Source organism: Brassica napus, chromosome C9 (assembly GCF_020379485.1).
Source record: "Brassica napus cultivar Da-Ae chromosome C9, Da-Ae, whole genome shotgun sequence".
In the NCBI taxonomy this organism is placed as follows: Eukaryota; Viridiplantae; Streptophyta; class Magnoliopsida; order Brassicales; family Brassicaceae; genus Brassica; species Brassica napus.
The window spans coordinates 53422720-53482682 of record NC_063452.1 but is presented as its reverse complement, the minus strand read 5'-3'; the positions used below and the strand labels follow the sequence as shown (position 1 = coordinate 53482682).

The 59963-nt window shown below is 37.9% G+C and overlaps 10 protein-coding genes and 1 pseudogene across 17 annotated transcripts; 7 read left to right on the top strand and 4 right to left on the bottom strand.

Moving 5' to 3' along the window:
• Positions 1-2948: 2948 nt before the first annotated feature.
• On the top strand, positions 2949-9792 carry LOC106376414 (indole-3-acetaldehyde oxidase). The gene is made up of 10 exons (XM_013816491.3): positions 2949-3275; positions 4700-6334; positions 6565-6824; positions 6917-7126; positions 7210-7428; positions 7552-8523; positions 8744-8839; positions 8911-9009; positions 9093-9282; positions 9369-9792. Exons 1-10 carry the CDS (start codon positions 3089-3091, stop codon positions 9596-9598), a joined length of 4098 nt encoding a protein of 1365 aa, XP_013671945.1. The 5' UTR covers positions 2949-3088; the 3' UTR covers positions 9599-9792.
• A 131-nt stretch (positions 9793-9923) lies between these two features.
• On the bottom strand, positions 9924-16499 carry LOC106376415 (5-methyltetrahydropteroyltriglutamate--homocysteine methyltransferase 3, chloroplastic). 3 transcript variants are annotated; one of them, XM_048767381.1, is made up of 18 exons: positions 16114-16499; positions 15713-15767; positions 15532-15628; positions 15325-15383; positions 14987-15238; positions 14526-14740; positions 14095-14448; positions 13931-14018; positions 13707-13834; positions 13207-13598; positions 12970-13133; positions 12827-12907; positions 12593-12759; positions 12404-12509; positions 12074-12324; positions 11797-11998; positions 11339-11719; positions 9924-10314 (listed from the first exon to the last, which is right to left on the bottom strand). In XM_048767381.1, the coding sequence occupies exons 6-17, from the start codon at positions 14726-14728 to the stop codon at positions 11354-11356; spliced, it is 2502 nt and encodes an 833-aa protein (XP_048623338.1). In that variant the 5' UTR covers positions 14729-14740; positions 14987-15238; positions 15325-15383; positions 15532-15628; positions 15713-15767; positions 16114-16499; the 3' UTR covers positions 9924-10314; positions 11339-11353. The 3 variants fall into 3 exon arrangements, with proteins under 3 accessions (XP_048623338.1, XP_022566048.2, XP_013671946.2); XM_022710327.2 differs by lacking the exon at positions 9924-10314 and having other exon boundaries at positions 11193-11719; XM_013816492.3 differs by lacking the exon at positions 9924-10314 and having other exon boundaries at positions 11193-11719; positions 14526-14723.
• Positions 10059-11218, top strand: LOC106376416 (inactive protein RESTRICTED TEV MOVEMENT 2-like). Its single transcript, XM_013816493.3, has 2 exons — positions 10059-10266; positions 10395-11218. The coding sequence occupies exons 1-2, from the start codon at positions 10176-10178 to the stop codon at positions 11087-11089; spliced, it is 786 nt and encodes a 261-aa protein (XP_013671947.1). The 5' UTR covers positions 10059-10175; the 3' UTR covers positions 11090-11218.
• A 562-nt stretch (positions 16500-17061) lies between the features above and the next one.
• LOC106373430 lies at positions 17062-19322 on the top strand (annotated as a pseudogene).
• Positions 19323-19433: 111 nt separating this feature from the next.
• Positions 19434-24525, bottom strand: LOC106374621 (protein argonaute 9-like). Of its 2 annotated transcripts, XM_013814609.3 has the most exons (21): positions 24364-24525; positions 23920-24056; positions 23435-23841; positions 23188-23324; positions 23012-23109; positions 22847-22944; positions 22597-22759; positions 22394-22510; positions 22211-22318; positions 22047-22109; positions 21856-21969; positions 21590-21773; positions 21374-21489; positions 21129-21272; positions 20882-21024; positions 20734-20799; positions 20583-20646; positions 20310-20510; positions 20070-20164; positions 19960-19991; positions 19434-19767 (listed from the first exon to the last, which is right to left on the bottom strand). In XM_013814609.3, exons 2-21 carry the CDS (start codon positions 24052-24054, stop codon positions 19592-19594), a joined length of 2661 nt encoding a protein of 886 aa, XP_013670063.1. In that variant the 5' UTR covers positions 24055-24056; positions 24364-24525; the 3' UTR covers positions 19434-19591. The 2 variants fall into 2 exon arrangements, with proteins under 2 accessions (XP_013670063.1, XP_048623336.1); XM_048767379.1 differs by lacking the exon at positions 24364-24525 and having other exon boundaries at positions 23920-24086.
• Positions 24526-27080: 2555 nt separating this feature from the next.
• Positions 27081-29234, bottom strand: LOC106421355 (F-box/WD-40 repeat-containing protein At5g21040). Of its 4 annotated transcripts, none has more exons than XM_013862197.3 (2): positions 29093-29234; positions 27081-28900 (listed from the first exon to the last, which is right to left on the bottom strand). In XM_013862197.3, exon 2 carries the CDS (start codon positions 28819-28821, stop codon positions 27211-27213), a length of 1611 nt encoding a protein of 536 aa, XP_013717651.1. In that variant the 5' UTR covers positions 28822-28900; positions 29093-29234; the 3' UTR covers positions 27081-27210. The 4 variants fall into 4 exon arrangements, with proteins under 4 accessions (XP_013717651.1, XP_013717652.1, XP_048623334.1 ...); XM_013862198.3 differs by having other exon boundaries at positions 27081-28895; positions 29093-29233; XM_048767377.1 differs by having other exon boundaries at positions 27081-28895; positions 29102-29222.
• Positions 29235-29375: 141 nt separating this feature from the next.
• BNAC09G36830D lies at positions 29376-30621 on the top strand. Its single transcript, XM_013862201.3, has one exon. The coding sequence runs from the start codon at positions 29407-29409 to the stop codon at positions 30454-30456; it is 1050 nt and encodes a 349-aa protein (XP_013717655.1). The 5' UTR covers positions 29376-29406; the 3' UTR covers positions 30457-30621.
• On the bottom strand, positions 30523-33892 carry LOC106421356 (bifunctional aspartokinase/homoserine dehydrogenase 1). 2 transcript variants are annotated; one of them, XM_013862200.3, is made up of 12 exons: positions 33634-33892; positions 33359-33509; positions 33210-33293; positions 32991-33106; positions 32668-32721; positions 32409-32496; positions 32188-32280; positions 31877-31917; positions 31578-31631; positions 31137-31300; positions 30977-31046; positions 30523-30787 (listed from the first exon to the last, which is right to left on the bottom strand). In XM_013862200.3, the coding sequence occupies exons 1-12, from the start codon at positions 33727-33729 to the stop codon at positions 30662-30664; spliced, it is 1137 nt and encodes a 378-aa protein (XP_013717654.1). In that variant the 5' UTR covers positions 33730-33892; the 3' UTR covers positions 30523-30661. The 2 variants fall into 2 exon arrangements, with proteins under 2 accessions (XP_013717654.1, XP_013717653.1); XM_013862199.3 differs by having other exon boundaries at positions 33359-33480; positions 33569-33868.
• A 2429-nt stretch (positions 33893-36321) lies between these two features.
• On the top strand, positions 36322-37698 carry BNAC09G36810D. Its single transcript, XM_013862189.3, has 3 exons — positions 36322-36642; positions 36860-37187; positions 37311-37698. Exons 1-3 carry the CDS (start codon positions 36495-36497, stop codon positions 37513-37515), a joined length of 681 nt encoding a protein of 226 aa, XP_013717643.1. The 5' UTR covers positions 36322-36494; the 3' UTR covers positions 37516-37698.
• Positions 37699-38796: 1098 nt separating this feature from the next.
• On the top strand, positions 38797-41662 carry LOC106421350 (leucine-rich repeat protein 1). The gene is made up of 6 exons (XM_013862190.2): positions 38797-39246; positions 40174-40245; positions 40466-40609; positions 40789-40860; positions 40995-41066; positions 41242-41662. Exons 1-6 carry the CDS (start codon positions 39023-39025, stop codon positions 41312-41314), a joined length of 657 nt encoding a protein of 218 aa, XP_013717644.1. The 5' UTR covers positions 38797-39022; the 3' UTR covers positions 41315-41662.
• A 1936-nt stretch (positions 41663-43598) lies between these two features.
• LOC106421265 (L-ascorbate oxidase) lies at positions 43599-47793 on the top strand. Its single transcript, XM_013862113.3, is given in 5 exon segments — positions 43599-44133; positions 44230-44322; positions 44402-44800; positions 46626-46640; positions 46643-47793. Coding segments are annotated over 5 exon segments (1728 nt in total). The 5' UTR covers positions 43599-43875; the 3' UTR covers positions 47606-47793.
• Positions 47794-59963: the final 12170 nt, after the last annotated feature.

Sequence of the window (59963 nt, the reverse complement as noted above, 5' to 3'; positions counted from 1 at the left end):
CAACCGACATGTAGATATAAATCAGCCGTAAAGACATATGTAGCGAATTACGGCTGGCTTAATGAAAACACGGAACATAATTCCTACGTGGCGCCGGGTTTTTGTTTATGTGGCAGCGAAAAGTAATGACATTCCTGTAAATATGTTTTTTCTCATAACGTAAAAAAAAAGCACGTTTGGTATTTAAAAAATGCCAGTAATAAAAAAAAAGATCTGTATGGTTCTTGTCAATTGTCCTAAAATTTTGTATATTTAAGTTAACTTTCCTTAATTTTAACCATTTGTTCAAATGAATAGTGGAAGTTACTTTGTTTCCAATACCAGTGATACACATGTACATTGTAAAGTTTAATCAAATATATCATATTTCTATATATCTTAATGAATCTGAAAAAAATCAAAGAAATAACTTAAGAAAACGACCAATAATTATTTTCAGGATAGTAATCTTATTAGATAGTTAACTCATATAAATACGAGTATTTCATAATCTTGTAAGGTAATTAATCTTTTCGAAAAATACAAGATATTCGCAAATCAATAGCGGTCCACTGGTAATATTAAATACACCGTACATCCCTTATATATTAATTAACAAACATTACAACATTGTTTTGTAGCCACGCGTCAGCATGAAAATAAAATTCAGAATTATTAGAGGAATAGGCTGGTCCATCTTAATTTATATTATATTTTTTATTAAACTAACTATTAAATTGATAAATAGTGTACAAAAGAATATTCTCTCACTTTCCTTGAATAAAAGCTACAGAATTGCCTTATATGATTAACGTATATATGACAATTAATGATTATGAATAATAAATATTTGATAATAAATTTTGTATCTTAGCTCTTTTTTGTTTAATTTAAAATTATTAAAAGATATTAAACAACCGCATTAACCGTATAATAAAAAAATTAAAATTTTCTTATATGTTATATTTTGAATTTTTAAAACGAGTATAAATTACTAAAAACGTTAAATGTCTCACACTAAAATTTTATGATCAATGGTTTAATTTTTTTTTGTAATAACAAGATATAAATGATCATAAATCGTATGAATATGAAATCTTATTTACTAGACATTAATATTATATATTAATATAGATTAAAATTAAACTATATAACATAGAAAAATACTTAAATATGATAATTTCTACATTTGTATTGAAAAATATTGAGATATTTTAATTTTAAAATTTTCATTAAAAAAATCACACACTAGAAATTGTGTGTTTATCATATGAGTATGAATTCTTAATAATAAATATTTATATTAAAATATACTATATATATGTCCATGTCGTTGAAAATTAATTATATACCATATAAAATAAATAAAATGATTGTTTTGATTTATTTACCAAAAAAATATCGTAAAAAACAAGATGTACTGTTTTGATTTACGTCTTTACTTTAATTTAGTTATATACATAATATGTAAATAAATACAAATAAATAATAATAGAAAAAAATATTTTTATATATAAAATTCATTCCGCGCAATTGTGCGGATCTCAATCTAGTTTTCAATAAAGCTGAAAATTTTATTATTTAATGATGAACGTTCACATATACGACACAATTTTATTTTAAAAAGAAAAAAGACAAAAGTAAAAGTGAAAAAACCAGACATGATTTATCGCGAATCAAGAATCGTGCGCTTGATCTTTTCCACATATTAAATTGCACTATACATTTTCCGGTGAAGTTGAAAATTCGAATATTCAAATTGATTGTGTGTGTCTGTCCTACGGAGTATCTCAGATGACGTCGTTCAAGGTTCTTAAAGTTCTTCACACGTCTCTTTTGTAGTCTATACCAAGAACCTTGCTGCTGCCTGCTGGTTATGGCAAATTCTTTTATACTTAGTATACAATAATATTCTTTATATTTTATTTTAAAATAGAGTAATTCTATTTTAGAAAAAAAATTCTATTATAGAGTTAAATGTGCTTCAATATAGAATATGTTGTGTTTTCTTACTCCAAATCTCGTATATATTAATTGAGGAACATTTGAAAAATGTAACTTTAATTTTGTAATAATTAAAAAAGATCTTTTGCTTATGTGTCAATCAATTATGTAGTTAATTAATCATACGTGTCAGCCTCACATTGAAATTGAAAAACATGTTGGTCCAATTCGATTTTTATATCTCACTAAAAACATTTAATACCAACTATATGATATCATATGATATTAACTAAAGCAATGTGGCTATTTATTATATATTATTTTCTTAAATAAAACTTACGAAATTATCTAATGTAATTATGATATATATAGTAACTAATGATTTTAAATCTGGTCTTGATAACCATTGAAGATGGTCTGATTACTGTTTTTGGGCTGGACATCTGCTTTTCAATCTGCTCTTTATCCATATCTTATGCATTCTTTCGTTTTTCTTAGATGTATGGTTTGTTCGCTTCATGTTTAAGAGTTGTTTTGTGTTTTTCCTTACTTCACTATGCTATAATCCTTTCTCTTTTTATTAATGCAAAATTTTGGTCCAGAAAAAACTTATATTCAAGTTTATGGAAAACAAGTCATTCTTTTGTTATCTATGGGTTCAAACTAGACATTTAAACAGTTTACCACTGACGTTAATTTGTTACTAACTTACTCTATGTATCATTCAGATTCAAATCATGTAAAATAAACGATAAGAAAACACAAGTAAAGTTTGGTTAGTCTAAGGTTCTTTAATGAAAATCACTCCACAAATGATGGTGAACTATTTTCCATATAATTTAATGTAGTGGTTAGCATTATCTTTCATCAACCTACCAAATCGAATATAGCAATACGCCAACCGTATAAAAATATTTTTCTATCAAAACATAAAGGGACATAAATATATATAAAAATAAAAATATTTTTTTCTTTGTCAAATAAGTTAATTATATAAATATATATACTGCTGGAGAGAATCTTATCGTGTATTATTCTTGCACATAGGCTGCAGAAAAATACTAAAAAAACTCTCTGTCACTTACTCATTGCAGGAAATAAAGTCAAGATTACGAGAATATATGATGTGGAACTAAATATTGGCTACACAGAGAAAAAAGAAACAATGGGTGAGAAGAAAGTGATTGAAGAGAAAGAAGAAGCGATGAAGATCAAGAAGACCCCTCTTGTTTTCGCTGTTAATGGAGAAAGATTCGAGCTCGATCTCTCTTCTGTTGATCCTTCAACCACACTCATCGATTTCTTGCGTAACAAGACACCTTTCAGGAGCGTCAAGCTCGGTTGTGGTGAAGGTACGATGATACAGTTCATGAGTTAACTGTATATCTTCTTGTTCATGAGTTACCAAGAGTTTTTAGATTCAATAACTATAAAAAGACTATTATTAAAAAAAGAAGAAGACTATTATTAGTTCTACAGTCTATGTATGACAGCTTTAATCTTTATGGATGTTTTTGTGTTCTTACGTCTGATTGCTTGAGAGATGAAACTAAATAGTGGAAACCATAAGATTTTGACTGATGATTTCTCTAAAACAATTTCTAATGGTTTATTTTATTTTATTTTTTGCTCTAAAAGAGAATAATTTTATAATAGAATTAAATTATATTCCAATGATACTTTATTTAAAAACAAAGAATAAAAGATAAATAAATTATTCTGTTTATAGAATCAAACTATTTTTTTAGAGTGAAAATAGAATACAATTAAAATATTTATACTTTAAATTTTATTTTAGAAAAAAGATAGAAGTTAGATTGGAGATGTTCTGAGTCAGATTCAACCTCTAATCTATTTTGTTTTTGTTTTTTGTCTTAAAAGCTATTCAGATTCTAGAGGACTCTTATACGGACCATGATTAAGACTTTGATTTAAGAAACGACAAAATCAAAGCAGATAAACGGCTATTTCAAGTCCACAAATAATAGACATTTTTAGAATTTTTTTTTTAAAATTGCTCGTAAAAGTATTTATGCAAAGTGTACAGTTTTATTTTGGCTTAATCAACAAGGAGGTTTGAACATTTCGGATTTAATAATCCGTTATCAACTAAGGTCGTGTGAATTTATATGTGTGGATAAAAATCTTTTGAATATACTATTCTTTTTTTTTTTGAAAAATCATAGTCTTATACATAAAAAGTTCAACTGGATTTCAAACGGATACACGGCTGTTGCAAGTCCACAAATAATAAATATTTTTAGATTATTTTCTTTTAAAGTTTTGCTCGTAAAAGTAATTATGCAAATGTAAACTGCAATGCCAAATTATCTACTTGATTTAGCGTTGCTTTTTCAGTTAACAAGGAAATTTTGATTTACATATCGCATTTCATTACCCTGATCGAATAAGGTCGTGTGAATTTATGTGTGGATAAAAATCACTTGAATGGACTATTCTTTTTCGTTAAAAAAACACTATCCCTTTTTAATCTCAAACAACACATAATATAATGAATTATTAATCTTTTAATTGAATAAACATCAAAAATTAAACTTTCATGGCCATGATTTACATATATTAAATCCCACAACAATTTAATATAACTGAAAATTTGAAGTTAAGCATAAACGGTTGTATCTATATTTGGCAAAGAGACTATATACGTACTTAATAGTTTGTAACACAAGCAATCCATCTGAGAAGTATAATCTGTTCATGTCTCTTCCGCTTGGCTTCTGTATTCTTTAAGTAACGTATCTTCTCTTGGACACAGGTGGTTGTGGCGCTTGTGTTGTTCTTCTCTCAAAATACGATCCCCTCCTCGACAAAGTCGACGACTACACAGTCAGCTCGTGTCTCACACTCCTCTGCAGCATCGACGGCTGCTCCATCACCACCTCAGAAGGCCTAGGCAACAGCAGAGCCGGGTTCCACGCTGTCCACGAGCGTATCGCCGGTTTCCACGCTACGCAATGCGGTTTCTGCACACCAGGCATGAGCGTCTCCATGTTCTCCGCCCTCTTGAACGCTGACAAGTCTTCTTCTCATGACCTTCCTCCTAGCAACGGTTTCTCAAACCTCACTGCTGCTGAAGCCGAGAAGGCTGTGTCGGGTAACCTATGCAGGTGTACTGGATACAGACCGCTCGTGGACGCTTGTAAGAGCTTTGCAAAGGATGTGGATATAGAAGATCTTGGGTTCAACTCCTTTTGCAAGAAGGGAGGGGACAGAGATGAGGCTTTGAAGAACTTGCCTTGTTATGACCATACAAAGCCAACTACGTTTCCAGAGTTCTTGAAGAAGGAGCTCAAGATGGATATGAGTCTTGAATCTGATCCAAGAAAGTACAGATGGTCAAGCCCGGGAAGTATCTCTGAGCTTCAAGGTTTATTACAGCTTGATAACAGTATGTCTGTTAAGTTAGTAGCTGGTAACACAAGCACTGGTTACTACAAAGAAGAGAAGGAGAGGAAGTACTCAAGATTTATAGATATTCGGCGGCTTCCTGAGCTCACTGTGGTAAAAAGAGATGAGAAAGGAGTTGAACTAGGAGCTGCTGTTACCATATCAAAAGCTATTGAGGTTCTAAGAGAGAAAGAAAATGTCTCTATGTTGGCGAAACTCGCTAATCACATGGAGAAGATAGCAAGCAGATTCGTTAGGAACACTGGAACGTTAGGTGGAAACATCATGATGGCGCAGAGGAAACAGTTTCCTTCAGATCTCACAACCATACTTGTTGCTGCTAGAGCTACTGTGAAGATCATGAGTATAGGCTCCAATGTTCAAGAACAGTTTACACTAGAAGAGTTTCTTCAACAGCCTCCTCTTGAAGCCAAGTCTCTTCTTGTGAGCCTGGTGATCCCATCTTGGAGGCCATTGAAGAACGGTTCTTCTTCTTCAGATACTCATCTCCTCTTTGAAACTTACAGAGCAGCTCCACGTCCTCTAGGAAACGCATTGGCGTTTCTCAACGCAGCTTTCTCAGCTGAAGTTTCTTTGAATGCAACACATGATGGCGTTGTTGTGAATGATTGCTTGTTAGCTTTTGGTGCTTATGGAACCAAACATGCACACAGGGCGAGGAAGGTTGAAGACTACCTTGTGGGGAAAGTTATCTCTGATGAGGTTTTGATGGAAGCTATTGGCTTGCTTAAAGATGAGATAGTGCCTGATAAGGGTACTTTGAATCCTGGTTATAGATCAAGCTTGGCTGTTACTTTCCTCTTTGAGTTCTTTGGATCTTTAACTACAAACGGTTTGCTCAACGGATGTAGCAAAGAGAACGGTTTTGAATCTTTGAAACGTGAAGCTATGTTGTCATCTGCACAGCAGATAGTTGAAACTCAAGAACATAGTCCGGTCGGTAAAGGCATTGTTAAGGCTGGAGCTAAGCTTCAAGCATCTGGTGAGTTCTATATAATACTCTTCAGAACCGGTCCTAAGATTTTGGAAGCTATAGGCTATTTAGTAATGATTTATATAATTTTTGCTTTTACAATTTTTTCTAAAATTTTGGGAGCCGTAAGCCAATGCTTCACATGCCTATGCTCAAGAATGGTCCTGATACTCTTTAATGACTTTCTAGATGAAAATGGCTAACGTTGATTCTCTGTTACTGTTTATATGATTCTACAGGTGAGGCTGTGTATGTAGACGACATACCTTCACCGGAGAACTGTCTATACGGTGCATTTATCTACAGTACAATGCCGTTGGCAAGGATCAAGAGTATAAGGTTCAAGGAGAACAGAGTTCCAGAGGGAGTTCTTGGCATAGTAACGTACAAAGATATTCCCAAAGGTGGACAAAATGTTGGTAACAAAGGTTTCTTTGCCTCGGATCTTTTGTTTGCAGAAGAGATCACCCATGGTGCTGGTGAGATCATCGCCTTCTTGGTAAGTCTGGTGAAGGAATACATTGTGCCTCTGAAGAATGCATTTATGAAGAAGAAACTACTTAGATTAGATTCAACTTGTGTTATGGGCAGGTTGCAGAGAGTCAAAAGCTTGCAGATATTGCAGTAAACCTTGTTGTGATTGATTATGACACTGAGGGTTTAGAACCGCCCATACTGTCTTTAGAAGAAGCTGTTGAGAAGTCTAGTCTTTTCGAGATTCCTCCATTTCTGAAGAGTAAACCGGTTGGTGATATCACCAAGGGAATGGCTGAAGCTGAGCATAAGATTCTTGGATCAAAGGTGGTTTTAGTTCTGGTTCCTTTCCTCTCACTCTCTCAAGCCCTACTCTTGTCTTAATCTTTGTAATTGTAATTAATGTGTAGATAAGTTTGGGGTCACAGTACTTCTTCTATATGGAGACACAAACAGCTCTTGCAGTGCCTGATGAAGACAACTGTATGTTGGTTTATAGCTCCACTCAAGCCCCTGAGTATGTACACCGAACCATCGCTGGATGTCTCGGTGTTCCCGAGCATAATGTCCGTGTCATCACTAGACGAGTTGGTGGCGGCTTCGGTGGGAAAGTCATGAAATCAATGCCTGTAAGTTCATACTTTCTCAGGTGTACTTTGAGTATATCATGTTTGTTTTAACAATTTATTTTAATTAAAATAACCCTGTTTAAACGATTACAAACCCGATTTGAACAAAATTTTTGTTATTAGGTTGCTGCAGCTTGTGCACTTGCAGCAACCAAAATGCAGCGTCCAGTGAGGACATATGTGAACAGGAAAACAGATATGATAACAACAGGAGGAAGACATCCGATGAAAATCACATATAGCGTTGGATTCAAATCCAATGGGAAGGTCACTGCTCTAGACTTGGAGCTGCTACTTGATGCAGGGCTAAGCGAAGACATAAGCCCTATTATGCCGTCAGGGATCCAAGGAGCATTGATGAAGTATGACTGGGGTGCTCTCTCTTTTGATGTGAAAGTATGCAAAACAAACACTGTGAGCAGAACTGCTGTTAGAGCTCCTGGGGATGTGCAAGGATCTTATATAGCTGAAGCCATCATTGAAAAAGTAGCTTCTTATCTTTCTATTGATGTGGATGAGATCAGGAAGGTTAATCTCCATGCTTATGAGAGTTTAAAGTTGTTTTATAATAAGAAAGCTGGTGAGGCCACTGAGTACACGTTACCACAGCTTTGGGAGAAGCTAGATAAGTTCTCTGGGTTTAGCCAGAGGAGGAAGGTGGTTGATGAGTTTAACGCATCAAGCAAGTGGAGGAAGAGAGGGATCTCGCGTGTTCCTGCGGTTTATGGAGTGTCTATGCGGTTAACACCGGGAAGAGTAAGCGTGTTGAGCGATGGGTCTATAGTGGTTGAGGTTCCAGGGATTGAGATAGGACAAGGGCTATGGACAAAGGTGAAACAGATGGCTGCATTCTCACTTGGGCTGATTCAGTGTAGTACTACGAGCGATGAGCTTCTCGAGAAGATCCGTGTCATCCAGACCGATACTTTGAGTATGGTGCAAGGCTCAGTAACTGGTGGTAGCACAACCTCTGAGGCTAGTAGTGAAGCGGTTAGGATTTGCTGCGATGGCTTAGTTGAGAGGCTGTTACCTGTCAAGGCTGCTTTGGAGGAGAAAACAGGAGGACCTGTGAGTTGGGATAGCCTCATCAGCCAGGTACATACTCTTGTAAATTTTGGTGTTCTCTGGTTATTATGAATGCACTCTGACCATTGTATCAGAAGTCCTAGTTCCACTGACTGACCGCTTGGACGAAACTAATATTATATGATGTGGTTTGGGCACGAGGGATCCAAACCTTCTGGTAATTTAAAAAGGAAAAGTTATTATGAATGGACTTTATTAACAGTCTTGTTCTTGAATGGTCTTTGTGTAGGCTTATATGCAATCGGTGAACATGTCTGTTAGTAACACTTACTCGCCAGATTTCTACAGTACTCAGTACCTTAACTATGGAGTTGCAGCGAGCGAGGTAAATCTCCTCTTAGCTTACTTAACAGTTTGTGAAACAATGTTTAGATTTGTTTGGCTGTAATCAAACAGGTTGAAGTAAACATTTTGACTGGTGAAACAACGGTTCTGCGCACTGATATCATCTATGATTGTGGGAAAAGTCTCAACCCCGCTGTGGATTTAGGACAGGTTTAAACAGACTCTATGTGTTGTATGTTTCTGTTATGGTTCTCTTGGTCTGGATTTGTAATGTTTCATTGTAAATTTTCCAGATTGAAGGAGCGTTTGTTCAAGGACTTGGGTTCTTCATGCTTGAAGAGTACCTAATGAACTCAGACGGTCTCATAGTAACAGACAGCACATGGACTTACAAGATCCCAACGGTTGATACAATTCCAAGACAGTTTAATGTCGAGATTCTCAACAGTGGACACCACAAGAACCGTGTTCTTTCATCCAAAGGTGACTTAACTTACTTTATATCAAAATTTTACCTTATTGGGTGAAAGTCTTTGTGTTAAAATCTTTTGTTTTGGGGTTTTATACAGCTTCGGGTGAACCACCATTGCTTTTAGCGGCTTCTGTTCACTGTGCGGTCCGAGCAGCTGTTAAAGAAGCAAATAAACAGATTCAGACATGGAGTAATAACCAACAAGGGGTTGATATGAGCTTTGATTTGCCTGTTCCAGCAACAATGCCTGTTGTGAAGGAGCTTTGTGGACTCAATGTTGTTGAGAAATACTTGGACTGGAAAATCAAGCAGAGGAAGAACATTTGATAGCTTGTGTTTGTGTTGTGAATGTAATTGCTCTGTTTATTTTAAGTGCTTGCAACATTCCTATGTTCGCATAATAATGTTTATGTTTGTGTGAAAGACCAGTTTTTGTAATAAGCTGCAACTTAGAAAATCTCTTCCACTTTTGTTTTAGGGATATCTATGTTATATAAGAAAATATTATCAGTTAAAAGATATTTACATCAAGTTTATAATGCAAAGATGGTGAGCATGACAATGGTGGTTCTGGTGTTTGGATTTATCTTCATGCAACGTGCATGTGTATAAGAAAATATTATTCTCATATGTACATGAAAAAAAAAATGAATATAACAAATAAAAAAGGTATACTTAATATTGAACTCAATCCAAAGAATCATTAAAAGCTTCAAGACAAAGAAAACCAAAAGAATTAAGCCTTCGTTTCTTCAAACTAAAACCAAATCAAACAAAACTCTTTGCTGTCTAATAATAATCTTCTTTGCCTATAAATTCATTTGATATGTTTCTCTGCTTTCTCACAACACAAAAACATTACTTCTATTTAAACCAAAGATTATAAAAGAGTGAGAGAGAGAGAATGGCTGCAACTAGAATCTACCAAGAATTTGAGCCTGCAACTAGATGGACCTCTGAACCAGACGCTGAGATCCTTGTCGTTGATCTTCCAGGTTCTTTGTCTTCTTCTTCTCAATCTTGTTTATTCATGTTTCATTTCACTACATTGAACAGAAAGAAGAGAGACAAGTAGTTTGGTATGAACCAAGCAAGCTCATAATGCATTGTCTTATGCGATTAGGTTTCAAGAAAGAACAAGTTAAGGTGGCGGTAACCACAACAAGGAAGCTAAGACTAACAGGAGAACGTCCAACTGGTGGAAACAAATGGATTCGTTTCCGCCACGAAATTACAGTTCCTATGACCGTTGATATTGACTCTGTTTCAGCTATGTTCAAGGATAACAAACTCTACATCCGACATTCCAAAGTCAAGACAGAGAGCCCTCATACTAAGCCACCATCACAGGTGGTCAAGAAACCACATGATCAACATGAGACAAAACAAGGACAGGGTGCTAAAGCAGCAACGGTCGAGAAGCCGGATGGTGCCAAGACAGGAATCCCTCAATCACCTGTCAAACCACCGGTGATGACGCAACCACGTGATCAACATGAGGCCAAACAAGGCCTGGGATTTAAACCCGAAGAGCTGAAGCATGATGCACAGCATAAAGCAGGGGAAGTACAGAATGACAACAAGGAATTAATTGGTGAGCCTAAAGGACCTTTGAGTTCCAAAGATGAGGAGAAGGACAAAGTTGGAGCGAAGTTGTTCGAGAAGTACAAAGAGGCAACTGGAAATGTGGTACAGAAAGCTAAAAGCCAAAGGCAGCTACTCTGCAATATGGCTGCTTCGATTACATTGGTTCTGCTAATCCTACTCTATGCTAGAAATGCAGTACGTTCATCCCTTGTGTGGAACTCAGAGGAATGAGTGACCCTTCACACAATGTATATGTTTGCTCAGGCAGAAAATAAATAATATTTGATAATTCCCCTCTACATGTCTGTCTACAAATGTGTAACTAGAAAATGAGAAAAAAAAAAAACTCCATTTTATAGATTTCAAATCAGTTTTAGCGTAATTCCAGTGCCAGAACAATCATTACAGGTTCATTCCAAGCAATGATAATACGTAAAGGGATTTAGAGAGAGAAGAAAGTGGTAGTATGAACAAACTTACTGGATGAGAAAGACTTTATGACTTATTTAGCTGAGAGCGGATTAGCTTGGTAGCAGCAACCATGTTGCTCAGTGCAGACTTAACTTCAGAGTACTTCCGCGTCTTTAGGCCACAGTCAGGGTTCACCCAAAGGACTTTGCTGTCCAGAACTGCAAGCATCTTATTGATACGCTCAGCTATTTCTTCAGATGATGGGATACGAGGAGAGTGAATGTCATACACCCCTGGACCGATTCCAGCACCGTATTTCACTCCTTCATGGAAGACTGATAAGAGCTTCTCATCTGACCGTGAGTTTTCAATAGTGATCACATCAGCATCCATGTTTATGATTGAGTTGATAATGTCGTTGAAATTTGAGTAGCACATGTGGGTGTGAATCTGCATGAAAGTACAAGGAAAGCATGAATAAATTACATCTGTTTCATAATGGAGCAATAATGTGAGATAAAGATGACCTGAGTAGTGTCTCGCACATCACAGTTTGTGATTCTGAATGCGTGGACGGCCCAGTCAAGGTAAAGTTCTTGCTCGGACCTCCTGAGAGGCAATCCTTCTCTTAATGCAGCTTCATCAATCTGGATAACAGTGATGCCAGCCTTCTCAAGGTCCTTAACCTCATCTTTAATCGCGAGTGCAATTTGGAAACACGTCTCATACCTATAAACAGCAACAGTGAGATGGAACACCACATAGAGTGAAAAGAGAATTTGATAGGCTTGGGTTGTCACACACCTGGGCTGGTCATTTCTAACAAAGGACCAATTGAGAATTGTCACAGGACCAGTGAGCATCCCCTTCATAGGACGTTCGGTCATCTTCTGTGCCATTGACGACCAGAAGACAGTCATTGCCTTTGGTCGGCTGACATCACCGTAGATGATAGGTGGCTTGACACAGCGGGATCCATATGACTGGACCCACCCATTCGATGTGAATGCAAAGCCAGACAGCTGCTCGCCAAAAAACTCCACCATATCGTTTCTCTGCAGGACTACGGCATATCAGGGGAATAAACAATGCAATAGTTCGAATAATAAGCTTAGTGTTTTAGTATGTTTTCACCTCTGCCTCCCCATGCACCAATACATCAATCCCAAGTTCTTCCTGAAGCTTGACTACCTTTTCAAATTCGACTTTGACAGCCTGGACATAATCAATTTCTGATATCCTGCAAATGCAGTAGGTGCATGAGCAATAGAAGAATGTCATGTTACAGTTTTTTAGATACATCATCGGATTAGATAGGCCTACTTTCTGGCCTTGAATTCCTTGCGTATCCGTCTGAGATCTGCTGTCTGAGGAAAAGATCCAATTGTCGTTGTTGGAAGAGGAGGAAGGTTTAGCTTCTTCTGCTGGGCTTGTAGCCTAGCACTTACTTTTGTAGAACGGCGATGATCAGATTTCATTACTGCAGCAACCTGAGTAAGAAAGTAATTAAAGATCCAAGTCCAGGATACAAAATGTATTTGTAAGGAAACCCCTTACATTATGTTGTATAGTGGCATTTGTCACCCTTGGAGATGATCTTCTAGAAGCTTGTCGCATGGAATTAGAAGCAAACATTGCCTACAAAGAGATAATAGTCCTCAAAGGATGTGCGTAATGTAATAAGAAAATATGTACCTTACCTCATCCTTAACACCAGAGAATGATCTGGCAAGTGCATACACTTCAACGACCTTTTGTGCCGCAAATGCAAGCCATGATTTTAGCTCTTTATCAAGTTTAATTTCATTCAGCAAGTCTACAGCCGTATGGAGTAGAGAGCACGAAGTAGAGACCACAACTTTTTCTGCAAAGAGAAGACAAAGGTTGGCATCATTCTGAGTCTAACGATCGAATAAAAGGTTGTTTAGTGATGATACCTTTCCCAACAATGTCTTCAAGAGTCTGTAGTGTCTTGAGCGAAGCAGAAAGATCATTGGCCCAAATGTTTCTTCCGTCAACAACTCCAGCAAATAGCAGCTTCCCACGAGGAAAATCCACTTTGATCAAATCAAGAGTCTCTAATCCACGAACGAGGTCAAATCCAAACCCAGTTACACACTTCAACGACGTCAATGCCTTGTACGCTTCAGCAGGAACATCTGCGAAGTATGTGGCGATAAGAACATTCAACCCCGCCAAAGATGACTCCATGTGAGAGTAGGCATCCGAAAACGCCTGCAACTGGTTGGTGTCAAGATCCATCACAAGTATAGGCTCGTCGAACTGAATCCAACGTGCACCAGCAGACTTTAGATCAGTCAAAACTTCTCTGACAAAACAAATGCCACAGGAAACCATTTAACCTCTCTCTCTAGTACTATCCAAATGAAAGTGTAACTTTGTATTTGTTTTAGAAAACCTTAGTAACAGTTCTTACTTGTAGACGGGAAGAATCTTGTCAATCAGAGAAAGAAGGCAGAAAGATTTATCAACATCCTTAGCTGGTTTTGAGAGGAGCAAGTAGGTCATGGGACCAATGAGCACGGGAACTGTGTCTATACCAAGCTGTGCCATGAGCAGCCAAAAAGTACAATTTTGAATAAGAAACTTTTACCAGGTCAACTACAAGCTTTTAACTAAGAAAGGTTGCAGTCAACTCACCGCTTTGGCTTCCTTAAACTCCTCCACAGCCTTGTGAGATGCATAGGAGAATTTAACAGAAGGACCCAACTCAGGAACAATGTAATGGCTGTTAACGCATTTAATTAGCATTAGAATCTTTCTTTACAAACATGGGAGGAGAAAAAGAGGATTCGATCACTTACTAGTTTGTATCAAACCACTTGGTCATTTCCATAGCAGGAACAGAATCATTACCCCTAGCCATGGAGAAGTAAACATCGAACCCGACCTCACCACTTTCCCAACCGTACCTAGAGGGAACAGCTCCAAGCATCGCTGTGGTGTCCAACATCTGATCATAGTAAGAAAAAGTGTTGCTGGGAATGTATTTGATCCCTACACCAGCCATATGTTTCCATATGGAGCGTCTGAGGTCAGCAGCAACGTTTTGCAAATCCTCAGCACCGGTTTTCCCATCCCAGAAGGACTCTAGTGCAAACTTAAGCTCTCTCTTGGGACCGATGCGGGGATAACCGACAATGTGGGACGACATTGCTCTGTTTCGTCACAAGCAACATGATCAGGGGCTCATGATTGTAATAAATAATACAAGGAAACATCAAGAGAGGAAAACCTGGGACGGAGGGGGCGGCGAGAGGAGGGTGCGCAACGGAGGGAGGGGGAAGAGGAAGACGGTGGTGGAAGAGATGGAGTGCGGCTTGGAAGCGACGGCGGGACTCTCTGAAGAGCGCGCTGACCCATTCTTATAGTCTTCCCTTTCTTCAAACTGCTCCTATTATTTCTGTTCAGTCTCCGCCGGGGAAGGAGGAGACTCATACACAAACACAACTATTTAATTTAATTTAATTTCACAGGTTTTACCTATTTTTAATTCGATTATTGTTATAACCAAAAGATAATTAAACTGGACATAAAACAAAAATACCAACACAATTTTATTTTTTCTCACATATTTTTACAAGCAGTTCTTATTACAAAACATGCAAGTTACAACAATGCCTTCTCGCACCATATGTAGTTGGGTTTCATGTAACTCAATAAACCACAAACATTCTCAAAAGTGTTTACACTCACTTGGGGACTGATTCATTGACCAGAGAAGCTGAGAAGTTTCAGTGAGTACAAGAACAGCCACCATCTTTTGTGTCGTCTGCTCCCATGTGTCAGCCGGTGGTGCGGTGGCTTCTGCCATATGCTTTGGATGTTTCTCTCTCTCTCTCTCTCTCTCTTGTCTCCTTTGATCTGCTTCGGGGCGTGCTTCAACGCTGGTAACAGCGCCTTCACACACTCGGCTACTGCGTTTAGGTTCCCAGGTATGTAGATTATCTGAAAAAAGTAAAAAGACCTGGAAACGTGAGTGATGATGATTACTTAGAGATGATAAGAGCAGTGTGAATTTTGGAGATTTGTACCAATGTTGAGCCTCTCTAATTCTTGCTGCAGAGGGTGAGAGCGTCGCAAATGGCGTGATCTGCTAACAGAGAAAAAGGAAAACGGGATCAGATAACTACCCACCGCCATACTTTTCCAGGATGGAGAAGAGCAAGCAACTGCTTCGGTTTGGAAAGAAATAGTAACCAAAACAAAGTTGCAATAGATGACAAGAAAAAGCCTTTTACCTTTACGCTCTCTCGCATCATAACAAAGAGAAGACCGGGTGTTTCTCTCTCGATCACTTCTTTTTTTTTGCTTCTCTTGGAGTGAAGCCAGTACCACCTAGTTGCAAGAAGTAATTGTATCACAATATGATCCCAACACACTACACCAAATCTGATACGTAACTAGATGTTGTTTATATACCAAGTGTAAGAATGAGGTCTGAAGAGAAATTAATCACTGATACAGCCTGTGTCCACTGCAGTAGCACAAGAAAATCAGAAAGGGTCATTAAACAAATGGAGGAATAAGTAGTTATGGGAGCAAATTTGAACTAATCGAAGCAAAACAAAATTTACACTTGCCATCACGTAGAGGAACCATGGAGAAATAAAAAAAAAAGAAACAATGAGGAAAGGGTTTGAGTATTTAAGGAGAAATGGTATGAAAAGGAGCAATATTTTTGGCATCGAATAAGTGACCTCACCAGAATAACGAACTGGAGAGATGTATCTAGCTAGATGCACTTTAGAGGCGCATATATAAACTCAACTCATCCAGGTTTGTAACAGAACAATCAAGAAAGTATTTAACACTAAGCATACCTTCGATCAGGTCCAGCCCCCAGCTGAGACAGTATCACTGACAGTGAGAATAGCCAATTTATACTCAGGTACTAAGAGCAGATTTTAGATCATAGAGACAACCAAACAATGAATAGCCAAAGTCGCCAGCTTTCAATGACGTCATGAAAGAATAGTATGGTGGTAGAGTATCAGGAGGAGCGCGAATATCCTCCGCCAAACACTTTCCCAAGCGCTTCCTGCAGTGATATGACTAACGGAGGAAGCCCATGCCGAGTACTATCCTCAGAGCTTCCTCCGTAAGTATCATCTCCGTCTTTCCGTCGCCGCCTCCACAACAACCTTCGCTGTTTGAGAGAGAGAGACGCCAGGTCATTTCATCTAAACTATTAAAACCAATGAGATTATTATGTTTAAGCCAACAACAACCAAACACGCTTGTAACAGGAAATACAATCCGGTTTATCTTATTTGCTTTGGTTTAGCTATTTTGAGTTACGGTTCACACTTGGTTTGTCATTTGTGAAACCTTTATGTAAATCAATTTGAACCGTACCTCAAAATAGCTACAAACCGGGAAAAATAAGATAAACCGGATTGTATTTTGCTGTTACAACGCTCCTTGTATTACAGACGATGGAATTGGTTAAAGTTTTCTGCTTTAGCTTGATTAGCTCATCTAGCTGCTGCTGCTGCTGCACCCTTGTGATTGAATCTAGGGTATAGCTTATTATTGACTGCTTGTGAGATTGAATAACGAAGAAAAGAGAGATGTGAAAGTGATCATGTGATGAGTTATGTTGCCTGTTGCCTGTAGGCTGTAGCTGATGGGTGTATTTACAACTTGTGAATTGCCAAGTAGGAATTCAGATTTGAACTCTATCAGTGTTGCACCATGTTCCATGTTAATGGTATAAACTATAAAGCATGAAAATGGAAGAACTTAGCTTAGTCGTAGTCAGATGAGTGATGTGGTGGGTTCTTGCTACCATTCCAGATTTTGTCTGTGAGAACAATATTGTGGCTAAAAGAAAGATGTGGGTGGTTTTATGTTCATGGTGGAATTGAAATTCTTTTTTCTTCTTCTTTGTGGGTTTGATTAGGGGATACAAGCGTTTCTACAGACGTACCCTGCTTGAAACATCTGACTTTCTCAAAGATGATTGATTGCCTAATAATCAACTGTAAGGTTGGAGTTGTGGTCTCCGAGGTACAGTGCCCGCCCACGTTTACATTCTATTCGCGTGTCCCTGTTTCAGAACTTGGATCACATTTTGGTGTTTTACTGGATAGCATGGAAGGCTCTGATGTCACTTTTAACATTGCTGGCGACAAGTTTCAATCTCATAAATTAGTTCTGGCTGCTCGATCTCCATTTTTCAAGTCTAAATTTTCCAATGAGCTTGAAGCAAACAGCACAGAGGTCACGATTAACGATCTGGAACCTAAGGTACATGATTGGTGGTTTTTCTTTACTTGTTTTTGTTTGTTTGTTCAGATCATGTCTGTATTGATGCTCTGTTCCTTTCAGACATTTGACCTCTTAAAGCTTCCTGATATATACGAGACGTTGATTGTAAAGCTTTTAGCAGCTGCGGACAAGTATTTACCTGAATAGGCTCAGGCTGTTGTGTGAATCTCACATCTGCAATGGCGTATCAGTAAAGTCCGTTGCCAAGATCTTAGCATTGGCTGACAGATATAAAGCTACAGAACTAAAGAGCGTTTGCCTAAAATTTACTGCCGAGAACCTTGCAGGTATGCATGCTTCTAATATTGCGATTAGGGTTGGACAATCTTGCGTAATGCTTATTGTGTTTTGGTTTTCTTGGTCTTGTGGAAATCAAAAACCAAATAGAATCATTTGTAATTCGGTTTAGTTCAGTTTGGCTTCATGCAATGTTTGTTTGGATTTGGTTCAGTTTTTAAATCAGTAATAAACCAATCGGATTATAAACACAGTTCATTTCATTTTATTTATGAAAATCAAGTGTATAATCGATCTTCTGTTGTGTTTGAATTTGGTTGTGGTGTTTCAATATTACAGCTGTCCTGGAGACAGACGGTTACCAACAGCAGAAGGATGAATGTCTGTCACTCCAGTCCGAGCTTCTGAAGGCAGTGGCTGGCTACGAAGAAAGCAGCAACAGTATTGCCAAGTCTCTCAGCGTGTGGGCACAACTATCAGAAGGCGGTGGCTGTGGCGGTGGGGATACCAGCAGCCGGCATGTTAGACAACGAACCACCTAGAGCCTCAGGCCCTCAATATGCATTTTCTCAGGTTTATAACCACCATAGAGGGGGTATATAGTTTGCTTTTCTGAAATTTTTCAAGGTTTTGGGGACAGGCTACGTTGAATATGAATCCTAACTCTTTAATATAGTATGTAGGAAAAAATCTTTGTAACATTTCACTTCAGTAATAGTTTCATATGTGTCCTTGTATTGCTGTATCTCAGAGTGTAACATGCTATAATTGTTTCAAATCCATAAATTCCAGAGCGTTTTTTTATGTAAAAGATAAGTATGGCCGTGTTCGTTTACATGTCGCGCGTCCTGTGACCTGCGACATGTGACATGCGACTGATCGCAGGTCGCAGGTTGTTGTTCATTTTGCTGTCGCGTAACATGCGAAGTCGCAAGTCGCAAGTCGCAGGTTGTTGTTCGTTTTGATGTCGCGCGACTGATCGCACGACCAGTCGCGGGTTCCCATTTAAATCGCCCGAAAAAACAGCGACTAAAAATTAAGAAAATTTTGATCGCGCGACTGGTCGCAGGTCGCAGATCGCAGGTCGCGCGACACGTAAACGAACATAGTTTTAGTCGCAGGTCGCAGGTTTAGTCGCATGTCGCAAGTCGCAAGTCGCGCGATACGTAAACGAACGTAATCTTAGTCGCATGTCGCAGGTCGCAGTTCGCGCGACACTAAGCTTTGAGTTTACGGTAATTTTTATAAGAGATCTCTTTTTATACACTGTAACCTCTTTTACACTAAGCTTTGAGTTTACAGTAATTTTTATAAGAGATCTCTTTTTATAAATTTGTTACTAGAAATTAGAAAGTAATGTTTATAAGAGTTATTTTGTGTCGTGGGACGTGGGTTATAACATCTCTCAGGTTCATGTAGCAACTCATACAATCTTATTCTACAGTAAAATGAAATATTACAAATTCTTAAAAGTAAAATTTGTATTCAGAATACTTAGAATTTTGGAATATTAAATCAAAATATTTCGTTATTTTACTATAAATTTTCATAAACAACTTTTGTAGGTTTCATTAAGAAAGGACATACTTTAAATTTTGCTAGAATAATTATTTTCCTATGATAAAATGCAAACTCAAGGTATAAATAGCAAATTTATAAAACACAGAGATTAACCAACGCCAACAAAGGCAGAGTGAAGATGCTAAATATTTTTTAAAACGAAAATCACAACACCGATTATTATTCTGTTGCTTAGGCAGAAAGGGATCTAGAGTCAAATAGCCATATGCTTCAACAGAAGAACATAGAGCTTGCAACATCCACCTTCAGCTTTGGCATGGGAGAGACAGGTACTGCTTCAGATGTTGTAATCCCACCATGGCTCGATGAAGTCTCGGAGTTGTCCTCAAACTTCATCGCAGTTGCCATCTGTGCAGCTGCCAAATGAGCATACATTATAGGCGCAACTGCAAAAAAAAAGAAGGAATTTGAGATGTGTTTTTTTTTGTTTTTGAAACACTAGTGTTTTTTTATACACTTTGAGATGTGTGTTAATATTATGCATTACTCAATAATAAAGACCAAACTCTAATCTCACATCAAACAAGTTTATTGTCCATATCATCTAAAAATCTACTGATATTGATCAGAAAAATTACCTACAGAGATGGCAGTTGTGCTCCGCTGGTAGCTGCAACCAAACATTTTATAGATTTAGTTTGACTAATTCAGTACATAAATGTAAATAGACAAAGATTGTGATGCTTACACATAGGATAGAGAATGAACAAGTTCTTGGAGGTCATCTGTCGAAAATCCAATCTCATTATAGAGCACATGGTAATATGTTGGCCTTGTAGTTCCCTAAAACATCAACATCAATAAATAAAAAATTTCATTCCATACATAAACAAGATTCATAATGGATTCCAGCAGAAGATTTTTAACACAAATGAGGCATGTGATTGTCTCATATAAGCAGCGGTTTTGAATGAGGCTATTTACTTACAATCATTCCATTATGGGCACAGAGATAGAAGTCATTGTTGCGTGGGTGACAGATCTTGCTGTCAACTATTGTTCCTGGAGGAACATTATCTGGTGGAACATTGCCAGGGCTTTCAGCCTGGAAGAACTTGGTGTGGTGGTTCTTTTGGGCAATGATCACTGTGAACTTGGGTTCCCAATTTTCTTCAACAAATTTGCATGCCTAACCCAAGAAAATAACCAAGTTCATAAATGTCCAACAACATACACTAAATAAACAAACCATAATCCATACCTTCATCATCTGATCCAATTCAATGTTAAGAACTTGATTGAACTGAGACTCACTCACACCATCCCTACATGCAAACATTTATAAACCAAGAGTTAACAAAAATGTATTATATTATTACTTTCACATGATACCTTAATAAATGTAAATATACCTGAAAATGATAATGTGTTCAGGTCTCCTATTCCCCGAGCTTGTGTAAAAGTCGAACAAGAGCTCCCTGAAAAGCGCATGAAGTTTCTCATTAATATGACCAAAAGCCTCTGCCACAAGCTATGAACACAACACAAGAGTAGTCAAACCAGAAAATTCCTTCATCAACGAGTTTTCCATTCTCGTCTGTGACAGGTTTGAAGAGATTATCAATCATTTCCGTGTTCCGAGATTGTGTGCGCACACATGCCCTATATTTTGAGATGAGTGGCCATTCTCTGGATCCCACAACCTATGGTTTCAAAACAAAAACATCAAGTTACCAGAAATAGATAAGAGTTAGACTTAAACTCTCTATATATGGATGACATCATAAGAAAAGAGAATCAATATTACAGCAGCAACTGATGGTATGTCAGACTGTCCAGGGGAACCATGGGATACATCCATCCCAACAATGAAGGTATAAACTTGCGTTACTAAAGGCATCATTGCTCGGGGTGAGCGCTCCATAGCTAACAGGGAGTTCAGTCCACCAAGCTGCGTATAAAAACACAAAGAAATCATGAGTTCTTGTAAGGTCCTTTTATAATCAATCTTGAAATTCTTAAGTGACTAAAATGTCAATCTTCGGAGATCACCTTGGCATTTATCTTGAGGAGAACATTTGTGAGATACTGATCATTTATTTTGGGGGTAGGAGCAATACACTGCGTCACAATTCCTTCTTCAACAAGATTTCTCCTCTTCCAAGGCCCTGGAAAATTCCGAGAAAAAAATTTCACATTTACATTCATTAGTTTATTAAAAAAAAGAGAGAGAGAGACCATATTCAAGAATAGTAGAATACAGTTTACCATAAACAAGAGAGTTTTTCTTTTCGGCAAGAATGCAAAGAATGAATTTTGGCTTTCCTTCTATTCCTTCTTTTCTGAGTTCAGATTGCATCTGCTCGAACATCTTTTGTACTCTGATGTTGGCTGGTGCACCCCTATAATCAGGATCTTCTTGAAATACGACTTTGTATGGAGGTTCTACGTTCTGAAATAAAAACAAAAACAAGGTAAGAATTAAAAAGATATTAAGTTTATATAGGCTAGCAATGATCCATTAGAGAGCTTACGATTCCTTTCATCCTTCCACATCCAATCAAGTCAGAAATAAGCCTTTTTGTATCACACCGAGCAGAGAAGTTCACAAGAACCCATCTAGTAACAGTAGCTGGCTCAACAAGTTTCTGCAAAAAGAAAGATTCAACTAGTATCAAAGGTTAAAATATCCATCAACTGAGGAAAAGATAATCAACCTATGTACCTTATAATTGAAGTTCCAACGCCCATCGCGAGGTTGAAACTCCTCTCCATTGCCTACTTTCAGCTGTTTAGAGACAAGGACAGATAATTAACGTTTAACCTTCAAGATTCAAAAGGAGTTACTCGATCAATGTTTACTTGCAAGAGAAGCAAGGTAAGCCATACCCTTGGTGTTGGTAAGACGCGGCCTTCCACTTGAGTGAAGTTTGAGCCAATGCTGACACCACAGTCTTGGAACATAGGGTCATTATTATAACCACTGTCCTTAATAGCCTGCCAATGAAACTTGAAAATTAGAATAAGAACGAAAAAAAAAAGAGGAAGAATGAAATTTTTAAAGACCCTTACGTTGTTTAACACATTCATCTTTTCTTGTGGTTTCTGTACTGATTCTTTGACAAGTTTACTCCTCTGAAAAATTGTAGGAGCTTTCGTATAGCGTTGAAGAGAAACAAGATGACATTGCTGAAAAAATTTTAAAACAACACACAAGTTTTATCACCAAAGAATGAAAATGTGATGAGAACAAAAAAAAGAAAGCAGAATATTACCTCAATGGGAAAGTAAGTAGGACGTTTTGGCTTACCAACACTGATGCAAGGTAAGCCACCTGAATGACGCATTGTAATTTCAAGATGTTTAGTGAAGTAATCATACACTGTAACCTCAACCTCCTTAGTTTCCCCGTTTCCTTGCTTTTGCTTCCAAAGAAACCTTAAGTAAAATAAAAAAAGGTAACTTATAACCAAATCAAAGAGAAGTTTAAAGCATATGATCAAAAGATATTAGTTCAGAACATACGTTTGGTCTCTGCAAGGAAGTCTAGTTAGTCCGGTTATCTTGTATTCTCGATTCGAGGGGTAGACTTTAACTCTAAGATTCTTGAGAGTACGTTCAGCCTTAACAAGAGAACAGAATCAAATAAGTACTTAACCTTAAACATACCACTGAAATTCTTGTAAGTACCTTTTTCCAGTCGATAGAGGATGGACCTCTCACTTCTTGATTTAAAGTAAGGAAATCAATAACAGGACCAGGTGATACTATCAATGTAGAAGAAACATCTGATGAAAAATAACAAAATGTTAGAAAGATGAGTTTGGATTCGACGTTAGAAACTGTACAATGAAAAAAAGAGTTACCAATGTTGAGGGATAAGCCTCCCTGAGTAGCTCTGAAGCTTGAATGGAATCCTCTGCATAGATGAAAACCTCCATGGTTGTTTGAAAAGTATTTTGCGTCATTGTGGAAGAAAGATTGACGAACAAGAAGACAACCTCTGCAATAAAAAAAAACAGTTATGTAAGTAACAACATGAAAATTTAAATTTTACCATAAAAAAACATTAAGATGTAAAGAAAGAAAAAAATCAAGAAAATGTATACTAACTTTGTAGCTGCATTCTGGCGCAGGATAACATCCAACACTCTTACAGCATCTTGAAGATCATTTGTTTCCTTTCCTTGAAGAGCACCTTGAATAGCTTGCATTGAGATTTTTGCAGCAAAGCTGATTGCAACATTGAATCTTTTGGATTGATTATGAGGCCTTAATCTTTTCGTGTTGGCGTCACTGGTACTGGTGTTGCTTCTGGTACAAGACATGTCTTCAAGAACGACAGAGAAGTCTAGTTTGTTGTTGGGAAGAGGACCAACAGTGAAAAGAGTCTTGTCGCCATCATAAGCAAAGTGTTTGGAACCCAAATCAGTTTGATAAGTTTCTTGAACTTTTGCAAGAATCTTTCTGCCAATACCCTTGGCTTCAACTGGATTCCCATCTTCATATGTGATAGCGACCTGTATCCAACACATCCCACTGTAATAAGTACTTTCAAAAAAGAAGAGAGATGAAAGTAAAGACATTAAGAAGCTTACACTGTATTGGAAGAAATGTTGACTTTTTGATGTGAAGTTGACTCCAAAGTGGTTAGTAAGCAGATCGATCTTCTGTCCTCTAGAACCGTTACCACTCCGAGCCATTTGAAGATGACCACTCCTGTTCGGATCCATTTCTGGAGTCGTTAAACCCACAAGGTCACATTTTAATCATATTTCATTAACATAAAAGTTTAAAACACATTTTTATAAAACCTAATCAAGAATTAAGCAAGAAAATGGAGATAAACTTGAAGATATATGACAGAAAAATAATTGTCAAGATGAAGAGAAAAAACTTGCCAGAGAAAAAGAAAAGAGTTATGTAAGGATGCAAACTTTTTTAATAGTATTTTAATAAATCAAACGTATTCTGATATAATCTAATCATGAAAAAATGAAATAGAACAAGCAAGAAGTGGAGTTAAACATGAAGATTATTACATAATAAAACAATAGTCAAAGATACGGAGTATGTAAGAGGAGACGAAGAGTGCGATGACGAAGCCAAACTAGTCGTTGCGTATTTATGCTATTTTTAGTGAAGAAGACAGAGATTTGTAACTTCTTCTCTTTTTTTTTCTGGAGGAAACGTGTTAGACAAACCTCTTCATTTTCCTCTTTTTATAGACTCTGCCTGAGGAAACGTGTTACTACTCGATATTACTTTTGAATTAACCAAAATTAATATTTTGATAAATAATTCTCCCTTTATTTCAAAATGATATTTTTTGTCAACATTTCAAAATGATCTATATTCAAAAAAATTTGTTAAAATCAATTTTTTTATATTTCCAATGCATGTAATAATGATACATAGTAATTTTTTTTAAAAAAATTGTATTTTGATTGACTACATTATAATTTAAACATAAAATAATGCATTTATTTTATGTCATTTCATAGTAAAGTCATTATTCTAAAATAATTGTCTTTTGATTGACTACATTATAATTTAAACATAAAATAATGCATTTATTTTATGTCATTTCATAGTAAAGTCATTATTCTAAAATAATTGTCTTTTGATTGACTACATTATAATTTAAACATAAAATAATGCATTATATCAAAGTATTTCGTTGTTTTACTATGCATTTATTTTATGTCATTTCAAATATCAAACTTTTTAGGTCATTTTTGTAAAATCGTTCAAGAAAGGACAGTAGAATAATTATTTTCCTATGATAAAATGCAAACTCAAGTTTTAAATATCAAATTTATTGAAACATAGATTAACCAGCGCTAACAAAGGCAGAGTCAAGATGCTAAATATGTAAAAACTAAAATCATAACACCGATTTTTATTCTGTTGCTTAGGATCTAGAGTCAATAGTTATATGCTTCAACAGAAGAACATTGACGTGGCAACATCCACATTCAGCTTTGGCATGGGAGAGACAGGTACTGCTTCAGATGTTGTGATCCCACCATGGCTCGATGAAGTCTCGGGAGCTGTCCTCAAACTTCACCGAAGGTGCCATCTGTACAGCTGCCAAATGAGCATACATTACAGGCGCAACTGCAAAAGAGGAATTTGAGATGTGTTATTATTAGAGAAAAAAACAAAAATAATATTAAATCAAGTTTTTGTTCTCAAACTAACATTCAAGGTCAAAAGTCACAAAAATAGCATTTAATATTTTATCAAAAGTCACAAACTTAGGGTTTAGAATTAAAGGGTGGGATTTAAGATTTAGGGTTTAGGGTTTAGGATTTAGAGTTTAGGGTTTAGGGTTTAGAGTTTAGGATTTATGGTTTAGAGTTTAGGGTTTAGAGTTTAGGGTTTAGGGTTTAGAGTTGAGAAATGAGGTTTTGGGGATAAGATTTCAAATTTTGAAAAATAAAAAAATTAAAATTTTCAAAAGATAAACTTAGAAAGGTGTTATTTTGGTCATTTTAGTTTTTGAGTGCTATTTATGTGATATAAACTTAGAAATGTGCTATTTTGGAGATTTGTTCTTATTATTATGCATTACTCAATACTAAAAAAAAACTATAATTCTCACAGCAAACAAGTTTTCCATCTCAGAAATTTTACCTTGAGAGATGGCATATGTGCTCCGCTACTATTAAAAGCATATTTTGTTAAAATAAAATACTAAACGTAAGTAAAACTGAATAAATATTAGAGATTTCATTTTGCTTTTATGTTATAAGATATTTTAATCTTTAAATTAATGCAAGTTTTAACGTATTTGATGTTTTCCTTATTACTGGTATATACAAGCCTATTTTCTGAATGACTGAACTATTTACATTAAACATTTAAGAATTTTTTTACGTAAATTTTGTTCATTATTCTCTAAACCATTTTATACTTAAAAAAAAAGGAGAGTAAACATTCATAGGAAATGATCAAAACAACCTCTCTTCTTTCTTTTTTTGAGAATTTCCCTTCCTGTATTTTCTTTCTTTTTTGGTACATCCGTCTCTCCCTCACTCTCCTTCAGTTTCTAGTAATTTTGTTACTAAATGACGATTAACTTTAAGTAAATTTGATCATTAACGACGAGGATAGTTTTGTATAGTGGACCAACTAAAAGAAAAAGCATTATGAAAAGAAAAACAATGAATTCATCGTCATCATCCAAAAGCTACACCGTGTAAACAGGAGTATTAAGTAAATTCCAACCTAAACGTCAAACTTCACCACGCGTTCAAGTTTTAAAGAAACACACCAAATAGAAAATAGACGCATGTGCTAACAATTAATTGTTCACAGAAGAAAAGTTAATCCCAACCTAAACGTCAAACTTCACCACACACATGAATTTATGTAAGAGTGTGGCTGTTTCTTATGCTTGAAGTATAAATAAAGGCTATATTATTCTGCTGAAAAATAGGAAAAATATGTAGTAAACAGAGGCAAATTTCCAACTACAAAACAAAATTCTGAGAACAAGAATTTGTATAAATTAACTCATGGATTCCTCGTTTTTCAACAACCATTTACTAGAAAAAATAAATCTGAGATCAATTTTTGTATAAATTAACTTGTTTTTGACAAAAAAACAAATTAACTTGTTTGTTTAAGATTTGGAAAATCAGTGAATTTTGGTGATATTTTACTTGCAACTTTATTTTTTGAAATATTTTCCTGAAAGAACTTCTTAAATTAACGTTCTCCGAAACATAGAATTGAGAAAGAAAAAAAGAGCTAAAACCGAATATTTTCAGTTTGCATTCAATCATAAGACACAAGTCTGCTTAGCTCAAAAGCCTAAATGTGCCAACTTTTTTAAAGTTGCTTCACCGAGTGGTGTTGGAAGGAAAACGAATCACATATGCTTAGGCCTTCGCCTTGCCACTTGCTCTTCGTTTTGTATGCCACGCTCGATTCCTATCTCCATTAACAGGGTTCTTATGAGCAGCAATCGAGCATTGGTCAGGCCTTCCACTCTTTGCATTCATCTCCATTTGCATCCTCCTCCGCCTCATCCTGTTCTCAAGCCTCATTCCTTTCAGAGCTCGAGTTCTCCTCTCAATCTCCAACGCTTGTGTGAAGTTCCATATCCGAACTACGCCTTCTTCACCTCCACAAACTATACGGTCACAACCCACGTCCACCGAGAACAGGTTCGAACCGAACCCGTGCAGCATTCTCTGTGGCGGTTCCACAATTCTCGAAGAAACCCTCTTGGGTAAGCCACGACGGTTAGTCTTCAACAACTTCCTAACGTCGATAAGTGCGAGTTTACCGTCACCAGATGCTGATACAAGCCAGGGAAACTCGAAGGAAAGAGAGTAGACAGGACCAGTGTGAGGCATCCATTGAGATATGAGCACGACGTTTGTTTCACTACCGTGTTTTCTGATCTCAAACATTTTGATCCCTCCATCTTCCCCACCGGTAAACAGGAAATCTCCACTATGGCTTCTTGCAAGAGAGTAAGTGTTACCCTCATGAGCACCATGGATGATCGCCTGAGGAGTCTCACTGCTAATGTCCCAAATGTACACATCCGAACCAGCAGCACAAGCGATGCTTGTCTCATGAGGCGCTAGTCCCCAAACCCAATCACTATGCCTCAACGTTTTGATACACTTGAATGAAGACCTATCCCATATCCGAACAGACATGTCCCACGAACCGCTAAAGATACTTGTCATGTCCAGTGCAAGAGATGTAATAGGACCCTCATGCTCCCAAAGACGAAACTCTGTCTTCTCTTTCTGAAAACCCGTGAGGTCAAAGAGGTTTTTCAGACCGTCCACTGCTTTCCAGCAATGTATAAAACCATCAGTACCGCCAGCTACCAAGAGCTTCGTATCAGCCGCAGCTGCTCTAATAGTACAACCAAGCGGTTTAGAAGCTGCAATAGACAAGCCTTCTTCCATTCCCCACATCCGAACAATGCAGTCATATCCAGAAGTGAAAATGAGCTTAGCAGAAGCTAAAAGAAAAACAGTACGAACTGCTTCAGTGTGACCATAAAGGGTATCAATACTATGACGTCCTAAAAACGTATTGCTCCTAAACTCCCTCTCAATAAACAGCTCTTTCCATGACCTCTCTTCAGAAGTTTTACCCCCGAAGACGACGGGGAGCCCCCACCTCTCGCAGTAGAAGCCTTTCCACGCATGATGCTCTGAAGCTAACCTATGCAGACAAGTCGAAACACAGGACACAAGGCCCAACTCTTTTGGGTCAAGGCAGTTAAGAATCTCGGATATCAAAGCCTGAGGCAAATCGATAATGGTGTATCGATGAGTAGTAGTAGTAGTAGTGGACAGATCCTTATCACTGGGCGCTACCAAAGTCGCCTTCTTTTGATGATAACAAAGCTTCACACATGGAACCTCCACAGACCCATCTCCAATTCTCAACTCAGCTCCTTGATTGGATAAACCTTGGCCAACAATCGCAACTTCAGCTCTCTCTTGGCACTCAAATTCCATGAAAATCCAACCAAGCGTCTCAGAAACGACCCAAACCGGATCTGAAAATCTACAGCTCCAGAGACGAATCCCAGCTAAGCTTGAAGAAAAAAAAAAAAAAAAGAGAGATAACGATTCAATTCAACAGATTCATAACGAAACAAAACTCAATTTTCCCGTCAAAATGAATATCCCAAATTCGATTAACAATCAAACCCTAGAAAGAGATTTGTAAACTCTTATAGCTTAACGAAAAGTAACGAGCAATGAGAAAGCCACAGAATCTACGTACCTCAAATACCTCGTAACAGAGAAGAGATTTTTCTCCCAAATCAACGTTGCCCTAATTTCTCAGATCGAATTGATGAGATGAAGAAGATTGGAGAAGGAGAGCCAACCGCTAACAAAGACTCAGAAAATATTGCCAATAAATCATTTTTCCATTTTCAAAATGTTTAATGGTCTCAGTACGGTGCTATTATAACCGTCGGATTAAAAAAATATCGGACGGTGAAGATCTCATCCTATTTTCTCTGCGTTGTTTTTTCAAACTTTCATCTTACGACCTCGTCCTCTCTTAGAAGCGATCAGCCTCAAAGCTCAAAAATGTCTGATTCTTCCCCAAACCACGACTCTCCACCTCCTCCGTCGATCACCGGCGGCGTCTCAGAACCCACCGTGGCAAACGAATCGGACACCAATGCGAAATGTCAAACAGCGTTACAGTCCTTATCCTCAATCGTAACAACCGCGACCATCCCTCCCACAATCTCCCTCCTCCTCGAAGACAACGCCGTCTCCGCCGCGATCTCCTCTCTCCTCCAACTCCCCGACTCAGGCGCCGGAGACAACAACCTCTGCCGCTGGCTCTACGATACCTTCCAGTCCGCGGAGCCTCCCCTCCAGCTCCTCGTCCTCCGCTTCGTCCCCTTAATCGCGGGACTCTACCTCTCCCGCGTCCCTCTCCGGCAGCCTCAGGCCGGATTCGAAGCCGTGCTGCTCGCTCTCTACGCGCACGAGACCACCTCGCGCGCGGGCCAGGCCGTAACCGTGAACATCCCCGATCTCTCTCACCCTAGTATCTACCACGAGTCGAAAGGTCCAGCTAAAAACAACTCCACGTGTCTAAACATAGCCGTTATCTCCTCGACGCTTGATCCGCACGGTACCGTGAGATCCACGCGACGCGCGAGGATCGTTGGAGTGGCCTTGGAGCTTTACTATGGTAAGATCTCGAGTATGCCGCGCGAGTCCAAGCTTAACTTCTGCGAATCGTGCGAGAAATGGGCGGGGCAGAACGGAGAGAGGGAGGAGCAGAAGCCACGAGCTTTGATCCCTGAGGAAGAGAGTGTTGCCGTGGGAGGAAGGTCTGAGAAAGACAGCGGGCGGATTCCGTTGCCGTGGGAGCTTGTGCAGCCGATTCTGAGGATCTTGGGGCACTGCTGCTTGATGGGGATGAAAGGGGAAGAAGATAGGGAAGTGTCGGAGGCGGCGAGTAAGGCTTGTCAGAGTTTGTATCTTAGGTCACTGCATGATATTAACCCTAAGGCGATACTGGCTACTGGGAGTCTTCTCCGGCTCAGGGAGATGGCTCTTGATCCCAAGAACCAGATTGATCACACTGAGATATCAAGCGACAACGTTTTGTCTGTCTGAGCACTTCAGTAGTGCTGTTCTGTTTTTCAGTCGAAGCTTTTTATGTTAAGATAAAACCATCTTCGATTTGTCAACGTAAACACTCACAAAAGAGAAGCTTTTTATTGCAATGTAAGGAGAGGCCACGGTCTTTTATGATGAATAAAAACAATCCTTGAAAATTAAGATTTATTATTACTGTGATAAGACCAAACCACATGCTCTCTCAAGGAAAAAGATCCTGCATGTCGATGATGTCTGCAAGAACACCGGCTGCAGTCGTGTCGTTCCCGGCTCCGGCACCTTGAATCACCAAAGGCTGCTCCTTGTAGCAACGGCTACGTATCTCCACCTGCAGGTTTTCCAACAATTCAATCACTTAATCCTCACGAGACAATATACAGAAGGAAGTTTGAGTGCAGCAATGCGAGCTTAAGAGGTCACTGTGTGCAAGGAAGGGAACTGGTAAGCCGTTTAAATAAAAGTTTATGTGAGGAAGTTTCAGAAAAGATTCAACAAAAGAGTGTTATGAAAAACTTACTATATTGTCACTGCCTCTTAGTCGTCCCAGTGGTGAATCTTTTGGAACTTCTCGAATGCCAACTTGAACACTGTTGAGAGACCGTGAAATTCGAAGTCAGACAAATTGTGACATTGTACACTAGCATTCTAAGGGTGCTAGGAAGATACTTGCTACTTACCTTGAGCCCTCAATCATACAGACATAACGAAGCACACACCCGTTTGACGAAGCTCTTTTAACTCTCTCCTCAATGTTCTGATCCAATTTTGCTATTCCATTTTGGAGGAAATCATCCACAGTCATGACTCCAGGTCTCATCTCTTCAGGGTATAAGCTCTCTATCTACAATTATGTCAGGAGAAAAAAATGATAAAAGAAGTTTTGTTAAGAGCCATTCTTTTCGGAATCAAGAAAGCACAACAAATGTTCAGACACGACTGAGAGCAGCATCTCTAAAGCTCAGTTATAACTTCACAGTTAAAAACAAAGGCGAACAAGATTTCACCAGCCACAATTTCAACTGAAAGTTGACTCGAAAGAGAGTTGTTTCATCAAACATAGATCACTGCATAGAATTCAAAAAGATTGACAATGAAAAGTTTTAAGAAATGGTTCATACCTTTATGCTATCCATAACTATCCTTTTCCCAAGAAGTCGAGCAAGAATCAAAGCCTATCATGACAGAAAAAAAAACAACATAGTTGAGATACATAAAATTTTTGTATTAAAAAATCTCTCCTCAACAAAAGTATTTTGCTTGAAATGGTATTTGGGAAATACAATGCATAGTCTCTTGAATCGTAGTGAGTTAAGTAAATACAATGCTGCTTTTATGAAAGAAATATCGTCCATAAGGTACACATGCATTTTAACTGTTAGTCTCTCACAAAAGATACAATAGCTATATGTCTGTGTACCTTTCTAGCAACATCCATGCCACTGAGGTCGTCACGTGGATCTGTGACAGAAAAAACAAAATAGATAGAACATGTCAATCAGACATCATATTTAGAACATTCAAACGTGATTTTTTTCTTTTCATCGATTATGAGGCAAGGCGAAACCAATTATAAGGAGAAAGCAAGTTGGAGCATATTGTCAATCTACAAAACATATTATAGAGTATAGGAAGATAGATATCTACTTAAATCTAGTGCTGCTAAAAGAAAGCAGTTGACAAAACATGATACTCTCTGTGCCATGATGACTAAATGAAATTGGAACAAACCTGGCTCAGTGTACCCCAGCGTTTTGGCAGCTCGAACAACTTGACTTAGAGGCCTTCCATCTTCAAGCTCACTCATTACATATCCCAAGGTACCTATTACAAATGAATGAAGATACATATATTCACAAATAAACTGTACATGCCTAAATTCGGATAAAAACAATGAAAAACATCTACAACACTATCACAATAAAATGAATTGCATCTGTAAGTGTGATTACCGCTCAAACTACCGACAATACTATGAACAGGATCTCCAGATGAAATAATGCGGTTCATGGACGCAATGACAGGAAGCCCAGCACCAACCTGTATATAAAAAAGCAGAGCAAGAACTTTAAGGTTTTTTTCACTACACACCCAGCCATATCATCACACTTATGATTAGGTAGAAAAGTAATAGTGTCAGTTTCATTATCAAAGACTAAAAAATATGATTTTAATAGTGTCAACTCTATATAAAGGCCGTGTTTCACCTACAGTGGATTCATGGCGGATACGTCGAGGATCCAAAACCAACTTGTCATAATGTTCCTGCGGAGAAGACAAGATGAGAAAAATATGTAACACGTGACTATTAGGTTGTAAATTTAGGAGAATTCGATTGAACAAAAGTATCATTTTCTGCTTGAAAACAACCAACACATGTTCAAGACTCTATGCTGTCTCCAGATGAACTTATTCGTCACCACAGCAAAACCAAAAGGGAGAGAAACAACTCAGGTGAACATGTTGATGCATATGCCACCACATTCATAACAATGCAGAAATGGTAACTAGTAAATTAGTAATAAAGAAGCTACCAGTGTGGAAGTAAGAGGCTTCTTATTTGCAAGGACAACACAGCAACCCAAGTCAACTGCCTTCATCAATATTTCAACCGTTTCACTGCTGGCTGAGCAATCCACAACAACTAAGCCTATAGCAAACAAAAAAAAAAAAGACTTTAATCTTAAAAGAACTCCGAAAATAATGTCTTGAACTTACATGCATTATATTAAAGGCCTAACACTAACGCTGACCTGTAGATTTACCGAGAAGTTGTGCAATTTCTTCCGTTTCTCTTATTGACTCAGAACCATTGAACACGCGATATTCACCTTTTCCTGTGATTGAAAACAGATTTCTATTATATCATGCCAACCATGACTGGTGAAAGAGTCACTCTCACCTAAAGCACCAAGCGTCGTCAAAGCAGAACCAGCCGATTTGATACTGCAAACTTCAGACAAGAGATCATCATCAAGTCCCTCTTTGAGCACATCCACTGGAACAGCTAAGGATTTACTGTCACTGACTCCAACCACCCGTAAATGAACTCCCTGTCCCCAAAATGAAAAAAACAAAACAAAAGGAGGATTTTTATTACAGAACTACTTACAGTATTTGTCCATACATTGACATCAGCTTCCGATTCATTCGAAATCGAGAGAAATGAGTACGGACCATTTTGGCGTGAAGCGATCGGAAAGAGACAATGTGTTGGAGAAGTTGTCGGCCAACGCCTCCACATCCCATGAGAATCACCGAGATCTTCTTCATCCTCCCCTCTTCTTCCTCAAATTTCGTCTGCTTTCTGTAGCAGTTTTGCCTCCGCTTCGACTGACTAAGAACGCTAATTGTATGTCGCAGCGTTTCGGAAACGCGCGTTTTATGTCTCTTGGTTATACGGACGGACGGTGGTGATTTGCGGGTAGGTTAGAGGTGTACAAGTGGTTAAATATTTATAATGGGCTTGCAAAGCGGAAAACATTAATAATCTGATTGGGCCTTTAGCGTCAGCTTTTACACCAATCAAGCCTAACACATGGTTTTATTCCGGTTCGGATGAGTGAGTTATTTGTTGGTTCGATTGAATATTTGTTTTTTCATTTGTTTTTAATTAAAGAAATGCGAATAAAGACATTTGCCCGGGACAACGCTCATTTGATGCCCATACATGTGATGTTCAAATAGATCTACATTATTGTGGTCGAGGAGATGAATGACGTTAAAACAAATGTTGAGAAGGTTGGAACTTGGATGTTGGAGCACTGAAATCAATTGTCGAAAGATGTGAAAAGGAGGTAAATGAGCTCAGAGAAGTGGTGTACTCTTGCGAGATTTCTTTGTCAAAAGACGAGAAGAGTCGATAATCATTTTTTCTATTTCAATTGTCTATGAATTTGTTTGATGGAAGGAAGGAATCGGGTCACCAAACATTCCAAGTGTCGTGTAAGTTGTGATTTCTTTTTCTTTCCTATCAATATTGGTTTATGTACTTGTTAGGAATTGTTCACGTTCGCTAATAGTCTTATTATTGAACCTTGAGAAATGTAATGGTTTGTACAAATTTTGTATCACGTCATGTTATGTTTATGTTGTATGTTTAAGGTGTTTTAATGGTCCTAATTGTTTGTTTCCTTGTATTTGTGGTTCTAGATTATTAACTATGGAAGAAAAACGTGAGGTTTTCAAAAACTGTTTTGAAAGAAGCCTTTGATTTGGTAAGAAATGCTTCTTTCCCTTTGAATATATCTGAGATAATGGTTTGGTATTGTGTTATTTGAGAGGTTTTGAACTCAAAGGGTTTCGTTTTGCTTGTAAGTGTTTGTCCTTTTCCAAAAACAGTTAATGGATTGTGAAATAGTGGAGATTTCCCATAAACTTGATATGATTCCAGAGACCATTGCGACTAGGTCACAATCCCTTTCAAGATCTTCACTTTTTTTCTGAAAAAGGTGGTTCATCTTCATCTCACTCCTGCACATTTGGTGGTTATGGTTATTGCGCAAGACAAATATATAACTAGATTTGCCTTCGACCTAGCTACCATGGTCACAGAAGGTAATGATAGGACACGTGGAGATGATGCCTTTCTACAAAGGGCTTATGAGAAGATAGAAGTTGGCCTCACAAGGTATGCATAGAGGTTTCTGAAGAAATAGGCTACTAGTTCAAGAAGAGTAAGTAATATCAGTTTTAGCTTTGTCGTTAGTTTGCAAGTGTTGCAGAGTTTTGTTATAAGGAGATAGTTGAGACTTGAGAATTTTGCATGGTTAATGGTGGGATTCTGTGGCGGAGGTAGAGAGGAAGCACGTGGGTCAGATGACCCACATCAATTTTGAAATTTAAGATAATTTAGGCATAAAATTATAATAAAACTTGACTAAACGGTTGAATTCCACTAGTTTGACCCCTCTAATAAGTAGCCAATTTTATATATGTAATTTTTTGACCCTAGTGAACTTTTTTCCTAGTTTCGCCAAATGACACGATTTCCATTGTAAAACAATCTATGATATAACTACTATATGAATCTGGAGTTAAGGAAGTAAGATGTTCTTTGTTCTATGTTAACTAGCTTTCTTTGTCTTAACAATAACAATAATCTCTTACTCTTTGTGCAGTACACTCCATACCCAAAATGAAAACAAAATAAAAGAGGAAGTTATTACAACACTATTTTAGTATTTGTCCATGTACAAAACGAACAAGGAAATTAAAGTGAGAAGACGATCCAGAAGCCAAGATTCATAAACTATATGATTAATATCAACATCAGCTTTGGATTCATTCAAAATCGAGAGAAACAAGAGATTCATATTCTTTTATTTTAATTTTAGTTGTGTTTTTTTATTAATTTAGAACTAAAATGTATAAAAATACGTTTAGTTATTTTTATAGTTGTTTGGTAAATATCTTGAATCTTAATTAATATATTTGGTAAATCTAATTAAAACACTTCGGATTTTTCAGTTCAGTTTAATTTAAAATTGATTCAAACTGAACCGTTTGGATTAATAAAAAATTTAATAAAATGATTTAGACATGTATTTTAGTTTGGTTTGGGTTGGTTTTAATTCGGTTAGATCAATTTGGTTTGATTCTGTTATTTTTTTTTTTGCGCAGAGAACACTAATTATTGTTGCAGTGTTTCAGAAGACGGTGGCGAATATTGCGAGCAGGTTACAGGTCTTACACGTGGCCAGATATTTATAATTGGGCTCGATAAGCTGAAAACAAAAATAATTGTATTGGGCCCTTAGCGGAGCCTTTTACATAAGAAATGGTTCACTTCGGTTCGGTTGAGTTTTTTTCTTCTGTTGGTTCGATTGGATACATAATTCGAATCCTCAATATCCGGACTGCTTCGGTTATTACGGTTAACTGATTTCGGTTATCTGAGCTTCGTCATCCTCAGACAGATCTTTAATTCCCAGCATGAAACCCGACAAGATTCACATGTAGTTACCCCTTCTGATTCATATATCGGAGACTCAGATCGAGCTGCTGTTCCTCAATTTGACGGAAGAAGAAGAAGAAGAATGGATACATTCAGCGCGGAGGATCTGTCGACTATCGGCGGAATAGCCACAGTGTCGCTCCTTCATTCGTTCATTCCGACGCATTGGTTACCTTTCTCCATCGTCGGACGCGCTCAGAAATGGACGCTTTCCAGAACCCTCTTCGTCAGTACGTTTCCCTTTCTTAGAGAAATGAATGCTCGTTTGATGTTCGTGAATTCTAATCCTAAGGCATTGTTTGATTTGAGTTAGATATAGAGATCGTTAGGGATACAGGGCATGCATGGTTCAACTGCTACTTCAATGGTCTATGTTTTGTTTGGTGTTGTTGTATATGTTCACCCATACGTATTGTTTTCTGATTTTTGTATTTACTTATTTGTCAGCTGCATTTGGAGCAGTCTTGCATGTCATATCCACTGCCCTTCTTGGTATTACAGCCATCACAATGGCTAATACCATTGCCGGTGAAGAGACTGTTCACAAGCTGGCTTCCCTTTTGCTTGTGTTTCTTGGTGGAAGCTATATCTTGCTGTTTTTGGCTGGTAAAGGAGGCCACACTCATTCTCATAACCAACCCATGGAGAAAATGGCTGTTGCTGGCCTTGTCCTTGTTCCCGCATTATCTCCTTGTGCAACGACCCTCCCTGTTTTCCTCGCTGTTGGAAACTCAAAGCCAATGATGATTCTCGCCATCATAGTTCTGCTCATCAGGTGAGAGACTAAAATACTACTGCTTTTTCACATGTTTTGTTCTTCAGTAAACATAATCTTCTAAAATGATTTTACAGGGGAAAGAACATATGTCTGAAATTATTTGATATTTTATTTGGGCAGCACCATTTTGGTGATGACATCGCTGGTAGCTCTATCGTTCTATGGTGCAAGCCAGCTGAAGTTTCACTGGGTGGAGCGATACGACAAACTACTGGTTGGTTCGGTCCTGTGTCTGGTGGGTATCTTAACCCTTCTCTTCCATGATCATGACCACCATGGTGGTCATGAAGCACATCAACTGCACAGGAAAATCATTACTCTCTAGAGACCACTTCTGTTTCACCTGTTTCGTCTGTTTGTTGTAGAGCGGCTTAATGTCTTCTCACCATGTATGTCTATATAACTAGTTGTATCGCACTCTGTTAAACGTGAAGAATTCATATGGCAGTACTGTTGAATTCCTATAACATAATAACATTAGTTGTGAATGTGATTTTCGTAAGCAGTATATCAAATTCATATGTATGCTACATTATAATAATAAATTAATAATGCCAGTGGTGTGAGACCGATGGAAGTTGCAGACTAAGAATATATTGCATTCTGAAAATCTTGTAGTGGTCGGCTTTTTCTACCAATATGATTGAAGAAAGGAGGAAGGTTTTGATACTCTGTGAATTGACAATTTCTACCATTTATTTAGTCATCTAGCCTCCTTTTCGCTATTTAATAGTGTAGGAAGAAGTGGAGTTGGTGATTATTCCGACATTTAAGTGTTAAGTATGTGTTTGTCGGATCAGATTCCATATTAAGAATCGAATACCATTGACTTTGATTAAATCCTAATTCTTAAGTTTGCACTCAACTCTTCTTCGTTTTTTTTTGTTCGTTAGTGCACAAAACTCACGTTCCATCGAATGAATGATAGAGCGTCTGATAGTGTCAAAAAAAAAAAAAAAAGAATGATAGAGCGTTTGTACCAAACTATACGCAAAAGCGAATATCATCACACAAAGAATAGTGTGCGACTGTGTGTGCACAAAGGAGAAGCACTGTTTGTTTCCGCGTGAACTCTAGTTTCCGATTTTGACCAACGCAACACCTCCCTCTTTTACTGCTTTGACCCACTCAACAAATTACTAGAAGCCTTTAAAACCCAAAAATAAAGTCACAGGACTTTCCCTTTTTCGTCTTCTTATTTAAATTAACGCTCAACGGTTAAAACTCAAATCCAAAGCAAAAGTTCACTTAAAAAAAAATTGCAACTAAGTTTATTAACTAAAAATTGTATAATATTTAAAATGGATTAAAGTTCAAACCAAAGTAATTCATATTCTCGACATATTCTCAAATATCGTGGAGAATACAGCTCCACTTAAAGTACAATTGTATTTAAATATACTCTTCTTTATTTTGTTTCACATTTTTCAAATGAAGAATTGTTCCAGTGCGTTTATTTGATTATTATTTTTCCAACAGTATTCATTAATATCGATGGTAAGACAGCATTGTGATATAATCAGTTTATAACTTTATATCACAAATCACTACACGAGAGTGTACTGTCCATAAACAGCTTGATTAATAAAAAAAAAGATTTAAAGAAAATAAAGAAAGACAAGAATATTAAAAGTAAAGGAAGCAACAAAAAAGACGGGAAGTAGAGAAGTCTTTCTTCTCTCCGTCGTTCCCAACACCAAATCGCATAATCAATCGATTTCTTCGACTTCAACAAAGAGAGAGAGAGAGAGAAAAGGGGCAAGGAAACCCTAATTTTATCCGATCGTAAAAAGAAACTAACTTTACTCAATTCCCCTTTCCTAAAAGCTCACATGGCGTTCCGAAACTGTAGGTGGGAGCTCCTCGCGGCTTCTCTAACCCTAACCTTAGCTCTGATTCACCTGGTGGAAGCGAACTCCGAAGGAGATGCTCTTTACGCGCTTCGCAGGAGCTTATCGGATCCAGACCATGTGCTACAGAGCTGGGATCCGACTCTTGTTAACCCTTGTACCTGGTTCCATGTCACCTGTAACCAAGACAACCGCGTCACTCGTGTGTAAAGATCCTCTCTCTCTCTCTCTCTCTCTAGGTCCTGTTCTGAGAAGTTGATTCGTCTGAGAATCTATGGAGATTCCGTTGATACAAAGTCTCTATTTTTAGGACAGGACTTCTGGGTTTAGTTTCCAATTTTGGATTACTTCTATAAAGCTTTCCTTTAGTCGAACGAACATGTTATGTTTTGTTGTATTTTGTCACTGGGGAAGATGTAAAGATTAAGCTTGACCATAATTGATTTGTTGTTACTTTGTTAGAGATTTGTTAAATTGAGAAAGAGCAAACAATATTTCTTATGGGCAATTCTGTAAAACTAATAAGAAGATTTCATGAACATATATGATAGAAAGTTGGGTTTGATTAGTTCACCAGGCTTGGCTTTTTGTTTGTTTTCTCTTTTAACTATTGTCAAATCAAATGGGGGAATTGTGTATTTAGTTGATTTGATGATGATTAAGCTTTCCTTTTGTCTTTGGAAACACTTCTTCATCAAAATGGGGTGACTTTAAGGTTCATGATTTTGTCCTTTTCGCAGCTTCATATGCAGAGTACGATTTTTTTTTTTTTTTTAAGAAAAAAGGAAATTAATCTAAGCTCTCTCATGTTCTGCACAGTGTAGATCTCTCTCTAGTCATTCGATTCCTTAAAAGGCTCGAAAGAATCCCCAATAGTTTTGTTCCATCTATTAATTTTGTGTAATTTTGCTTGTACTTCATGATTTTTTTCTGTGCTTTGTTACTTATTTATATTACTCTTTAGTACCTACTTTCTTACGCTTTTAGAATTATCTTGGATTCGTTGTAACTGATTACATCTACTTATCTCTCAGAACTGTTTGATGAATCGGTTGTAATCTTATTGTCTCTTCCTTCTTAGATATTAAAAGTGTATCTCTGATTCAACGTTTTTTTTCTTAAACTTTTGGCAGGGATTTGGGCAATTCAAACCTTTCAGGACATCTTGCACCTGAGCTTGGCAAGCTCGAACATTTACAGTATTTGTATGTCATCACTCTTTTGGCTTTGCACTTTTCCAAAAAAAAAAATTTCCGCTACCAGCTCGGATAAAGTTAGATAGTGAAAATAAAGTTACGTACCATAAAGTGCAAGCTAAAGCACCCACTATGAAATTGATTTTTGTTTTTTTTTTTTTAACTGTGAGATTGATTTTGTAACAATGTAAATTAACTTTAGTACTTGTGTTATAATTGATTGACTCAGGGAGCTGTACAAAAACAACATCGAAGGGACTATACCTTCTGAAGTTGACAATCTGAAGAACCTCATCAGCTTGGATCTCTACAACAACAATCTTACGGGGAAGATTCCTTCTTCTTTGGGAAAATTGAAGTCTCTTGTCTTTTTGTAAGTTGTTCTAAGATCCTGAAACAGATACACTTTGGAAATTGCAAATTATAGGCTGAGTAAAGTAACTAGTTTTACACTCTATAATTCACAAAAGGAGATATGGTCAAGTACTTGATTCTCTTCTTATGCTTTCTCTTCTTACCTCGCCTCTCTTAAGGAACTGTTTAATGTTGCAGACGGCTCAACGACAACAGGTTGACTGGTCCAATCCCTAAAGAGCTCACGAAAATCCCAAGCCTTAAAGTTGTGTAAGTTCAGGTTTCTCATTTTGTGCTTGCTTGCTAAACTCTCTGCTGATGCTGTTCTCTTAAGGACCCAGTCTTTAAACCCTGTTTATCCAACTTACTGACACCATCCTCTTGCTTTGTCATCATTTCATCAGTGATGTATCAAACAATGATTTGTGTGGAACTATCCCAACAGAAGGACCCTTTGCACACATTCCGTTGCAGAAGTAAGTTACCTCTGTCTTTCACTTGGGCTTGGCCAAGAAGTTTCTTGATACTGTTTCTCTTCCATTTTTCATCTTCTCACCCCATATTACAAAGCTTCTTTGATATTCTAATATAAACTGATAAAAGTTGCATATGAGCATTTTGTTCCTAATAACTCAAAAACAATTGTTGCAGCTTTGAGAACAACTCGAGATTGGAGGGACCGGAACTAATCGGTCTTGCAAGCTACGACACCAACTGCAACTGAACCAACTGGCAACACCTGAAAAACAAGAAATGAGGGGGTGACCTTGGAAGAACACTTCACCACTTTATCAAATATCACTTCTATTATGTAATAAGTATATATATATATGTCCTAGTTGAGAAAAAAAGAGTTGGAATCAGTAAAATCATCCGTCTCAATTGAGACTGAGGTCTGTCTGTGTGTATTGTAAAATCTATATACATGCGCCTTTCGCGTAGTGTAATGTTCGTTGTGTGACACTGAGATGTAACATTTGTATTGGTAGCAAGTTATTTACCTTGTCTGCATTAACACTTGCTTGTATGGATCTGTCATGATAAAACAAAAACTATGGGTTTGGGTGCTTTATTTTATTTAGCATTATACTTCAGTTCGATTCCACCACAATTGATGTTTGGTTTGTAACCACTCATGTCCAGTCGACTACGCGATTCGTCATCTAGGCCCATGCTAGTTTGCGGACAAATCATATAAAGTGCTAAAATACAGAGTCCTTTATTAGTCACATGGAGGTCGACACAATTTCAAAAATAAGAAGTAACAGAATGGAAAATGTGCGTTGTAGACTTTATTCTGTCCATACTTTTCGCAAGTAGGGTTGTGTTCATGTGTTTTAAACAAATTAATTTGGGGTATTCCAAAGACCATGAATTGGTACAAACTAATCTAAAGGGTAACTTACGGATTGACCCTCTCCCTGAATATTCAAATGGGTTATAGTCCATTGGTTATATCTATGTAGCCACACAATGGAGTGTAGTGGAATGTCTTTGAACCTAGGTTAGTTAACAACCCAAAGCCCCCGTGCCACTAAACTACTATGCTTGGTTTTGTGTTCATATTCAAAATAATTATTTGTAACTGTAGTAAGTTGAGATGATTATTATTTGATCCGTATTGCATACTGGTTAATCTTCGTGGCTGCATTTTCGTACGTCAATGTAGGCTCTTGATGCTTACTAATTATGAATGGATTATTATAAAATCTATAAGTAACAAAAAGACTAGAAAGTAAAAGTTTTGTTATCAGAAAAATGAATTGAACTATGGTAACACAAATTTGAATTTAACTTGGAAACAAACACTTGGAACCACACTGCATTCAGGAATTGGTCGAGTCTCTTGAGGGTGATCCTGAAGATCGATTATTGATTTGCATTTATTGAAGTATTAATTTTATCGACTTATTAAACCACTATAATTGCAATGTTGACTGAGCCTAACCAAATTGCATTAATAGTAAATACAACCTATGTTTGGGGCTTCTGTTTACACCACTCGATGAGTCTGTGGCTTATATAAAGAAGCACGTGCCCAATATCTCCAATAATTGGGTTTACTCACCAGCCATGCTTAAGTTTTAGAGGCCAGTGACTTATAAGCATATTTTTTTGTAGGGTAGTGAGATGTACCGGCTAAGAGTCTAGTTTGTTGCGTACTGATAATACGTAATTAGGCTGCATTTTCGTATCTCAAATTAGGCAATTGATGCACATTATTTATCTATGAATTATTACAATCTACGAGTGAGAAAACATAGAATGTAAAATTTTTGCCATTAGAAAAATGAATTGAACTAGGATTGTTGTTAGAAACAAATTCAGATGTATACATTGTAAACAACATTTTGCACCACACTACATTCACGTCTTGATTGAGCGTGTTTTCTAGAGGTAATTGTAAGGTTTATTAGTGACTTGCATTATTAAACTACTACTAGTATTATTTTTGGCGACTTAATATAAACTACTGTATACGTCTTCTCATCATTCTTCAACTTGCGATATTTACTAAGCTTAAAACACATTTCATATGTGGTTAAAGACAATCTATTATGGCGAAAACTTGAAGAGTCTTGGCTTCTATAAAGAAATACGTGCTCTATAACTCCACTATGCCGTTGCCTTTTACTGACCTCGACTGCAGCAGCTTATCTCTGTGAATAAGACACTTGTCACTCTTTTTCTTTTTGTTGAAAGATAGTATTTGTAAATAAACAAAAACTTTGTTGTCAGTATAATATATTTAAAACTTCATATCCAATAATAGTGAAACTGAACTAAACAAATAATCACATAATTTTTCTCGAAAAAATAAATAATAATCACATAATAGACTACATAATTAATTACAGAATATACATTCTTCTGTGCATGACAGAAGGCCACATAGCTAATTTACATGTTCTCATAATTCAACGTGAATAATTCTTAGTTTCTATATTTCGAAATAATTCCAACCTTTAGATCTTCATTGTTGGAGACTACACGTTTCTTCCAAGTAAACAATGTGAACATGCCGAAACTAATTGTATAACTCAATGGTCCATTGATCTTGTCGTCTTTCTTTTTTCGTTTGTAATTATATCAAATTTTCAAATTCAATCAGTAACATCCACACAAAAAATAATGAATAATTATTTGGATTTTTTCGTTTGTTTATTGAAATTTAAATGAAAACAACCATTCCCTTTCTATATAATATAACCAGGAACCCTCTTTCATAACAAAGCAACACAATCTATTTTATATAATTATATATCCAGCCACACCACCAATTCTATGTCGGCAGTTGTGTGGTGGCTAGTAACGGTGGTTATGGTGACGGTTCACTCGGCCTCCGCCGGAGTTGTAGAATTAAACTGGGAGGTTGAGTATAAGCTCCGGTGGCCGGACTGTAAAGAAGGCATCGTTATTGCCATCAACGGCGAGTTCCCGGGGCCAACGATTGATGCTACCGCCGGAGACACAGTCATCATCCACGTTACCAACAAACTCTCCACGGAAGGTGTTGTCATCCACTGGCACGGCATACGTCAGGTTGCTTAGTTTCTATAATTTATCAAAAGTTTATATATAAAGTTAGTATAATAAAAATAACTAGAACGGGACTAATGAAATGTGATTCTGGAATAGAATGGGACTCCATGGGCAGATGGAGCAGCGGGGGTAACTCAATGTCCCATTAATCCTGGCGAGACTTTCACTTACAATTTCATGGTTGATAAGGTAAAATAAAATACTTCTTTCTTATTTTTTTAATAACTTTTACAAATAGACATATCGATAAAGTTTTGATATGGTACAGGCGGGAACACATTTCTACCACGGGCACTACGGGATGCAGAGATCGGCTGGACTGTACGGGATGATGATAGTGAGATCGCCCAAAGAGACACTACAGTACGATGGAGAGTTTAACCTGTTGCTCAGTGATTGGTGGCACCAAGGTAGTCACGCGCAAGAACTCTATCTTTCTTCAAGGCCTATGCGTTGGATCGGGGAGCCTCAGAGTCTGTTGATCAACGGAAGAGGACAGTTCAATTGTTCACTAGCTGCGTACTTTAATAAGGGAGGCGTAAAAGAATGTAAGTTTAAAGATAATGATGAATGCGCACCTACAATTCTGAGGGTCGAACCTTTGAAAGTTTACCGTCTGCGAATTGCTAGCACAACCGCTCTTGCTTCACTCAACTTAGCCGTTGAAGTAAGTTACTCTTACTGAACCTTTTTCAATTATAAATAAGTAAAACTTTGTAACATATTTTCTTTATAAATTGAACCATTCAGGGCTATCGCTAGGATATGAATAATTTATTAAAATAATAAACAATTTTTTAATAAATTTAAGGGCAATTCTCCTAAATACAGACTACTTTCAAGTTTTGGTCACAAAAATAGACAACAAAGAAGAAAATGACCAAAATGTTTCATTTAATAGGTAAAATGACACTAATACCCTAGATATAAAAAATTAAAAATTAAAAAAAGTTAAAAAAAATTAAAAAAATTAAAAATAAATAAATAATAAATGATTTTTTTTTATAGTTTTAGATTATATGTTTTCAAATTCGAACTTTTTTATAATTTTCTTTTTTCAAATTTTTTTTCAAAATTTTTTTTCAAATTTTCTTTTTGTAATTCGAAAATACTTTTTGAAACTATTTTTAAAATTTTTATTTTCAAAATTTTAATATTTATTTTTTATTTTATAAATTTTAAATCTCAATCTCAATCTCAAATCTCCACCCTTTAACTTTAAACCCTAAGGTTTGGATTAGTTAATCATAGGGGTATAAATGTATATTTATCTATTTAATGAAACATTTTAGTCATTTTCTTTCTTGTGGTCTATTTTTATGACCAAAACTTTTTTAGTACTATCCTACGGTATTTCTCTAAATTTAAAATCATATTAGTTTATGCATATTAACTCAAGATTCAGTTCAATATTTTATTTGACTATTTTTAGGACCGGTTCTGGGCTAGTCACCTTATATTTTTAGATGTATCATGTTTGTATCAAGAAGCATAATAGCCAAATTGAAATATTAAATCATAAACTTAACTTTGGTTTGAATTTAACTTTCATAAACCATATGGATGTCTCCTAGACTATATTTGCGAAGTAATTTTGTCACATGTCCTATCAACAATCATTTTTACAAAAAAATGTTGACACGACTAACAAGATTGATGACATGGCTTATAGTTAATATGACATGGACAATCATATTTATTACTGACAAATATTTTTGGTACACTTTATAGAATATGACAATAACTAATACATTACATTTAATGTTGATTTATATTTTTGTTAAACTTCTTAAAATATAGTAATAATTCATAAATCATCACTAAAATAAATATATTGAAATATGCATTATAAATTTCGAAATACATTATTTAATTGTATTTTTATAATTATACAATTTTTATTACTAATATTTTCAAAGTTTTCTACATCTTTTTAAAAAAATTAATAAATTGTTAATCGTAATTTCATTAGTTTCTTTTAGATATCTACAAATTTTATAAATATTGTTTAGTTATAATTTTTAATAACTATACAATTTTTATATGATTTTTAGTAATTTTATACAAGTTGATTTAATACATTTAAAGAAAGTAAATAGATAAAAAATTTATCTAAGATTCGAATTTTAAATATATTGCATATATATTATTAAATGTAATTTAAAATAAACAAAATTATTTTTTTCTTAATTTTATGCTTAAATAATCAACTTTATATTAAATATTAGTCATAAATAATAAAATATATAATATTAATAAATTTCATTTTAAATATAATTTAAGTTTTAAAAAATTTATCAGTGCACATGGTGGAGAAAAACACCTAGTTATCATTATTTTAGAATATATGTTAAGAAGTTTAAATTCAATATATTTCATAATCAAAATTTAATTTATTTTGACAAACTATTTTCATTGACATTTGCAAAATTTCGTTTTGTACTTGAATACATAATTTATTCATAGTTGTGAGGTTGATTGTGCACGTGCAGGGACACCAACTAGAACTCTAGAAGTCGTTGAAGCCGACGGCAACTACGTCGCTCCGTTCACCGTCAACGACATTGACATGTACTCCGGCGAGACATATTCCGTTCTTCTCCGAACCCACAATCCAACTCCTTCCAGAAAATACTGGATCTCCGTCGGCGTTCGTGGCCGTAAACCTAACACTACACAAGCCCTCACCGTGCTACATTACGCAGACGCTCCCGAATACGAACACCTACCTTATCCTCCCCCGGTGACTCCCAGGTGGGACGACTACGACCGGAGCAAAAGCTTCTCGATGAAAATCTTCGCCGCGAAAGGATACCCGCCGCCGCCGGAGAAATCAGACGAGCAGCTCTTCCTCCTCAACACACAGAACCTCATGGATAAGTACACAAAATGGGCGATCAACAACGTCTCGTTATCAGTTCCGGCGACGCCGTACATCGGAACGATCAGATACGGGCTTAAGACTTTGAACTACCAAAAACCTCCGGGGAAGGAGATCGTGGAGGACTACGACATAACGAAACCTCCGGTGAATCCAAACACGACGAAAGGTAACGGAATCTATAGCTTCCAGCTCGGCCGCGTGGTCGACGTGATACTCCAGAACTCGAACGTTTTGAACGGTAGAGGCAGCGAGATCCATCCGTGGCATCTCCACGGGCACGATTTTTGGGTTTTGGGTTACGGCGAAGGGAAGTTCCGGCTAGGAGTCGACGAGAAGACGTATAATTTGAATAATCCGCCGTTACGGAATACGGTGGCGTTGTATCCGTACGGATGGACGGCGTTAAGATTTGTAACGGACAATCCTGGGGTTTGGTTTTTTCATTGTCACATTGAACCGCATTTGCATATGGGTATGGGCGTGGTTTTCGCCGAGGGAGTAGACCAGATCGCTAAGATGAATATACCCAACGCGGTGCTCGGTTGTGGGTCAACCAGAGAATTTCTCATGAACCGGGGACGCCATTAAAAACCGGAGCTATAACCGGTGTTTTCCTTTCTTTTTTTTTGAACAACAACCGGTGTTTTCCTGTTACTTACTAGTATTAGTGGTTATTATTTGTGTGCGCTTTTAGTTTTTTTACCTTGCTTTGTTGTTATTTGTTAGCTCAAAACTAAAAATGTTAAACAACAAACACCAATTTCTCCCTCGCCTTATTCATCTCCTTTTAGAGTGGCGCCTCTGTAAGTGCCACCGCCGGCCTTTCCCTTTTTGACTCTGTAGCTTGTGATGTGTGATTTTTCTTTTTAAGTTTCGATGGGATGAGGGGCTTTGACACTCTAGCTGGTTCATGAGAGTGTGTTAGGTTTTAGCCATATCTCGACTGGTTTGTTTCTTGAGTATTTTGAAGCCGCTCGCGTCTATTAGATTGTTACTCGGTTGTCGCAGTGTACGGCGATGGATGCTCAGAAGTGGATCCAATAATAGATTTGGTGGTTCAATAGCTCGTATGGCCGGTCCTAGTTTTGGGTCTTGAGGTGACGGCTAGTTGAAGTTCTGGTGGTGGAGAAGCTCTACGGTTGCAGATTGTGTGTGTCTACTTTGCTCTTCAGCTTCAGGCTTTCGTTTCAGCTAGGTTTGTGTTAAAGCCTTCCCTTGCTTTGGTATGTGTTAGTCAAGATGGTGGTGCTTTGTGTTGGTATTGCTAGTAACTGCAAACTGTGTTTGACGTGTTTGATTGATGGGTCTCTATACGGTTTAATGCTCTATTGAGTTGCTTCAGTATACTAGCTTTGGTACTTATGTAGATCATATGCTTTGGTGGCTGCTGGTGTCAGATCTTATATGGTTTCTGGTTTGCGGTAGAAGTACTTAGCCGGTTCAGATATGTTGGATCAATAAAGCCTAATGGCTTTGTTCATTAGTGAAAAGAAATGTTTTTGGGTTTCATTTAAATGAAAAACCCAGAAATAGTAATAGAGAAGTATGAGTTTGTCCCACATCGGGGAAGAGGAGCAAAAATGAGATGTTTATATATGGGATAACACACTCACTTGTTTAAACGAGTCAGAGAAGGAAGAGACTCCCCATGCGCGCACCGCCGCCGCCGTCCGGCCGGCTCGGCGTGGGCCTTGGTGGACGGCCTCTGGCCCAATAAGAATATTCTTTTTGGACTAAGTTAATCTCTACATTTTTGCCATTTCATTTCTAAAAAACATCATGACGTTCGTGTATAAATGACGAAGTTTGTCTGTTCGAAATGGATCAGAACGAGTCAACAGAAGAGAGATCTTGCGGAGAAAGTTTCTCAACTCACCACTCCCGAGATTTCAGAGATATTTTCGCTAAACGTGTGCAACAGTTTCAAAAATCAAATCCGGTTCTCTTCTTTAAATACTCGCCTCCTCTTCATTCATTTCTTAACTTTTCGAAAGCTAAATACCAAGAAAACTCCTAAGCGTAAGTCTAGAGAGTGTTTCGTAGATTATTGGTTCGTAGAGGTTTTTCACGAGTGCCGCGTGATAACCTATCATGGTTTTATCCTGGGACTCATGTTCGTACAGATCCGTCGCACTAACGGAGTGAATATTAAGAGTTAAGGAAAGAGATTCGTCTCGACTCCATGGTTTCATTTACATTTCGGTTTCGAATTGTCTATATTTTCCTTAACATCGTATTTATATTATCGTTAGTATCGATCCGGTTTTACGACTTCTACAATCTTAACTCTTAATCGCTTTATGTCTAAAGCTCAAATCGGGTTGAAAAACGATTTATAAAAATGGGTTTTCGAACGGTGTTTGCGATTTGCTTTCTAGCTCTTCCGTGAAACGTTTATTCTTATTTCATAACGGGGTTTGCGATTTGCTTTCGAGCACGTCCGCGAAATATTTGTTCTTATTTCATAATCGTGTTTCCGATTTGCCTTTTAGCACTTCCGCGAAACGTTTATTGTTTATTTCATTACGCTTTGCAGATTGCTTTCTAGCATTTTTCGCAAAACGTTTTTGATACAGTCTTAAAACGTTATATACATGAATCGTTTCAGTAACCGCTTTCTTAAGCGAGTTTGTGAAACATTCTAAGTCTATAAAAATGGTTTCTGCGAACGCTTATAAGCAAGTTTGCAAAACGTTTTCTCAAAGACTTATATCGATATGATTTGGTTCAAACACCAAAAATGAACATTGATTTTAGACTATTATTTTTATTTAAAATAATATGTTAATTGTTGAATGGAGTACTAATCCGTTTTTCATGTTTTCTCTACAGAGAAATGACGAACGATAACAACACCTCCATTGACACCACAAATGTCAATCAGACTCCACTCAACGTTGCAGCCACTGATGCAACTGTGACAACCGTTGGAAACATCACAGCGTCAACCGCTGCAGCAACAACAAGCACTGCTGATGAAACCACTCTCCGGAGTCTATTCGGTGCTGGTCTTTATCAGACGGGTTCAGTTTCAGCAACTGCAAGTTGTCCGGTGGCAGTTCAAACTCCTCCGGCTGTCCCTAGTGTGTTCACTCAAGGACTGATGCCAGACAAGTTTGATGGCAAAGGCTTCAAAACGTGGCAGAAGAAGATGATGTTCTTCCTGACAACGATGAAGCTGGACAAGTTCATCCAGGAGGACAAGCCCCTTATGCCTTACAGGATTGATGATGTTCACAGTCTTGCAACTATTGACATATGGGTGCATTCCGACTTCATCTGCAAAGGTTACATTTTGGGTCGTCTCATTGACCCATTGTACCGTGTCTACTGTGAGATCTCCACGGCGAAAGAGCTATGGAGATCACTGGACAAGAAGTACAGAGGTGAGGACGCTGGCTGCCAGAAGAATGTGGTCTCAAAGTTCCACGACTTCAAAATGGTGGATTCAAAACCCATCATGAATCAGGTGGAAGCGCTTCAGCTCATTTGCCATGAAATCGCTGCTGAAGGAATGTCCATCTGCGAGACATTCACAACTCTCAGCTTCATTGAAAAGCTTCCTCTAAGCTATGCGGATTTCAAGAACTACTTGAAGCACAAAAAGAAGAAGATGGGGCTCGAGGAGCTCATCATGAGGCTTCAGATGGAATCCATAAACCGAATTGCTGACAATGTCACTGCTAAGGAGCACATTGTCAACACGGCTGAGCACAAAGGCAAAGGAAAGGCACACGCCCATTCTCCTGCCAAGCCTTCCAAAACTGCTGCAGCCCTGAGGGCTTCTGGAAAAAACTTCAAGAACAAAGGCATTGAAATCAATGCGAATGCGAATGTGGAGAAGTTCAGGGAGAAATGTCACTACTGCCACAAAGTGGGGCACAAGACTGTTGAGTGTCGCAAAAAGATCAAGGATAAGAAGGCTCAGGCAAATCTCACTGAGGAGGATCTCGTTGCTGTGGTGACTGAAGCCAACATGGTTGAAAGCAACAACCTCAAGGAATGGTGGTATGACACTGGTGCAACCACCCACATTTGCACCGATAGGGCGATGTTCAACACCTATGAGAAAACCAAGACTCTGGAGAAGCTCAAGATGGGAAACACTGCAGTCTCCAAGATTGAAGGACGTGGCAATGTGATTTTGAAGATGACATCTGGACGTGAGGTCACTCTGACAAATGTGAAGCATGTGCCTGACATGAGGAAGAACCTGGTCTCGGAAACCTTGCTCAGCAAGAATGGATTCGCCACAAGTTTTGAGGCGGACAAGCTCGTGATTAAGAAGAATGGAATGTATTTGGGAAGAGAATATGTTAATGGTGGACTTGTCAAGTTGAATGTAATGACAGTCCTTCCGAAAGTTGTAGCTCCAAAAGTTTCAATGAATAAGAAAGAGCCAGTTGTTTATTTGGTTGAGTCTTTTAATATATGACATGAAAGATTAGGCCATGTAAACTACAAATCTATACAAAGATTAATGAATTTAATTCTAATTCCTAAATGTAAAACAAGTAAACAAAAATGTGAAGTATGCGTACAGGGTAAGCTCACAAAAACGCCATCACCTCGTGTTGAAAGAACTAATAAACCTCTAGATTTAATTCACACCGATTTATGTGATTTAAAATACATACAAACTAGAGGTGGGAAAAAGTACTTTGTGACCTTCATAGATAACTGCACAAAATATTGTTATGTATATTTATTACATAGCAAAGACGAAACCTTAGAAAAATTTAAAGAATTTAAATTCGAGGTCGAAAATCAGCTTAAAACAACTATTAAAGTAGTTAGAAGCGACAGAGGAGGCGAGTATGATGGTCTATTCAATGCATTATGTAATGAACATGGAATAATCCATCAAACTACAGCTCCTTACTCACCAGAATCTAATGGAGTTGCTGAACGCAAAAATCAAACTCTAAAAGAGATGATGAATGTAATGTTGCAGGAATCTGGGTTACCCCAGAACATGTGGGGGGAAGCGTTGCTTACCACTAATTATATCCTCAACAAAATTCCACACAAAATAACTGGCAAAACACCATATGAATTATGGAAAGGTAATTTACCTTCGTATAAATACCTCAAAGTGTGGGGGTGCTTGGCAAAAGTTGCGGTACCACCACCAAAAAAGGTCACTATTGGACCTAAAACAGTGGATTGCATCTTCATCGGATATGTATATAATAGTAATGCTTATCGATTTCTGGTACATAAATCTGAAATATCAGACATTCATGAAAAAACAGTTATGGAATCAAGAAATGCATCTTTTTCGAAAATATTTTTCCATATAAGGAAAAACAAGGTTCAAAACGAACTCGAGAAGAAAGAGACAATGACAAGAACTCAGAAACTGACACAAACGTCGAGATTTCTATAAATGATATTTCAGAAAATAGAGAAAAAGATGAACCTCGAAGGAGCAAAAAAGCTCGAAAAGAAATATCTTTTGGAGAAGATTTCCTAATGGCATTTTTAGAAGAAAATGTTCCAAAAAATTTGGCAGAAGCCATGGCATCACCAGAAGCTCCATTCTGGAACGAAGCTGTCAGGAGTGAATATGATTCGATCATGCAAAATTATACTTATTACATAACGGATTTACCACATGGCTGCAAAGCATTAGGGAATAAATGGATAATGACACGAAAACCTGGTGGAAAATACAAGTCTAGGCTTGTAGTTCAAGGATTCCAACAAAAGGAAGGCCTTGACTATTTTGATACATACTCTCCAGTGACGAGAATAACATCAATAAGACTTATGATAGTAATCGCAGCCTTAAGAGACTTAGAAATCCATCAAATGGATGTAAAAACTGCTTTTCTAAATGAGGATTTAGAAGAGGAAATTTACATGAAACAACCTGAAGGTTTTGTCATTCCCGGACAGGAAGACAAAGTATGTTGACTTGTAAAGTCACTTTATGGGCTTAAACAAGCTCCTAAAGAATGGCACGAAAAATTTGACAATACAATGATGTCAAATGGTTTCAAAATAAATGAATGTGACAAATGCATATACTACAAAACTACCAAAAATATGTATGTTTTGCTGTGTTTATATGTAGATGATATGCTCATTATTGTAAGCAATAAAGACATTATCAATCAAACAAAGAACATGCTCAAAGGGACATTTGAGATGAAAGACTTGGGATTAGTAGATGTAATTCTCGGGGTTAAAGTCACAAGAAATTCAAATAGAATTATCTTAACCCAATCTCATTATGCTCAAACAATATTAGAGAGATTTAAAAATTGCTCTAATAGTACGGCAAAAACCCCGTTAGATCCCTAAATGCACTTGACAAAGAATTCAGGTGAAGCGGTTTCACAAAACGAGCATGCACGTGTGATCAGAAGTCTCATGTACTTGACCAATTGTACTAGACCGGATCAGGCGCATGTGATGTGTCGAGTTTTAACCCGATTATCTAACTGCAAGTGCACAGTAAAGTACGCAGTAGTAATGCGGGATCGAATCCACAGAGACCGATGATCACACGTAGAGTTGCAGACAAGTTAATAGCTACAGCGAATCAATATATATTTTTGATGGTTTTTATTTAATTTTCTTAGGTGTCACAAAACATAAACAAGCTGTAAAAAGATGACTTAAACGATTTGAAAACTATTTTAAAACAAACGTTGGGCATTGGGAATTCTCAGGGATTTCTTTTTAATCAAGATACAATTAATGACAGACACATGGATATATTAAGAACCGTCTAGAACTCAAACACGATAATAGAATTAACCTACTTCCGTAGCGCTAATTCTCTATGTTATAGAAATCTCCACACTAACTTCCGCTGAGTTTTAATTTCTAAACAAGCATTAAGAACATGTTCAATATGTTCACAAAGCGCAATAACATCAACTTCCGAGGGTTAAGGACACTTTGCTCATCTAAAGTATTTTCGGAAGTTCAAACAATCACTTTCGGTGCATCAAACAATCTGATATCATGAACTAAGTGATCAATTTAGTTCAAGCAGTAAGAAATCCATTAAATGAAGAACCAAAACGTAATCCCTTAGTCTACACACGTTTTATGAATCAAAACATCAAGAAATCCCCTATGAGAACCCCTAAACCCAACTAGATGACTACTCACACATAACTAAGCAAGAACAACACGATTTTAATGAAGAAAACAAGATAAGATTGTATTAAAACAGAGGAAAGGTTAAGAAGATCTTCTCCAAATGGTTTTGAGATGAACTCCTTTACAAATCTTCACAAATCACACAAAACAAGTACAAAACTCTCAAATCTCTCTCAAGAACTTGTAAATCTCCTTCTTGGTCGCCCCTGATCTTTTCTGAGTCCCAAAGGTCGAGTTCTTTTGTCCCTTCTTGAGTGGAGTGGGTAAAAAGGAGTGAAAAGCTCGTTTGTACGTGTGGAGCCCGTAGAGCGTGGGATCGGTCGATCCACATGGACCGGATCGGTCGATCTCACGTCCTGTGCGATCAATACGTCTCATTCGGTCCATTGTTCGGTCCATCTTGCTTCTGAATAAATCCTGAATGCGTTCTTTTCTTGCAAGCTATCTAGTAACCTGCATATTACACTTAAGAACACCAAAACGCATCAAATAGACCAAAACATTAATTAAAACCAACCATTTAATTTCTCCAAAATGAGTTATAAACCGTTAAAAACACGGAATATCAACTCCCCCAGACTTGAATCTTTGCTTGTCCTCAAGTAAAGAGGATTAAAATTTGGGAGCTCACTAACCCTCAGTAGACCTTACCTTGTGATTTCGCTAACCACTTAAATCAGAGACTGTCAAGGCATTCATTCCAAATCCCCACCAAGACCGCGCGAACCTTTCCATATTTCAGACCTGCAAGTCTCAGTTTCAAGTAATCAACTCTTTATATTCATTAAAAAGGGCGTGACCTTTCCACCAAAGATATCTCCATCAGGTATAACGGGCTCGGTGTTTGGGAGGCTGTTTTAGTGTTTAATTAGGTGAGGCTCAAGTGTTTGTGGGTATCAGCGATAACAAAAAATGCAAAACATTATGCAAAATCGCTGGAGAAACCGAGTATATTGATAACCACGTTTTTGAACTGCTCAAGTCTCAAATGATCAAAACCCAACAAATCTCAAACTCTAACCCCAAATTTAAACAACGTATCATCTCTGGTACACAAAATAAAAATAAAATGTCTAAACCAAATCTACTGAATGAGATATAAACATGAACTTTTTTTTTTTTTTTTATATTTCAGAACGAAAACTTATACAAACCGAAATCGAATATATACACTGCGATGCAATCACACACTTACAACACCCACTTTTTCTATTTACACCTCTAGACACACAGGTCCGTGTCTAACCACCTAAATGTTCCGATCCTACCTAAGCAGTCGGATGAACCATGTCTACCCTAATCTCTCCATTGTTTTTGCACATGTATGCACATATGATCAGTGTGTAAGAATGCATGGAGATGAAATAAAAGGGTAAGGTGTAGGTGTGGTACAAAACTATTGATGAGTCTGGCCATTCAGGATTATTAAAGAGTGGTAAAATGTGGTAAAGATAATCCTGAATGTGTATATGGTGTACCGTTTCCTGATGTTGATTCCTGGTCAAAAGAAATTAAATTCATTAATGGTCAAAAATAGTTGAGTCGATTACAATTCACCGAGACTTGATAAAAGATTTAAAGAGAGGTTGCTTGGTCAAGTGGTTCCTCGGTTTGTCTGTGCTAACAGTCCTGAAAAATGGCCAATATGAAATGTAATGCACAACACACAAGGAAATAGTCTAATAATCATCACAGGGTCTGATAAAAATACGTAGAGAGTTTTTAGAGTTTTTTTTTTTTTCTTAAAACACAATCAAATCCGATAAAGTAAGAAAATAAAAGAAATAATAGCAATATGGTACATAAGTAGCATCCTCCCCCAGACTTACTTCACACCGTCTCGGTGTGAAAATAATTCCAAGAGAGATTACCGATCAGGCGTTGCGGTCAGTGCGCCTCTTCGAGCGCCTCTCCAATGCTCCATCATCATCAGAGTCCTCCGCTGCCTCAGGTCCAGCAGCGGTGTCGTGAGCGCCTGAGTCGTCATCGCTATCTCCAGAAACAGCTGGCTGTGATGCGCATCCCTTCTTAATGTTGCAGATTCCCTTCCACATCTTCAGCAGTATGGAGTTGTTGGTTTGATGGCTCTTGATGGACCAAGCGTTGATCTCAGCAGCGGATGCAGTAGCGGGAGGTGCTGGTGGCAGCATATACGGAGTGAAATCCGTGGGGAAAAGACTTTCCTCATCTTCCGGTTCCTCCTCTATATCATCATGTGGTGCCTGCTGGTGTGTCGATGATGATGCGACTCCTTTCTTCTTCAGTGTCGCGGGTCTGGTGCAGAGAGATGCAGGCGGTGGTAGAAATATGAGGGCACCTGGATCAGTCAGCTCGGTGATGGCTGTATCGGGTAGTTTGACAAATTGCTCTCTCCCTTGTGGGTCCTGGAACTGGTAGATATGAGGGGCTGACTTGTCGATGCTACCTCGCCAAGGGCCGGTGAGGTAGTGGATGCTAATGAGTGCTCTCATGTCGAAAAAGTTCTGATGCATCCCCTTCTTATCCACCACTCTGTCAATAGGTGGAAGAAACACTCCACATTGCCTTAAGATCTGTGTGATAACCGCTCCAAACCCACATCTCTTCGTGTCTGAAACCTTGAAGTACGCAAGCTTCTCCGCGATCACAGCTCCTATGTTTATGTCCTTCCCGCTAACATAGGTAATGTCTGCGCCCTGAGGCCATAGGTGTCCAGCCCCGATGAATAGAAGAGCTAGCTCATCTTTTGTCACTGCAGCGGGTTCTGTCTTCCCATAGATAACACTTCTGATCACTCTCACTGCATATCGCAGAACAGGACTACGAATTCTAGCTTGCTTGGCCTCTCGGGAGATGAAGTTTCCTGAAGCGATGAATTTCCAGAAATCATTGTGTTCCGGGAAGTCAGGAACACAAGATTGACGTCCTTTCCCGAACCCAAAGACGTCGCACAGCTGAAAGATGGTCATGGAGTGGAACTGCCTGTTCACAATGAAGGAGAACATTGCCTTATCAGCTACCGGGTTATCCTCGTCAGGATGGTAGAGGCGGGCTGATGCGAGGAACTGCCTGGTCAAATCAGCATAGCAATCACAATGGAGATCGAAGATGTACCCCAGGTCAATCTTCTCGAACAAGGCTTCAATATCCTCGGTTATCCCCAATGCATCTGTAGTGTCTCTGTGAGCGAAGCGTGACGGACATATTTCCACTCCCCTCATCTGCTCGTAGAAATCATCATCATGTATATCCCACTGCTGGGTTATCTCTCGATTCGCAGGATGAGACTTATCCGTCTTTTGGAAATTGCCCTTTGTGTTGAGCCTAGCAGTCTGTACCGAGGAGCTCCCATGCTCACCCTGCTTCTTCTGTCTCTTAGGCATTATCTGTGTCTTGATGAAAACTGATGGTAGAAATGGATAGAGCTTGAAAAACTAATGAGTTTAGCACCAAGAATTACAAAAATCGGATGAGAAATGAATGAAATCGAATTGGTTGTTCTTGAGAGGTTTGAGAGAGTTTGAGAGGAGAGGAAGATGAAATTTCATCAGTTTTGATCGACATTTTCGAGAGTTGAGTGTTTTATGGGTGTTTTCCGGTTTAAATTAAGTGAAATCAAACCGGGCAAGACTTACCTTAGATCGACTGATCCATACACTTAGGATCGACCGATCTTATGCACGGATCGACCGCTCTGGCTCACACGGATCGACCGATCTTCTACTGAGATCGACCGTTCTGTTTCATAAGGATCGCCCGATCTTCTCCTGATCGTGATACATGCCTGAAAATCATCTAAAAACACAACCGAAAATCAATTCACACAAGAAAATATAATCACAAAAGAGAAAGAAAATCAAACCATGTGGGTTGCCTCCCACTCAGCGCTTGTTTAAAGTCGCGAGCCTGACTATTTTGTTGTCCTTAGGCGAGATCAGGTTCCGATAAAGGAATGTTGGTTCCTTCTTCGGGTTTTGCATCTGTGAAGTAAGGTTTTAGCCTCTGCCCATTGACTGTGAACTTCCTCCCATTCTCTTCCAAGACAACAGCTCCATAAGGTCTAACCTCTGTGATGGTGAAAGGTCCGGACCAACGAGACTTAAGCTTTCCAGGAAATAGCTTGAGTCTAGAGTTGAACAGAAGGACTTTGTCTCCAGCAGTGAAGTCTCTCGGGATTATCTTTCTGTCATGCCACGCCTTAGTTCTTTCCTTGTAGATTTTGGTGTTCTCATAGGCGTTCAACCGAATCTCGTCCAGCTCGTTCAACTGAACCATCCTCCTTTCTGCAGCGGTTTTAATGTCGAAGTTCATCAACTTCGTTGCCCAAAAACCACTGTACTCCAATTCCACAGGTAGGTGACAAGACTTTCCATAGACCAGATTAAAAGGAGTGGTGCCCAAGGGAGTCTTGTAGGCGGTTCTATACGCCCATAAGGCGTCATCAAGCTTCACAGCCCAGTCTTTCCTTGTTTTGCCTACAGCCTTCTCCAAAATCCCTTTGATTTCTCGGTTCGATATTTCAACCTGCCCACTTGTCTGAGGATGATAAGGTGTAGCTACCTTATGCTTTACTCCATGTTTCTTCAGCAGTTTATCGAACGTCTTGTTGATGAAGTGAGAGCCTCCATCACTAATAACCACTCTCGGGATCCCGAATCTTGGAAAAATGACTGTCTTGAACATTTTCTTGACAACACTAGAGTCATTTGTCTTGCTGGCTACTGCTTCCACCCACTTGGAGACATAATCAACCGCAACCAGGATGTACTCATTTCCATAAGAAGATGGGAAAGGGCCCATAAAATCAATTCCCCATACATCAAAAACTTCAACTTCAAGGATGAAATTTTGGGGCATCTCATTTCTCTTACTGATGTTGCCCTTCCGCTGACATGCATCACACTTTGAGACAAACTCATGGGCGTCTCTGAAAAGTGTAGGCCACCAGTAACCAGCCTGCAGGACCTTAGAAACCGTCTTGAATGTTGCAAAATGGCCTGCGTATTCTGAACTGTGGCAGTGGAAAAGAATCCCTTGCATCTCATTCTCCAGAACACATCTCCTGAATAAACCATCTGAGCATCTCTTGTAGAGGAAGGGATCATCCCAGTAGTAGTGGTTCACATCTCTCATGAACTTCTTCCTCTCATACCCCTTCAGGTTCGGTGGTTCAATTCCAGCACATAGGTAGTTTGCAAAGTCTGCAAACCATGGGAGATCATCCTGAATTTGTCTCATGACACAGCAATCAGCCTGATCCAAATACTCATCTTCCAGCAAGGTGATCACATAGACATTCTCCTCGGGTAATGTATCATCCAGTGGTGTTTCAGCTTCCACTCTCATTCGGGAAAGATGATCTGCCACTCCATTTTCTGCTCCTCTCTTGTCTCTGATCTCAATATCAAACTCCTGTAGCAGTAAGATCCACCTTAAGAGTCTCGGTTTAGCATCTTTTTTCGTCATCAGGTACTTCAAGGCTGCATGATCTGTGTGCACAATTACTTTCGAGCCCACCAAATAGGACCTGAACTTCTCGAAAGCATAAACTACTGCCAGCAACTCCTTCTCAGTGGTAGCATACTTGATTTGAGCATCATCAAGCGTTCGGCTGGCATAATAGATCACATGGAGTTTCTTGTCTTTTCTCTGCCCCAAAACAGCTCCAATCGCGTAATCACTTGCGTCACACATTATTTCAAATGGCAAGTCCCAATCTGGTGGCTGCACAATGGGAGCACTGACTAGAGACTTCTTGAGAATCTGAAACGCAGCGAGGCAGTCAGCATCAAAAACAAACTTCGCTTCTTTGCACAGCAGACGGGTGAGTGGCCTCGCTATCATAGAG

Bases quoted from the DNA above. Each gene is read 5' to 3' on its own strand.
- BNAC09G36810D (XM_013862189.3), top strand. From the start codon at position 36,495: ATGGATACATTCAGCGCGGAGGATCTGTCGACTATCGGCGGAATAGCC. The intron at 36,643-36,859 runs GTACGTTTCCCT...CTTATTTGTCAG, and splicing joins TTCCAGAACCCTCTTCGTCA to CTGCATTTGGAGCAGTCTTG. The intron at 37,188-37,310 runs GTGAGAGACTAA...TTATTTGGGCAG, and splicing joins ATCATAGTTCTGCTCATCAG to CACCATTTTGGTGATGACAT.
- LOC106376414 (XM_013816491.3), top strand. From the start codon at position 3,089: ATGGGTGAGAAGAAAGTGATTGAAGAGAAAGAAGAAGCGATGAAGATC. The intron at 6,335-6,564 runs GTGAGTTCTATA...ATGATTCTACAG, and splicing joins AGCTAAGCTTCAAGCATCTG to GTGAGGCTGTGTATGTAGAC. The intron at 9,010-9,092 runs GTTTAAACAGAC...TAAATTTTCCAG, and splicing joins CCGCTGTGGATTTAGGACAG to ATTGAAGGAGCGTTTGTTCA.
- LOC106421350 (XM_013862190.2), top strand. From the start codon at position 39,023: ATGGCGTTCCGAAACTGTAGGTGGGAGCTCCTCGCGGCTTCTCTAACC. The intron at 40,246-40,465 runs GTATGTCATCAC...TGATTGACTCAG, and splicing joins CTCGAACATTTACAGTATTT to GGAGCTGTACAAAAACAACA. The intron at 40,861-40,994 runs GTAAGTTCAGGT...TCATTTCATCAG, and splicing joins ATCCCAAGCCTTAAAGTTGT to TGATGTATCAAACAATGATT.
- LOC106376415 (XM_048767381.1), bottom strand. From the start codon at position 14,728: ATGAGTCTCCTCCTTCCCCGGCGGAGACTGAACAGAAATAATAGGAGC. The intron at 14,449-14,525 runs GTTTTCCTCTCT...GTGACGAAACAG, and splicing joins CGCCGCCCCCTCCGTCCCAG to AGCAATGTCGTCCCACATTG. The intron at 13,599-13,706 runs GTAAGAACTGTT...TTGTTTTGTCAG, and splicing joins AAGATTCTTCCCGTCTACAA to AGAAGTTTTGACTGATCTAA.
- LOC106376416 (XM_013816493.3), top strand. From the start codon at position 10,176: ATGGCTGCAACTAGAATCTACCAAGAATTTGAGCCTGCAACTAGATGG. The intron at 10,267-10,394 runs GTTCTTTGTCTT...TTATGCGATTAG, and splicing joins CCTTGTCGTTGATCTTCCAG to GTTTCAAGAAAGAACAAGTT.
- LOC106374621 (XM_013814609.3), bottom strand. From the start codon at position 24,054: ATGGATCCGAACAGGAGTGGTCATCTTCAAATGGCTCGGAGTGGTAAC. The intron at 23,842-23,919 runs GTAAGCTTCTTA...TGTTGGATACAG, and splicing joins AACATTTCTTCCAATACAGT to GTCGCTATCACATATGAAGA. The intron at 19,768-19,959 runs GTAATTTTTCTG...TTTTTTTTGCAG, and splicing joins CACAACTGCCATCTCTGTAG to TTGCGCCTATAATGTATGCT.
- LOC106421355 (XM_013862197.3), bottom strand. From the start codon at position 28,821: ATGGAATTTGAGTGCCAAGAGAGAGCTGAAGTTGCGATTGTTGGCCAA.
- LOC106421356 (XM_013862199.3), bottom strand. From the start codon at position 33,729: ATGAAGAAGATCTCGGTGATTCTCATGGGATGTGGAGGCGTTGGCCGA. The intron at 32,497-32,667 runs GTAGGTGAAACA...TTTTATATACAG, and splicing joins GTATCCGCCATGAATCCACT to GTTGGTGCTGGGCTTCCTGT. The intron at 32,281-32,408 runs GTAATCACACTT...CATTTGTAATAG, and splicing joins TATTGTCGGTAGTTTGAGCG to GTACCTTGGGATATGTAATG.
- BNAC09G36830D (XM_013862201.3), top strand. From the start codon at position 29,407: ATGTCTGATTCTTCCCCAAACCACGACTCTCCACCTCCTCCGTCGATC.